The following is a 69,035-nucleotide window of genomic DNA, read 5'->3' on the forward strand; positions in this document are numbered from 1 at the left end:
GTTGCATTGTTTGCGTGACATGTTGTGACGATGAGTTTTCATTTGAAACTAGTGTAGCAGCATTCTCTTATTTTCTCCTGACGATGACTGTGTTTACTGGCATTATGTCTAATATGCACTAGCCATGGACCTCTAATGGACTTGGAAGCTGTGGAAGCCTGTCATACCTTGTTACTCAAAAACAAAAATATAAGCCCAGCTCCACACGTATTATAGCTCTAATTAGAAGGTAAGGGAGTCAAGCTGTGGAGAAGGGGTTTCCTGAGTTGATTACAACTTGATTGACAGCAATTTCCCAGCTCCTTGGCAGGTCATCAGCCCTTCTCCAAATATGAACTGTACACACACACAGTCCACACATGCACATAAATACATGCAAGTCCAACACAAGCATACACTGTGGTCAATTTTTGTTTGTCTTATTCGATTCCTCTTTAAGATAACAGGAAAACCCTACTTCGACATGTGCAAGGTGTTCAAAGGAAACCCCCACTGTAAATACACTGTACCATATGATCCAGAGAGAAACCATATGTATGCATTTAGGTGGTTATCAGAACTCCATGGTCCGATGACCCCAATAATAACCATGCTGTTTGACCTGGAACTGCCTCTAGGGAGGACTGTGGAAGGATAGAGGGCATTGGTGAGCATACAGTGTTCACTGAACACAGTCTTCTCTATGGAGGGCTCCAGAAACCCCAGCATGTGGTTCCACTCACAGGGTAATGTGCGTGATTTCCCCACGACCTGATAGCTGTGGAAGGCTAAACAACGTTCTGTCAGAACTCCCCCTAAACCCCCTGATCTCATTCAGCATCTGCTCTCACTAGAGGGACCACTCTGCTCGTGGCCAAGGCAGAAGAAACCTGCCAGTTCTCTCCCACTTACATTGTCCAGAACCATTCACAAGCAGGGTGAAACCAAGAGTGTAGCCAGTACAGTGACCCACCTAATGGAGGTCTACGTCTGTTGTTGTAACAGTAAATATGATGTGGAATATGATGTGTGCAAGCATCAGTTTTAGACTTGACATCAGAGAAGATGGATCCTCCGATGCAAAATACAATAATAGTAAAGAACAGGTCATAAAAGGTAATACAGATGACATAAATGAAATGCTAGTGTGACAACTCCCAAAGGGTATATGGATATTTTGGAAAACTACCTATAAAAAAAAACAGTCAATGAGTCAATGGAGTGTTATGCAACATCTCTTGAGAAAACGAGGAATGCACTGCAAAACACGCTGTTACATTCACTTTCTCGGATTTGACCTCTTATGCATCACAAATCATGGAGCTCATTGCATTGTTGAGCAATTATTGGATTGGCTTGCTGGAGAGAACATTCATACTACATGCCATTGCTCCCAAGGGCCCAGAACTGACTCTGATGAGGAATCTGTAGTTAGCACTGATTAATATACGGGACCATAACAGAAATATGTCACTGAGAATTATTGTGCTTTCTCAGTTAGCGGTGCAAAGACCCTGGTATTATGCTCTGATCAATGGCAGATAAGTGGAGAGGCCTCTTGTGTGGTAGTCACATCAGGGTGGGAGGGTCAGACTGTTTTGCACTTGCAGTTTCCTCTTTTCCCCCTGTTGTCTTGATTAGCTTCTCATGCTAATGGAGAATTTCCTGTGTAAAAAAAAACCTCTAACAAACTTAATCTAGGCACTTGTAAACTTCAGATAAACAGCAGTCACAGCATTCGAGAAATGCGGAAGGAGTTAAGTGTAAAACATTTTTTAAATCTCTGTCCTGGATAAGTCAAGCCCGTCTTTGAACCCATGGGAACCTGATCTTAATTAATCCCTATAGTGGGATTACTGATCAATTTAGGGTGAACTGCTGGAAATTGTTATAATAAATTGGACAGAATAACAAACTTTCCCTCTATTGGCCTATTTGTTTATACTGATTCCGTAATATGATGTGATTTCAATTTTGTTTGACTGACCTAATGTCACACCCTGACCTTGAGAGCCCGGTTTTCTCTAGTTGGTTTGGTCAGGGTGTGAATTCTATGTTATGTATTTCTATGTTGGCCGGGTGTGGTTCCCAATCAGAGGCAGCTGTCGATCGTTGTCTCTGATTGGGGATCATACTTAGGTAGCCATTTTGCCTACCTTTAGTTGTGGGATTTTGTTTCTGTGTGTTTGGCTTGTTTGATGTTTAGCCTTTAGAACTTCATGTTACGTTGCTTTTGTTGTTTTGTCGGTGTTTATATAATAAATGAACATGTACGCATACCACGCTGCACCTTGGTCCAATCCTTCTATCAACGAACGTGACACCTAAAGCCTAAAGCCTCCTGGAGACCTTTGGGGTGGTGTCTCCTTGAGAAATAAGCACAGCTGGAAACGTCAGTATAAGGCTACAATCTACAGGGATTTAGGACGCCTGCAGTGCCTGACATACATCCCAACATACCATAACATTTCCATCAGATTATTAATGTATGAAAACCCCTGTTTTTATTTTGTTGTCCAGTTGCAACACAGACTCACTCAAACGTGTGTCAAGCACATTACTCAAAATGAAAGCCTAAAACAATTTCATATTCATGAATTCATGAAAATACACACCCCACTGATCACAGATGTCAGTTCAATGTCTAGTTTTGATTTACATTTGGTTGAGTTGTCAACTAACGTGAATTCAATGTGAAATCAACAAAACATTTCACCATGTCGTTGGATTTAGGTTAAAGGTTGGGTGAAAAAACTTTTGCAAATCCAATCAGTTTCCCACATTGATTCAACGTCATCACGTTGATTCAACCCATTTTTGCCCAGTGAGATAGCTCTTTTCTTCCGAGATTTCTAATCTGCTTTACGAGGTTTTTGATCCATTGCCATAGGCCACTTTAGTAGGTCATCTAAGAACAGAGACAGCAACAGTTGTGTGAGAGCACTACCTAATTGGATCACATCATCGTAAAGGTTTCCATAGTAATGAAGGAAACATTCCTATGCCATGGGCAGGGTGTGTGATAAACAGGCTTTCTAACCCTGTTTAAAGGAGAAGTTTTCTTTTTTACAACCAAATCTCAATTCTTTATGTAAATAGCATGTTATACACTGAGTGTACAAAACATTAAGGACACCTGCTCTTTCCATAACATAGACAACCAGGTGAATCCAGGTGAAAGCTATGATCCCTTATTGATGTCACTTGTTAAATCCACTTCAATCAGTGTAGATGAAGGGGAGGAGACAGGTTAAATAATGATTTTTAAGCCTTGAGACAATTGAGTCATGGATTGGCAAACCAAAATATTTAAGTGCCTTTAAATGGGATATGGTAGTAGGTGCTAGGCGCACCTGTTTGTGTCTGTCAAGAACTGCAACGCTGCTGGGTTTTTCAAGCTCAACAGTTTCCCGTGTGTATCAAGAATGGTCCACCACCCTGCCAACTTAACACAACTGTGGGAAGCATTGGAGTCACCATGGGCCAGCAACCTGTGGAACGCTTTCGAGGGGGGGTGCACCTCAATAATAGGAAGGTGTTCTTAATGTTTTGTACACTCAGTGTAGAAGGGTCCAGGCACTTTTTTTTGTGATTTCAAGGTTTAGAGAAACTTACCCCAAACAGCAAATCCCTTTGAGTCGCACAAAAGGGAATATAACATTGTGGATAAAGTTTGGAATGACAACTTCTTGGGTACATCTAAAGACCTGCATCACCATACTGAGACCTTTGCCGTTTCTAAAAGGTCGTTTTGGGGTGTTTTGGGAGATTTTTTCATGTTTTTTCGGGGCCCCCATACTACACAACTAGGATGAGGAAGTAATTTGCTGTTTGGGTAAGTCTCATAAACATGTGAAATCACAAAAGAAGATGTCTGGACCCTTCTATTACATTCTATTTACATCAAAAATAGAGATTTGGTTGTAAAAAAAAAAAACTTCTCCTTTAAGGGCGTGTGATAAACAGGGCGCTACTTTCTCAGGCGGCTGAAGAAATGTGGCATGCTCCCCCCCTACCCCCCCTCCAAATTCTAACGCAGCACCATCGAAGGCGTCCTGCCCGGCTGGATCACAGCCTGGTACGGAAACTGCTTTGTTCACGACTGCAAGGCTCTTCAGCGGCTAGTGAAGACGGCCCAGTACTTCACTGGAGCCGTGCTCCCAACCATACAGGACATCGACTCCAAGCGGTTCTTGAGGAAGGCTCGCAACATCATCAGGGACCCCAGCCACGGACTATTCACTCTGTTACCGTCCGGCAAACGGTACCGGAGCATCGGGTCCTGGACCTCCCAAAAGCCATCCGATTCCTGAACTGAACCGGGACATACCGCCGGCACAACAACAGTCTCTTGCACTGACTCCCTGCACCCTACCATGCATGCATGCACTCACTCACACACACTCACACATAGGCTCGAACACACACAGAAACACATACACTAACTACAAACACACTCCATGACTGCTGCTACTGGACTCCTATTCAAATTACTGCACAATGTCTATTAATTTGTGCACAATCTATTACATAATTCCCCAGAACATTATATTTTTGCTAAGTTTTTATCCCATTTTGTATTCATTTAACTTATATTTTGTAGTACTCTTTAATCACTTAAAGACGTCCCCCAGCGATTTTTGAACTTTTGCTGTTGAAAAGCGATATCCCAAGTATACAGTAAAGTACACACACTGAAGGATATGTTTTGAGCAAAAAAATGTTTTTAGACTAAACTGCAAACTTCAAAGAGTAGGGCAGGGGTAGGCAACCCTGGTCCTGGAGTGCCGCAGGCCGACCTGGAAGACCAGGTGTGTTGAATTTAGGCAATCATTGAACTGATCAATTAGCTCAGCTGATCAGGTGTGGTGCCTAGTTGGAACAAAATCCTGCAGTACCTGTGACACTCCAGGAACAGGGTTGCCTACCCCTGGAGTAGGGCTTTCAAGGAGTTGGTCTGATGGGAAGTTGTGATGTCATCAGCCTCCCCCTCGCTTGAGGAACAATAGTGGAGCAGTAGAGAACAAAAGAGGAAAGGCCCACTTCCCTACTTGTGTCATGTCATGACTTACCTTGACCACCTATTGAGATGTGCCTTTTGTTAAGTAAATCAGGTGTTAAATTAGGTGAAAAGGAGATTGGAGAACTTTAATTACTTTCCTACGGTTGTTGCAGTTTTGAGAGGTGAACCTGCAAGTAAACATTTTGTTGCACTGTGTACTCCACGTATATCATGTGTATATGACAAAAAAACTAACTTGAACTTGAACTAACGCTCTCTGACGGCTCCCATGATTTACTGGCTGACACTGCATTGAGCAGCTACTGTAGAACCTCTGCATTTTGCAAACTGGGTTTCCCTCCTATGAAGAATTGAGTTGCTGCTCTTAAACCTCTCCAAGGATGCAGAGTTTGTTTGTCATGGGCAAGAGTACAGTAAAAGTGAAGAAAGACCTTGAACAGATATGCACCTGTGTCAGCGAGAGCAGTTGAACAGTTGTTACTAGTTGGTTGGTTCAGAATAATGGATCTAGAATTACCCAATTTAAAAACGTTCACTGCAAAGAGGGGGAAGGTCAACACAATGAAATAGATCCATTGAAGTAAACTGCTAAATTTAGGAGACCATGTGCAGTTACCCATCAATGGCTATTTATCTTTGGCTTAGGCACATGCCACAAGTTTCCCAAGTGGCATTTGTGTGAAATAAATCACAGCCATGATAAGGGAATACAGTCTCCAGAAATTATGTCAACAGTCTGTCCAGTGTGGAAGGGTAAAAAAGCTGTACTCCTATCAGGCCCATTCCTCCATCAACACCTCAGACTGTGCCAGTCACCATGCCCAGCCGCTGGACTAGCACTAGTTCCGGATTCATCCATGGCATCTTCTCACGGAAAGACAAATGAGCGGCTGTCAAGCTATCATCTCGTTCACACAGTCTCTCCCCTGATGCATTCAAAACCGGCCAACCGGGCCTCTCTGCCACCACCCCGGTTAAGCACAGTGTTCAGTGCTCTGTCCCCTCTTACCTTTCCCCTCTGCCCTCCCCACTACCCTGCTTCCTCTCTGAGCCGTACGGCACCACAGAGCCTTGAACAAAGAATGACATACAGTAAGAGGATACAGGGGAAGAGGGAGGGACTCACTCTGGAGAGGACACCGAGAGTTAGTGGTAATGCATCATGATGACAGAGAGAAGTACATGCTTTAAATGCAATTCAATTAAGCATCTAAAAGGTACCTATTAGTTTCTGTCTAATGGAACATTTACCTTAGAGAGAGCATTTATTGCCCAGGTAACAAATGAGTACGGATGCAGACAGCCAGACTTCCACTATGCCACAAGAACACTGAGTACATATTTAATTAACTTTTTTTCCCTTCTTAAACTATGATTAATAAAGACAACTTACTAAACATACTGTAATCAGTGGCGCGTCCAGAACATTTTAAATGGGGTGGCCAAGGTGGGGCACAGACTCAGTTTAGGGGGGCAATAACATTTTGAACCATAATCGATGCAAGGTGGATTCTTTCAATATAATTATGATGATTCAAAACATTAAATGCTTCAGCTTAGGTTTGGTACATTTCTCCCGAGTGGCGCAGTGGTCTAAGGTACTGCATCGCAGTGCTAGAGATCCTGGTTTGAATCCAGGCTCTGTCGTAGCTGAAACTTAAGTATCAAAAGTAAAAGTAAAGGTATAAATAATTTCAAATTCCTTATATTAAGCAAACCATACGGCACCATTTTCTTGTTTTTTTCATTTTCGGATAGCCAGGGGCACGCTCCAACACTCAGACATAATTTACAAACGAAGCATGTGTTTAGTGAGTCTGCCAGATCAGAGGCAGTAGGGATGACCAGGAATGTTCTCTTGATAAGTATGTGAATTAGACCATTTTCCTGTCCTGCTAAGCATTCTAAATGTAACAAGTACTTTTGGGTGTCAGGGAAAATGTATGGAGTAAAAAGTACATAATTTTCTTTAGGAATGTATTGGAGTAAAAGACAAAAGTAGTCAAAAAATAAAAATAGTAAAGTACAGTTCAGATACCCCAAAAAACTACTTAAGTAGTAGTACTTTCAAGTATTTTTTACTTAAGTACTTTACACCACTGGTCATGAACACAACCAGTCATGTTTTCATCTGATTGTCAAACAAATCCCTTCAAACAGTAGGTTAACCAGGTTACCTGCACACGTTCGTCTATTCTAAAATAAGTCCAGCATCCGAACAGTACACTCTACACCCGCCATTCAAATGGAAAGGGACATCTATTTCAAACACCATAAGTGCCATGTTTTCATGGATGCCAAGAGAAGCCAGGCTTCTCCAAAAATGTTAACAATAAATAAATAAACTATTTCTCATTCGTGTCTATCCGTGTTTTATCATTTTCCTTCAATTCGCAAGAGGATGAATCTATTTCACCAGAGAAAGCATCCGAGCAAGGCAAACAGCACCCCTCTGTCTTAGTGTCTGAAGCCCATGTATCTGATGCTGTTTGGCCAAAAATAATATGACATGTCACTCGCTGTACACACCACTGACCACGGATGTTTCTACAACTTGATTGGAGTCCACCTGTTGTAAATTCAATTGATTGGACATTATTTGGAAAGGCACACACCTGTCTATATAATGTCCCACAGTTGACAGTGCATGTCAGAGCAGAAACCAAGCCATGAGGTCAAAGGAATTGTCCGTAGAGCTCTGAGACAGGATTGTGTTGAGGCACAGATCTGGGGAAGGGTACCAAAACATTTCGATAAAGTGGCCAGACGGAAGCCACTCCTCAGTAAAAGGCACATGACAGCCAGCTTGGAGTTTGCCAAAAGGCACCTAAAGGACTCTCAGACCATGAGAAACAAGATTCTCTGGTCTGATGAAACCAAGATTGAACTCTTCATCCTGAATGCCAAGCTTCACGTCTGGAGGAAACCTGGCACCATCCCTACGGTGAAGCATGGTGGTGGCAGCATCATGCTGGGGGGATGTTTTTCAGCGGCAGGGACTGGGAGACTAGTCAGGATCGAGGGAAAGATGAACGGAGCAAAGTACAGAGAGAACCTGCTCCAGAGCGCTCAGGAACACAGACTGGGGCGAAGGTTCACCTTCCAACAGGACAATGACCCTAAGCACACAGCCAAGACAACGCAGGAGTGGCTTCGGGACAAGTTTCTGAATGTCCTTGAGTGGTCCAGCCAGAGCCCGGACTTGAACCCAATCTAACATCTCTGAAAATAGCTGTGCAGCGACGCTCCCCATCCAACCTGACAGAGCTTGAGACGATCTGCAGAGAAGAATGGGAGAAACTCCCGAATTACAGGTGTGCCAAGCTTGTAGCTTCATACCCAAGAAGACTTGAGGCTGTAATCGCTGTCAAAGGTGCTTCAACAAAGTACTGAGTAAAGGGTCTGAATACTTATGTAAATGTGATATTTCAGTTTTGTATTTTTAATACATTTGCTAAAAAAATCTAAACACCTGTTTTTGCTTTGTCATTATGGGGTATTGTGTGTAAATTGATGAGGGGGAAAATATGATTTCATCGATTTTAGAATAAGGCTGTAACATAACAAAATGAGGAAAAAGTCAAGGGGTCTGAATACTTTCTGAATGCACTGTATATTCTATTAAATCCACCTATTCTTCCTGCAGCCAGTAAAGCAGTTACTGCTTCAGCAATGGATTGATCCTACAGGCATGTCCTTGACCAAGGTACCTAAACTAAACTGCTGCATCAATGAAGATCATGATCCATGGAAGCCATAAGTAAATATCAGATGTTTCTTTTCATCATTAATTACCATTATGGAAGAGGTGTCCCTCATGTTCTGTTTGTATTCTTCTAACCATTTGAATACGATCTTAATTCAAACATAAATCTAAATGTTTATCCAAGATAAATACTAAACAGATGCCGGTTGTCATTTCCTAGAAACAATTTCCTAATTGGCAATGGATTATGTGAACATTGTTTTGTTTTGGAACACAAAAAGGCAAGTGGCTGTACTGTCCTCACCACAATGAATCAGAGAAACGGCAATTACATTGTCATTATGAAAGATACACACTGAGTCAGTAAAAGGCATTCGGAAACTGTTATTAGAGAACTGGCCATAGAAGGAACTACGATGACAAATAGCATGGCGGATGGCATGCCATTCTTCAATGTACTAGCTGGCGTGAGTTGTGTCACGATAACAATCAATTGGGCGGCTGGTAGCTTAGTGGGTAAGAGCGTTGTGCCAGTAACCGAAAGGTCGCTGGTTCTAATCCCCGAGCCGACTAGGTGAAAAATCTGTCGATGTGCCCTTAAGCAAGGCACTTAACCCTAATTGCTCCTGTAAGTCGCTCTGGATAAGAGCGTCTGCTAAATGACTTAAATGTAATTATTTTTAGTGCTGGTGTACTAGAGGGAGGACACTGGTTTCCTTTGCAGCTGGGGGTGTCTTGACTTGCGGTCTACACTTGTTAAAGAGACTTGACCACAAATTGTGTTAGAGCGTGTAAACAAACAACTTAACGCACTTGCCCAGTCAAGAAACCTGTCAACTTTCCTTAGGGCTGAGAAGTGATTGTATATGTGAAGAAGTGTGAAACAATGATGTGTGACAAAGGGTGACAAACAATATAAATGCTTTTGTATGTTTTATGTGCAATTCCAATACCATCTGTAACAGTATATGGAACAACTCAAAAAGTATGTACAGCATGAAAGTATCAGTGATTCATCGGTTAAATAATTTGAAGGCCACAGAATGAAAAGGGAGATGTCTATCTCTATGGGGCCAGCAGTGAACAAGTCTGTCAAGTCGTGGGCATTATCAGTGGATGGCAACAAAGTTGTATTTATTTTTTATTTTACCTTTATTTAACTAGGCAAGTCAGTTAAGAACAAATTCTTATTTACAATGACGGCCTACATGGATTAACCTACAGTAAACTCATGTAACCTCCGGCAAGGCTAAAAGGTAACACCAGAAGGCGCAGAAATAAAATGGGGGTGGGGGGTGGGGGTGGTAGGAGTATCTTTGAGTGTTGAGGGTTTTGTCTCGCATGAGTGGCCCGTGACTGGTTTAATTCGAATTCTACTGAGTGTGTGTGGTAGTGAGCAGGGTGCTGAGCAGAGTGCCCCCAACCCCCCGACTAGCAGTGTCTCAGAACATACAGGCTGGCACACTTCACAGCTCCTCCCCTCCCACAGCAAGGGTGTGAGGGTGACCTGCACTCTGAGTTACAGGCCTGAGAGAGAGAGAGAGCGAGAGAGAGAGAGAGAGAGAGAGAGAGAGAGAGAGAGAGAGAGAGAGAGAGAGAGAGAGAGAGAGAGAGAGAGAGAGAGAGAGAGAGAGAGAGAGAGAGAGAGAGAGAGAGAGAGAGAGAGAGAGGGCAGGGTAGGGTAGAGAGAGAGTGAGAGAGAGAGAGAGAGAGAGAGAGAGAGAGGGCAGGGTAGGGTAGAGAGAGAGAGAGAGAGAGAGAGAGAGAGAGAGAGAGAGAGAGAGAGAGAGAGAGAGCGAGAGCATGGTAGAGAGGTAGAGAGAGAGAGAGGGCAGGGTAGGGTAGGGTAGAGAGAGAGAGAGAGAGAGAGAGTGAGAGAGAAAGAGAGAGAGAGAGAGAGAGAGAGAGAGCATGGGAGAGAGGTAGAGAGAGAGAGAGAGAGAGAGAGAGAGAGAGAGAGAGAGAGAGAGAGAGAGAGAGAGAGAGCAGGGTAGAGAGAGAGAGAGAGCAGGGTAGAGAGAGAGATAGGGAGGGATATACAGCCAAAGAGGGAGGGCAGCCACTTGGTGCACTCTTGTGGTTCTTGCAGCAGCGTCACAGCTGCTAGCTCTCTGACAGTGTTGCATCGCTCTCATATAACACACAGCGAAAAGCGCTCCAGACAAACATTACAGTATGTATGATTGGACTTATTTCAGAGGAATATGGGTTTGCCTCCTTTAAAAAAAGTTTTTCTTAACTTCTTGAATTTGTCGTTTTTTTCACTATCCCTTCCAGGGATCTATAAAACCAAGACAAAATAAGCAAAAAAGGATTGTTAAGTTTTTTGGATGCATTGCAATGACAAGACAACATGCTGTCACCGACATCAGAGGAACTTCTCACCAGCCTTTTTTGGTCTTTGGAGACATAGGAGACAGACATACATGAACCACTCATGGTGTTTGGAGGATCTGGACACTTACCAGTGATACATGAAAGCTGTGAAACATGTCAGCGGGAGATTTACGTTTGCTTGGAATGAACAAAAACGAGAGGGTGTGACATAGAGACCAAATTGTTATTCATTTGACTTTAAAAATGCTATTAAGAAATGACGTTTTTTACTCTTAATACATGAAAAATCGATTTAACCTTTGTGTATGTCTTTGCTTATGAAGATGGATTTTAACTTGAGTAGCATAGTGTTCTACACGGTCAACAGCACTGTGACCCCCTTTCTCAACAATACAGGACCCTACCATCCTGCAGCGGGACCCTGGAGTTTACTATTGACGGTGATCATCATCATGATCATCGTGGTGGGCAACCTGCTGGTCATCATAGCTATAGCACGCACATCCCAGTTACAGACTATGACTAACATCTTCATCATGTCCCTGGCCTGTGCTGACCTCATCATGGGGGTCCTGGTGGTCCCTCTGGGGGCCACCATCGTGGTGACGGGGAACTGGCAGCTGAGTGACACCTCCTGCGAGCTCTGGACCTCCGTAGATGTGCTCTGTGTCACCGCCAGCATCGAGACTCTTTGCGTGATTGCAGTGGACCGCTATATTGCCATTACAAGGCCCCTCAGGCACAAGGTTCTGCTCAATAAGTGGCGCGCCCGACTAATAGTGTGTGTGGTGTGGATTGTGTCTGCTCTGATCTCTTTTGTGCCCATCATGAACCAGCTTTGGCGGGCAGAAGATGACCTGGAGGCATTGGTATGCTATCAGGACCCTGCCTGCTGTGACTTTGTGACCAACAGGACTTTTGCCATTATATCTTCTGTAGTGTCATTCTACATCCCTTTGCTCATAATGATATTTGTCTATGCCAAAGTCTTCCTCATAGCCACACGACAGGTACAGCTCATAGACAAGACCCGGCTCCGCTTCCAGAGTGAGTGCCCAGCGCCGCCGCCGACACAGCTGAGCCACCACAGTTGCAACATTTTGCCCTTGGGCTATGGCGGCAGCAGCAGCTGCACCAGCTCAGCTCGCAAGAGGAGCTCAAGGCGAAGGCCCTCACGGCTAACGGTTGTCAAGGAGCACAAGGCCCTCAAGACCTTGGGCATTATCATGGGCACCTTCACCCTCTGCTGGCTGCCTTTCTTTGTGGCTAACATCATTAACGTGTTTGACAGGAATGTGCCCCCAGGAGAGATCTTCCGCCTGCTCAACTGGCTGGGCTACATCAACTCTGGCCTCAACCCCATCATCTACTGCAGGAGCCCTGAGTTCCGCACTGCTTTCAAGAACCTGCTGGGCTGCCCCTGGTTTTCCACCCCACGATTAAACACCTTCTACAAGGAGATGCGGACACGATGCCCCTGTTTCCTGGGTTCGCTTGAGGCAGGGGCGGCCGGCTCTTTCCAGAAGCCCCCTGCTGCTGCCATGCCTGAGGGGGACGAGAGCCTGGCCAGCAGTCAGAGCAGCGACAAGAGTGAGGAGCCTTCCCCAGGACCCCCACACTCCAACGGAAACACACAGTTCAGTGAATTCTCCAAACCAGAAAATGAATTGTAAGTTTCCTATAGTTATCATCTAAAATCTTGCACACTACATTTTCTCATTCCACGATAAATACTTTAAACAACGCATTCTAAAAAAAACTTTTTTTTTTTGGCAGTGTTGGATAATTATGTTTAAATTGCACAGATAACTCACATTTGCACTTATTAGTATTTACACTATTCGATTTGGTAGTGATAGATTATCTTGAGAAGATGCCATGGTCCATGTCTATACAAGCTTTTTGTTGTCATGCAAGGCAACTAATCTAATTCTCAACCCTCCAGTATCAAAGTGAATTAAAAAAGTGAACTGACATAGTGTTACAGAGAAATTGAAAGATGACAGTTTTATGACAAAAGATGCAAGCATACTGTAAACCAAAGCAAGCACTGAACTTAAAAAAGTTTTGCTTGTAAAATAAGGACAGACCAAATAGGATGGGCAACAGAATGAAATCAACAGAAGTACCAGAATAGACATTCCGTAGATGCTATAAATGTTTACTCCTAATTCTCTTTCCAAATGTAGGCCTACTGATATCTGATCTTTTCCCTTCATAATGTTGCAATACATTACCATAGGTTGATTAAGCAATGTATGTGTGTGTGTGTGTGTGTCATGTGTCAACCATTCAATACATCTCTGAATGGAAAATAATAATGAAACAATGCTAAGACATCAGGAGGGGAGTGAGTGTACTCCTGCAATCCAGAGGGCATGTTTAGGATCGTATCTGTAGTTTTAGCGGTATTCCTTTGGGAGAGGGGATACCTTTGGTAAATCAAACAATCTCTTTGAATACTTCACTTACAGGTTTCGTAGAGCTCACTGGGCATGCAAATTCAATATGTTCAATATATATACATAATAATATAATATAATATGCCATTTAGGTGCTGGAACAATGTAGGCCTAACAATGAATGCACTCAATGCTTACATACTGAAAGATTAGCTGATGTAGGAATATTACAACATTATAACGTAATGTGAAATGTAATATGCAAATGTTCATTGTGTAGATCCATATCAAAGAAATTCATTTCAAGACTGTAGATGAACTTATAGTTGCTGCTACCGTATTATGTTACCTGTAATCTATCTTTGAATGTGGCACATTATACAAATTACTAACAGATTTCTAAGGGTTCTCTAAAAAACAAATCATTTCAAATCCCGATCAGTAATTTAGTGCTTCTGTAACTGTTTACTCTACTATACCCTTAAACACAACCTCTTGCTGTATCTTCGAACCTTCAATACCAATTGATTATCCATTTAGAACCTAAAGGTTAAGAAAATGGTAAGAAAACATACATCTTTAAATTAATATAGCTTTTTCTTATGACAAAAAGGATGGTATAATAAAAATATGCATAATAGTAAAGTACTGTAAGTCAAAACTAAACCCAATTAAAAGTCTCCAAAAGTGTGAATGTCTGATGTAGAGCAACATGAGCTGATGAACGTTTATCCGTTATAGAGGAGCTTCCCAATAGAGTGAGTTGAGTGGTGTTTATGCCTCTGCTAGGGCCCCTCTGCAGCCTGTCCAACACCCCCCGCAGCTGATAAACCTTTATCACTGAGCCACAAGACTTCCGCTCACCGGGAGAGGCTGTTTACAAGACAAATAGTCATTGGGAGCACACACCAGAGCATGGTTTGGTTACAGTTGAACTGCTAAACATGTGTCTTACCAAACCAATCCAATTAGCAGAGATTCACTTATACTATACAGATGCAGGGATCAGGTTACCTTTTTAATGACTACCAATTCCCTCTAACAAGTTCATCCATAACAAGTGCCTTCACTCACTTCTGACTTCTCACTGCATCAGTTTACGGTTGAAGGGTAGTGGGCTGTGTTATCTATTTTGATCTTGTTCAGTGGGGTTCAGGGGCAGTTAGGACTCATTATGAGTGCACATTCTTCTCACACATGCAAATACTGGATCTAAAGATTACTTGAAAAGCTCTATAGCTGACAATTGTCTAGTAATATGAATAGGCCAGTGACAGTAATATATATATATTTATTTATATAAACAGTTAATTTGAATTGTCACATTTGTTCCTAAATGTTGCAATCTCTGAGCTCTTTAACAGATGCAATCAATGGGGCAAAGTATGTGGACACCCCTTCAAATTAGTGGAATCGCCTATTTCAGCCACACCCGTTGTTGACAGGTGTATAAAATCGAGCACACAGCCAGCAATCTACACAGACAAACATTGGCAGTAGAATGGCCTTACTGAAGAGCTCAGTGACTTTCAACGTGGCACCGTCATAGGATGTCACCTTTCCAACAAGTCAGTTCGTCAAATTTCTGCCCTGCTAGAGCTGCCCTGTTCAACTGTAAGTGCTGTTATTGTGAAATGGAAAAGTCTAGAAGCAACAACAGCTCAGCCATGAAGTGGTAGGCCACACAAGCTCACAGAACGGGACCGCTGATGGCTGAAGCGCGTAGAGTGTAAAAATTGTCTGTCCTCAGTTGCAACACTCCCTACTGAGTTCCAAACTACCTCTGGAAGCAACGTCAGCACAATTGTTAGTCGGGAGATTCATGAAATAGGTTTCAATGGCCGAGCAGCCGCACACAAGCCTAAGATCACCATGCGCAATGCCAAGCGTCGGCTGGAGTGGTGTAAAGCTCACCACCATTGGACTCTGGAGCAGTGGAAACGCGTTCTCTGGAGTGATGAATCATGCTTCACCATCTGGCAGTCCGACGGAAGAATCTAGGTTTGGCGGATACCAGGATAACGCTACCTGCCCGAATGCATAGTGCCATCTGTAAAGTTTGGTGCAGGAGGAATAATGGTCTGGGGCTGCTTTTCATGGTTCAGGCTACACCCCTTAGTTCCAGTAAAGGGAAATCTTAATGCTACAGCATACAATTACATTCTAGACGATTCTGTGCTTCCAACTTTGTGGCAACAGTTTGGGGAAGGCCCTTTCCTGTTTCAGCACAAAACGAGGTCCATACAGAAATGGTTTGTCGAGATCGGTGTGGAACAACTTGACTGGCCTGCACAGAGCCCTGACCTCAACCCCATCGAACATCTTTGGGATGAAATGGAACGCCGACTGCAAGCCAGGCCTAATCGCCAAACATCAGTGCCCAACCTCACTAATGCTCTTGTGGCTGAATGGAAGCAAGTCCCCGCAGCAATGTTCCAACATCTAGTGGAAAGCCTTCCCAGAAGAGTGGTGGCTGTTATAGTAGCAAAGGGGGGACCAACTCCATATTAATGCCCATGATTTTGGAATGAGATGTTCGACGAGCAGGTGTCCACATACTTTTGGTCATGTAGTGTATTTGATAAATTATACATATCACATACATATCATAAATATCAAAGCTATCGTTCATTAAGAAATACATGGAATGTGACATCTTTAATTAAACCCTGTGTAATTTGTTCATTCTGTACAGTACAGTCTTTTTTACTAGCATACATAGCAGCAAAGTAATCAAATTAGTTAATGTCCTCAGAATTTCTCATATCAAACAGTAATTCGGTCTAAAGAGGAACAGCTGCTTACTGCATTAGTCCTTTTGATGCGGCAGCACTACAGCATCTTGTAATAGTTATCACACACTCATTCTCTTTCATAAGCAGTGGTCTGCTCTGCAGTGGTCTGCTCGGTATGGGTCAGGGGAAAGGTGATAAGACTGTAATGCGAGGGAAAACACTAATAGAAGAACACAACTTGTTCTGTGCCAATATTATCTTTAAGAATGGCATTGGGGTATTTTTTTCAGAGAAAAATCAAGATAGATAGATTTTCAGTCAACACTTCACCTAACATAAAGATTAAAAAGCAACAGAGTTTTCCATTCTTCGAAGCAAAATGCCAGGATTTGCTTTGATTTAGATGTGAGAAAAGGTTTAGGCCTGAAATTAATAGAAATTAAACTAAAGATATTTCTAATTTTAAATGTGCCCTAATACTGTTTGATTATACAAGGCCAACACAATCAAGATTGCAGGTTCAATTTCTGGAGCACTATTTCATTATCTTCAATTGAGCCATTCAGCAAAGAGTGCATGCCTGTTTTGATAACAATTCAGCCAGACTGAGATAGAACAGGACAATTCAGCCATGGGACAAAATTACTGTATAATAGAGAGAAGCCGTTATCACAAAAAATAACATGTGATCATCATATTAATTAAGCATCAATAATGGCCAAGCCTCTATAAAAGCATGATAGAAGATAGGTTTGTTTTACAATGTCTTTGTAATCATTAGCTCAGTGGCACTAACTTTTGTGTTTTCCCTGGCACTAAAAGGTTGTGGCCTAAATGACCAACTGACAGAGTCATGCAGCTTTTCATGGAATAGCTTTGTGGGCCATGCCTGGAACAGTAATACTCATCTGATGGCTGATGGACTAAACTCTCTTTCTGTATGCTCCCAAGCAACTGAGACTGAGGCATGATCTCACCCCTTGGAGTGGTCCACGGCCAAATGCCTCAAAACATATTTATCCAAACACCATGTCCCTCAACAGAAACATGTAGTGTGTCAGACATTGTTATGAAATTCACCTCCCAAAATACAGCAAATGAAAGATTCCTAGAATTCCCATCACATGGATATCACATTAAATCCACAGAAATCCTGGGTTAAGAAGTTGCTGTGCGGCACCTATATTCAGATCAGTAATGGATTTAGTGCAATAACACTCACGAGGCGTCACAACAAGCAATGAAGGCCAACATGTTGTGGCAGTTTGAACTCAGACACAACTCTCTAATGGATATGTTCAGAGCAAATTGAATTGCACAGATTAGAGAAAGACACATTACACTGTATTTTCACCCTCTGAACTTGTGTTGTTGTTTCAGCTTCCAGTTGTTTGGTATGGCAACTACATCAGGCAAGAAATAGCTTTTGGAGAGTATCCACCAAGAGGAGAGGCAGTGGAAATATGTCCATCTGTGGCCCAGCCTAATATACTGAGTGACTCAGAGCACTTGCCACAATTGGCTTATTACTCCAAATAACTGAGTAAACATTTATACACACATTAGATGACACCAGCACTATTTTCAACAGACATTGGTGATGTCATGGCTTGAGTCCTAAATATCGAGCTACATGCTGAGTTTGTAATGCCACCCAGCTATGTGTAAAATCGAAATCCCTTCTCCTGGAGAGTGGAACGCAACGCTGTCTTAATATGAATAAACAGAAACATTGTACTCTGTTGTGCATAATTTGTCAGTTAAACAGCATTTGTCAGTTAAACAGTTTTATCACCGGTATCAACGGTAAAAGGTCCAGTCAATATTTAGAAAGGCTAGTCATTACAGTTCATCTATGCATCTATTTCTCATAATGGTATCAATGAAATACACTGTACATACTTTTCAGTTATAGGCATGCAGGATGGCCACAGAAAATATGCTCAGCAATTAAGTTATATTGGTAAAACTAATGAAACAGAAATGTATCTGTTGACAGATGAATACAAGCCTTTTCATTCTGGCACAAATAAATCACATTGTACAATCTTTAACACAATGGTCACTTTTTCAGATTACAGCAGGTGACAAGAATTGTATATATAAAAAATGGTAAGGATTCTATACAATTAACATCTGCAACATGAATACCAGCAGCAGTGACATACCCAGGAATTTACCTGAACTGGCAGACATGTATGGAAGCTTATATACATTATTTCAAAGCTACCCATTTAGAGTTTAATCCTTTGAGGTAAAGCTATGGTACTGTGCATTTTTTAAAATCACTAAATGTTTTGATGCCGGTCTAAGAGAGGCCATTGCAGTAGAGCTCTTTTCATGTACACTTGACCATGACAGTCCTTTTAAATATGTGAGCACTGCCACCAACTGAGCACCACATGCTAAAGTATTTTGTTGGATTAGGAAGAGATATTACCTCAGAGAGCATGAAATGAGGAACAGGATCAGAGAGACATTGTAATGACACTCTTCGACACTCATTGTCAATGAGAGCTGAGTATCTGATTAAATCCTACAGCATCATAGAGTAGGCCTAAATGGTGTGGTTTGGGAGTTGAGTAAGTAGTTTAGTATGGGATGCGTCTGAAAATGGTGGGAGGAGGTTGAAGTCAACGTTTTACTGCACTGTCTACAGCTGAATAAAGCTTAAAAAATTGGCAGGTAACTTAAATCAACTTCATCTCATTGATTGTTTCTTTCCAACTTACTGTACTGTTGATAGTAATGCCCGGAGGCCTGGAGAGAAAAATCTACGTGTTGGAAGGTTCTTAATGGTGAGGAACCATGTGCTCCAGGTGGTTCTTAAGAAACTGCAAACAACTTGATTGAAATATTTTAGCACCATCAATCATAGAAATCAACATATTTGGCACTTCCACTGTAGTGGACAGGATTACAAAATAAACCCTTTGCCCCAAACCTGCCAGGGGCAAGACCTCAATTGCTGACCACCTTCGCCTGTTGACGGGTACTGTAAAAGAAAATACACTTAACTCAAATGATGGATGTCTCTGCCTGAAACTTTGGGATGAAGCGAAAGCCAAATTTGAACTAGGCTTTCAACTACACAGGCAATTATTTCCCTCAGAGGACCAAGTGAAAGTACAGTACTTGCTTTATAAGGGCTAAGGGTACTTGAGTCGTATTTCATAAATTGTTTTCATTTTTCTGTAGATTTCTCCAGCAAAGCAATGGTGGGCATTGTTTATATTTTCCTGTGTAGACATGTACTGTAAGATTGATAGGATCAGAATCTCTGGCATTTTGAAAAAAGGATTGGTTGGGTATGTTTGGGGGAAAGAGAAACCTAGAGTACACACTACCATGAAGTGATTGATGGGGATAGGATGGGCATTAATCAATCAGGAGAGATATGTTCAAAAGCTCAAAATCAAATAAGCAGTAAAACGAACTGCTATTTTTTCCCAGTATGAAGTGAACGCAAATCCCACAATGTTCAATACATTTATGTAGGCTACACATTTCAACCTCCTCCCACCATGTCAGAGTAACCTCTCACAAAGGGCATTTGCCAAGTCAAACAAACACATAATCTCCTGATGAGACAGTTAGTTGGCCTTCATGTCTGGATGCTTTAACAGTAAAGGAACATGTGCTTGGGATTGAATGGGAGGATGGGATGAACAACAAGTCTGATCTGGCAAAGTAAATGTAAATGACAAGTGACACGATCAAATAAGATGGTTGGATCAATTTTAGGGTTGGATCTCAATGCTTTGAATTCCATTCCATCATTTTGTAAAAATAATATTTTCCAAAGAAGTGATGTCTTGAATATACAGTATCAATGCAAAGATCTCTTCATCTTCTCCAAGGCTGGGAAAACAAAACACATTTTATTATTTTAGGGGATAAGTATAGATCAGTCATATTCACACGAATCTTTGAAATTCAATTTATTTTGTAATGTGTTTTTGGAGGTAGAGTCGATATTTCACCATTACTTACAATAACCACTTTCTGCTGGCTCTGAATTTCTCTTTATTATAACCATTACAGTAAAATGTGCTTAGTATATTTTGGCTAATAGGGCATCAACATTCCTCAAAGGTAATTATCTTGCAAACCAAAATGACATTCTTAATACTCATAGGCTTTAACAAAGTCTGGAATATGACAGTGTCAGAGAATATGAAGTATGACAGGAATATGACTCAATACAGTAAGCTCAAAAACGAATTTCTCCATGTTAACTCAGTTTCCACATTACAGGAATTGGACAGGTGAAATATTTGGAATTGAATCTCAATAAATTGACTGCAACAGTGACTTTCACAACTGACTGAGCAGAGATTGGAATGGCTGAGATGAGACTGCACAAAGGAAAACCAAAGGAGATGGCAGACGTGCTGGTCCTGGTGAATATGGGCAAGGAAGATTGGCTGCTGTCAAAACCCTGAGAAGGAGAACTGGACTGGGTAGTTTGGGTTGGCTGGTCTGGACTTTGGGAGCAGCACCAGTTTAAAGGTCCTGATCACAAGACCTGGAGACTAACTGTGTTAACACACCACCCTGCCACATGTTGGTAGGCCTGGGACTGTGAGGATAGCTCACTGTTCACTGCAACACAGCATTCAATAAATCATCATCATGAACTGACTTGACATCCGCTACCACCAACACGCTCACAGCATACTGTGTACAATAGGATAGACTCTTCCTTGACAACCAGAAAGGATTTCAGTAGCTCTTAGGATGTGAAACAGTAATACACTGTGTGTTATATATGGTCAAAAGTGGGCAATCAGAATACATTTTGTACATTATCTAATGCTAAATTATGTATTTATTTATTATATCCCCACTTTATCTGTAAATGCAAAACTTGTCAACTTAATACAGGAATATCATGCCATATGTCTTTACTGTCCAGTAATGTCCATAGTGTAGCAACAGGTTTTCTATTCAGTTTTCATGTCGTCAACCTCTTCACTGCCAAATCAACCTAGTTAAAAACTGCAACTGAAATATAAGTGTTCTGATCAAGGCCATTAACATATTATTTTAGAAATAGTGATATGTAACTAAAGATATCGTTTGCACTAAACTGTCAATTATGAATGTAAGGCAATGACTGCCAATCAATCCATGAACACCTAAGACGATTTGGAGCATCAGCCACACTAAATTTACCAGCACAACTATCAGGTGTACTGACCCACAGCCAAATGACGTCCTCATGGTGCTTCGTACACACAGCAGAACAATCTGCATCTCTGCCATGAGTCACTAATTGCAGATATTGCATTGACCCATAAGATTTACTAACACTTCCTTGCATCTTGTGCAGCGTATTTGCTCATAACTTATTTATTGTGTGTCATTGTTGATGCTATAGAATGTCATACCTGTACAAAAATTTGTTTATTGTTTATTTTTATACAGCAGTGAAGCAGTGAATGAGTGTGATGTTATTCCCAAAAAGAACATTCATTAAATATTGGTATGAACTAAGTCATTATGAATTCTGACAATTGGTACCTCTGCAAACCTTTCACTAAACATATGACTGTACAACTGAAATAAATGACAAGGTTTCCATGATCCTTCTCACTTTTATCAATGTGTGAAAGAGTGGGCACAGAGAGAGAGAGACAGAGACAGAGAAAGAAAGAGAGTGAGTCAGCGAGTGAGTGAGTGAGAGAGACAGACATAGTTAGAGGCAGAAAAAAGAGAGAGGCAGACAGACAGACAGACAGACAGACAGACAGACAGACAGACAGACAGACAGACAGACAGACAGAAGACAGACAGTAAGAGTGAGAGTGAGAGTGGCGGGAGAGTGAGAGGGTGAGAGAGAATTTTGGCTGTAGAGAAATACATTTGGATGTAGTCTGTCTCTCACTCTAGGGGAATAAGCCCTGGACCGCATAACGCTCACAGTAACTGTGTGGGGTTGAAAACACTCATGCTACAAAAACATCCTTATCTCCTCAACTCCTTGGGATGGAAACAATTATCCGGATTGGCGTTCAACTCGATTCCTATCAGATAATTCCTTTTACAGTTGGGTTTTTTAAAAGTGGCAGGCCGATAAAGCCTTCATTAATCACACACCAACCTACTGTACAAGTCATCTACAAGGAGAAACAACCCCTCACTGCTTTATAACCAGTGGCGTGTATTCATGGATGCCAAGGGAGGCCAGGAATCCATAAAAAATGTACCAATAAAATAAAAATAAATAAATACAATAATTAATTGTTCGTCTCTGTTTCATAATTTTCCTTCAATTATCAAGAGGCTGAATGTATCTCACAGGATAGCGAGCGAGTGAAACAGCGCCCCTCTGTCTCTCTACGTGTAGGCCATCTATCTGCTGCTGTTTGGTCCAAACGAGTATGACATTGTTGCCGCCCATAGCATTGAAGGCCAGTTTTTCTTCTTATTGGTTATAGAGCAAACAACGCAATTATCACAACACATAGGTTGTAATATGGGGGAGCTACGTGTAGGGCCAACATGATCTCAATGAACAAGCACAAGCAAAATACAGTTTGGTATGAGGACAATGATGATGCTATGGTCACATAACCACAGATTAAATCAATCATCCTACACAGATAGTCAATGGTTGGGTCTAAATAGCCCACTTGCGTCCTAAATAGTAGGCATTTTGGGTATGCAAAAAATATTGTTATATAGTATGTGAAATTTCACAAATGTAGTATGCTTTAAATGTCAGGATGTCAAACTCTTTTCGGCTTTTCATTTAGTAGAATTCGCTGCACACTATTGAGGATGAGAATCGTCTTTCAAGACCGACTTGTGTTTGACAAAACGCTGTACCAAACTGAACGAATGGCGGGAATCAACGTAATTGCACATTAGATGACGCATTCTAAGTAGGATAAGCCTATTTAACAGTCTTGCTTTGGTCCCCCTCCTCGCCCCAACTTGGGCTTGAACCAGGGACCCTCTGCACACATTGACAACAGTCAACCTCGAAGCATCGGTACCTATTGCTTGCAGAGCAAGGTAAACAACTAATTCAAGGTCTTAGCGCGCACTGCTAACTAGCCAGCCATTTCAAACCGGTTACACCTAGTATGCTGATATTTGTTGCTTATGCTGTGTTTTTAACCAAATGGGAAGGTATTTACCACAAACGACTGGGAAGAATCCACTTGAACGCCCCTCCAACTCGTAATTACTAGTGGGAAACTTGTCTATCATGCCTGAGTGGGGACTTCTCCCACATGCTGACCTCTGACGTCACCCAAGCCAAAGACCATTCAATCTGCTATCATACGTCAAGCGGTACCAGTGTACCAAGTCCGGAACCAACAGGGCCCTGAACAGCTTCTACTCCCAAGCCATTAGACTGCTAAACAAGATTGCTAATTAGCTAATCAAATGGCTACCCAGACTACCTGCATTAACCCTTTTTTGCAACAACTCTCTTGCACTGACTCTATGCACACACACTGGACTCTACCCACACAAACTCACACTGACACCCCACCACACACATACACTACATACGCCCATACACACATAACATACACACACATGCATACTGACGCCACACACATATTCATACACACACACACACACACACACACAAACACTCTCACACCACGTATGCTGCTGCTACTGTGTATTATCTATCCTGTTGCCTAGTCACTTTACCCCTACCTACTGTACATACTGTAGCCATGCTATTTTTACTCCTTATTGTTATCTGTGTATTTATTCCTTGTGTCACTATTTCTATTTTTATTTTATATGTATCTTTAACTCTGCACTTTTAATTTATGGTTGACACAGATGGTTGGCCATTAGCCTGGTATTTATGACTTCACAACTGGTAATTACCTTTCCACTTACATTGACATTTTAGTCATTTAGCAGACGCTCTTATCCAGAGCGACTTACAGTTAGTGAGTGCATACATTTTTCATACTGGCCGCCCGTGGGAATCGAACCCACAACCCTGGCGTTGCAAGTGTTCTAAATAGTATGTAGAACAATTACATTTACATTTACATTTTAGTCATTTAGCAGACGCTCTTATCCAGAGCGACTTACAGGAGCAATTAGGGTTAAGTGCCTTGCTCAAGGGCACATAGACAGATTTTTCACCTAGTCGGCTCGGGGATTAGAACCAGCAACCAACAAGAATGTATTCACACAGTGAAGTGCAGTCATACAGTAGGTCAGGGGGAGTATTCAAGAGGCCATCTCATAACTACAACTGTGATGCATGCATACTAGATGATCAATGAGGTTCTTGTGAATCTATTGGATCTTGTGAATCTATTGACATCAAAAGAAGATTAAATTAGGTCAATTGTTAAGAGAGAACAAACATGAGTTTCATCAAGAAAAACTGGCCACCAAGATCAAAAGGGTACCAACGTGTTATATTCGGTGAAGAAGGGTTATAACAAGAATCAGGGGATCAAGTATACCTACTGCAAATGGAGAGAAAACGATTTACTTAAACATGCAGTGCCACCTAGTGTACAGCTGAGTCTGAACAATCTGCCTCAAATGTTGTAAGTGACCACAAATGTGAGCTTTTATTTGCTCTGTAATGATGGGCACCAAGTTCACACTTGTTCAATGCGAAATGTAATGCATTAAACGTGAGAAGGGACAGTAGCTCTATATGTTACATTTCTATCTGTAAAGTTCTGAAAAGTCTCGACCCTCTAACATGCACATTATCATAAAAGGGTCCTTCAATCAGCAACCTATGTCTACACTTGCTACTATACTGGGATTCAATAGGAACACTTCTGTGTCGGCATCATCAACGCAGTCTGACTCCGAGTGCTTTGGGTAAAGGGCCTTGAGTATAATGGTTGATTATGCCTTACTTTACAAAGGGCCAATTTCGTTTGAATGGTTCAAATGTTCAATCAGGAGCACGGAGTTCTTAGAACATGGAGTAAAAATTTTCCTTTTAAAAGCAGCATTTAAAACCATTCAAAATAGTGTATAGCCTGTTGACATGGGTGGCATATTTTTTTGGTTCCGTTTAACCTAATTCATATTTTTCAATTGTCTCTTCTGTGGGTTTCTACAGTTGGTTTTGAGTAACAGGAGCAGGGCGCCATGTTTAAAAAAGCTAATTTTTGTTTCAATAGGCCTACATTTTTACAATATTATATTGCCAAAAAGTGAAAAGGACATACTTTCATTAAAGAAAAGCAAACGCCACAATTGTACCTGTGGTTGTACGCTTCCTGGAAAATTGCAAAATTGAAGATTACGTAATTGTTTTAACCTAGGAAAATTGCAGCTCAGTGTGGATGCGAAGCCTACTCGGCGCAGAGGTTAATGACTGCCTGAAATAGAGAGCGAAAGGATCGTTACTAGTTACCACAACCACTAAGTCCTAAAACCAGCCTATTTCTAAAATGTATCTTCTTAAAATGTGATTTTAAACTTAACCCTAACCTTATCCATACTGCTAACCTTATGCCTAACCCTCACCTTAAATTAAGACCAACAAGCAACATAAAAAAATATATATATATTGTACGATATCCAATGTTGACTTTATGGCTGTGGTAACTAGTGGAAACCGTTTACATTTATAAGAGAATGGAAGAAGCCATCCATCACAGACGTTGCCAAGATACAGTATCTACGTTGCATGTTGTGTAGCTAAGCAACAACCATAAACAAAGGCTTGGGGGCTTGCAGAGTGCTGACAGAACAGGATGATGAAAATAAAAAGATGAGGCAAACCTGTAATACTGATGGTGGAGCGGGTTCCACTGAAAATGTTCAAGCCCGGGATATAACTCATCTCTCCATATTCGTCGACACTCCAACTGCCGCACCGAATCCTGAAACCAAGCTATTGGCTGACTTCAAGAAAGACACTCATCTCAGCAAAGTGTACTTGGCGGGAAGAGGTGAGTTAGCTCGTGTTTTCAGGTGGCTGACTTCTATGCATCTCATTAGCGTTTGTTGTCACTGACACTAGTGTTTGGAACTTGTGTTTTGAGTAAGAACCACTGACTGAGTTTGCCAATGAATCATTTTCAACTAGACTAAATGGCAGAATATCACTATTGATCAAATCATATATATTTTATAATTATTTAGTTAAGCTTCCATGTGAAGTTACTATTTTAGGCTAGTATAGTACAGCTTATTCTAACCTAAACATTAAAATATTTACTGCATAACAATTTTTTGGGACCTCAGAGTATCTCAACAAGGAAGGTCAGACCTCTGTGCGCCCGCTCATTGGGAAAATAATGCAACAGATCGGCACAGACCCCACTCTCTGTCCAGAGTATCCATCATCCTTTGGCCTTCCAGAATTCACCAGGAGAGCAACAGAATTGGTTTTGGGCAGGGACTGCCATGCCATCGTGGAGAACAGGGTAATGTTGGATGCCTACTGTAAAAATGTTCCATGGATCAACTTGACCTCAAGTGTGATCCTCACAGTTTTCTCATACAGTAGGTGGCTTGCTGATTTGTAACTCAAGGTTATTAAACTGTCTTTAAACAAGCACTGCACCAAGCCATCAGTAAAGAACAGCCATCTGGACACAAAGATAGGCCTTTCACAAGCTCAACGGCAGCGTAACCTATGTAATTACACTTTGGCCACCCCTTCCTTATCCACACACTAGTTTTTATGTAATCAATCAACATCAGCTTGTAAGTGGCATCGGATAATACATTATGACTGTGACTGTATTGATTTTACCCCCCTCCCCTGTGCTCATTATACTGTAGGTGTTGGGTGTGCAGACTGTGGGCTGTACTGGGGCTGTTCGTCTGGGGGCTGAGCTCTTGAAGCACTGGTACAATGTGAGCGGTGTCTGGTGTGGGCCAATCTATCTCTCCTCCCCCTGTGATGGTAAGTAGCGGCTTACCAAACTATTATCACAAAATAAGCATGCACATAGTAAAAAGCACAATCCCAAGGGTAGAGCAATATAGAATTGGTATTGCTGATGATATTGGTGCTGAAGCTCTAGTGATCATGTTCCTTTCTGCAGACTCCTTGGCTGGTATCTTTGAGGCAGCAGGGATCCAGGATGTCCGTCGGTATCGGTATTGGGATACAGAGCAGAGGGGTGTGTGTGTGCAGAAAATGATGGAGGATCTGGAGATGGCTCCAGAGCAGAGTGTCATTGTTCTGTCTGCTTCTGCTCACTGCCCTACTGGTTCAGACCTCTCCCAGAAGCACTGGAGACTCCTCACACAGTTTATGGTGGTACTGCTCCATAACCCAACTGTTTTTACAGTCTTTAGTAATGTAATGGATGTTATACATTCAACATTTTAGTCATTTAGCAGACGCTCTTATCCAGAGTGACTTACAGTTCATGTATTCATCTTAAGATAGGTAGGTGAGACAACCACATATTACAGTTGTAGTAAGTAAATGTTTTCCTCAATAAAGAAGTTATCAGCAAAGTCAGTTATCAATGTTGTTTTCTTTCTTTGGAGGTCCTGGCATCAGTATATCCCAGGGAGTAGCATTTCTACAGTATAAACACTTCTTATAGTAGTCCTCTTCAGTATCCTCATGCTCTCTCTCTCTATTCTTCTCTCTGCATCTTTCTCTCTTCTATACTCCCAGAGGTGTAGGTTTTTCCCTTTCTTCCTGCTGCCTGCACAGGGCCTATGCCATGGGGACCTTGAACAAGACGCCTGGCCAGTGCGTCTGTGTGCCTCTCTGGGGATGGAGCTTCTGTGTGCCCAGTCCTTCTCCCACAGCTTTGGGCTTTACGGTGAGCCACTTCAAGGGTTCACTTGCCTCTTAGTGTATTAACAACTGATGTCTCTTGCTTTCATCGAATGTGACGATTGTAAGATCCTCATACTGACAGTAAATCTCTGGAAGGAAATACATTTTCTTATTTTGTCCTTACTGCAGGCGAGCGGGTTGGACACCTCTTATGTGTCCTAAAGCAGAGCTCCACACTGCTAGCTGTTCAGTCCCAGGCCGAGAAGCTGGTCAGGGCTCTGTGGTCCCGGCCATCTGTCGGAGGAGCTCGTGTGGTTGCCACGGTGCTCAGTAACCCTGCCCACCATGTGGAGTGGTAAGTTATTATGGATAGTCTATGCTTCAATAGCATTGTCTGCAAGGCTTCTCCAGTATAAAATGCGAGAATACAAAGTCTCGTTACAGTACGTGGGACTAATGCTTCATGATAAGTTAAATAGACCTCTGTGTAAATCCTTGTCCCAGGCAGGAAGGATTGAAGAGTATGGTGGAGAGGGGCATGCTGGTCAGAGAGAGGTTGAGAGAGAAGCTAAGGCTTCTTGGATGTCCTGGCAGCTGGGATCACCTGATCCAGCAAGGTGGACTGTACTGTTGCACTGGGCTGAATGGTGAGCAAACCATCTTAAGCCCCGTTTCCACTGGCACTTAAAATTTGGGCCAAATTCGACCTGGCTCGAATGGAATTCTCAGATTCGAGCTGGGTCGAGGGAAACCCGGGCCAGCGCAGCCCAGTTTCACAACTGGTACCAGCTGGATTAGAATTGGGGCTGGTGATGCCATTACTATGCAACCACCAAGCTGATCACTGCTGGATGCTGACACACAGTGTTGCCATGTTCGCGGTTTTTTGTGCAATTGGGCTACTTTGAAAATGATGTCGCGGGTAAAAATGTATTGGTCGCGGGTTGCGGGTATTTGGGCTATTCCTAAATTGCACTGCGGCCGCCATGTCATTTCTCTTAAAAATATATAGATTTCACTGTGACCTGTTGCTGACTGTCAGGCAGTGAGGCAGGCTGTTGCTGTTGCTGAGTGAGTGGTGTGTGTGTGTGTGTTGAGTGAGCGAGAGGAGAGGGAGCAGCACGCGCACGTTGTGACAACTTTTTACCAGTTGTAGGTAGGCTATTTAGATTGTCATTATGGAGACACCTATTTCCAACCCTTTTTCGTAAAACATTAATAAGCTAGAACTGATGCACATCAAGAAATAATGGGGACAAAGCAATGGAAAACGACTTTGGGCACACTAGAGCGCACTACATACAGTGAGGGAAAAAAGTATTTGATCCCCTGCTGATTTTGTACGTTTGCCCACTGACAAAGACATGATCAGTCTATAATTTTAATGGTAGGTTTATTTGAACAGTGAGAGACAGAAAACAACAAAAAAATCCAGAAAAACGCATGTCAAAAATGTTATAAATTGATTTGCATTTTAATGTGGGAAATAAGTATTTGACCCCTCTGCAAAACATGACTTATTACTTAGTGGCAAAACCCTTGTTGGCAATCACAGAGGTCAGACGTTTCTTGTAGTTGGCCACCAGGTTTGCACACATCTCAGGAGGGATTTTGTCCCACTCCTCTTTGCAGAGCTTCTCCAAGTCATTAAGGTTTCAAGCCTGACGTTTGGCAACTCAAACCTTCAGCTCCCTCCACAGATTTTCTATGGGATTAAGGGTCTGGAGACTTGCTAGGCCACTCCAGGACCTTAATGTGCTTCTTCTTGAGCCACTCCTTTGTTGCCTTGGCCGTGTGTTTTGGGTCATTGTCATGCTGGAATACCCATCCACGACCCATTTTCAATGCCCTGGCTGAGGGAAGGAGGTTCTCACCCAAGATTTTACGGTACATGGCCCCGTCCATCGTCCCTTTGATGCAGTGAAGTTGTCCTGTCCCCTTAGCAGAAAAACACCCCCAAAGCATAATGTTTCCACCTCCATGTTTGACGGTGGGGATGGTGTTCTTGGGGTCATAGGCAGCATTCCTCCTCCTCTAAACACGGCGAGTTGAGTTGATGCCAAAGAGCTCCATTTTGGTCTCATCTGACCACAACACTTTCACCCAGTTCTCCTCTGAATCATTCAGATGTTCATTGGCAAACTTCAGACGGGCATGTATATGTGCTTTCTTGAGCAGGGGGACCTTGCGGGTGCTGCAGGATTTCAGTCCTTCACGGTGTAGTGTGTTACCAATTGTTTTCTTGGTGACTATAGTCCCAGCTGCCTTGAGATCATTGACAAGATCCCCCCGTGTAGTTCTGGGCTGATTCCTCACCGTTCTCATGATCATTGCAACTCCACGAGGTGAGATCTTGCATGGAGCCCCAGGCCGAGGGAGATTGACAGTTCTTTTGTGTTTCTTCCATTTGCGAATAATCGCACCAACTGTTGTCACCTTCTCACCAAGCTGCTTGGCGATGGTCTTGTAGCCCATTCCAGCCTTGTGTAGGTCTACAATCTTGTCCCTGACGTCCTTGGAGAGCTCTTTGGTCTTGGCCATGGTGGAGAGTTTGGAATCTGATTGATTGATTGCTTCTGTGGACAGGTGTCTTTTATACAGGTAACAAGCTGAGATTAGGAGCACTCCCTTTAAGAGTGTGCTCCTAATCTCAGCTCGTTACCTGTATAAAAGACACCTGGGAGCCAGAAATCTTTCTGATTGAGAAGGGATCAAATACTTATTTCCCTCATTAAAATGCAAATCAATTTATAACATTTTTTGACATGCGTTTTTCTGGATTTTTTTGTTGTTATTCTGTCTCTCACTGTTCAAATAAACCTACCATTAAAATTATAGACTGATCATTTCTTTGTCAGTGGGCACACGTACAAAATCAGCAGGGGATCAAATACTTTTTTCCCTCACTGTACATTTGCTAGGAGGTGGTTTAAACTGCATTCTAATGTTGATTTTGCCCAAAGAAAACGGTATCAAGCGAAGTGTTTTATGCATGTTCAGTTCTTGGTTCTTGGGGGCTGCCGGAGTTCTTTTTATGGGGAAAAGTCCTCCATGAAACTGACATTAAATGTGGACAATGATACATTTGCCTCTGTTGGCTCGCATTCCACGCCCGGCTTCTTACCCATTTAAAGTTTGAGAATAGGTAACTTTAAGCATCAGTTGTCAGAGCAGCTTACCGATCACTGCACCTGTACACAGCCCATCTGTAAATAGCCCACCCAACTACCTCATCCCCATATTGTTATTTATTTTGCTAATTTGCACATCTATCTTCTGCACATCTATCACTCCAGTGTTAATACTAAATTGTAATTATTTTGCACTATGGCCAATTTATTGCCTTACCTCCATAACTTACTAGATTTGCACACACTGTATATAGATTTTCTATTTTTCTATTGTGTTATTGACTGTACGTTTTTGTTTATCCCATATGTAACTCTGTGTTGTTGTTGTTTTTAGCGCACTGCTTTGCTTTATCTTGGCCAGGTCGCAGTTGTAAATGAGAACTTGTTCTCAACTGGCCTACCTGGTTAAATAAAGGTTAAATAAATCAAAATAAAAAATATAAAGTAGCCTATTAATGTACATGACATTGTAGACTACCATTTGATACAATAAATATGTTGAAATGACGATATCACTGGAGTCATTGCAAATCAATGTGCCACTTGTGTAGCCTACCTGGAGCTGGCAAACCAATTTAATAAATAGCCTATAACTTCAGTTCATTGTTGTTGTAGCCATATGTTATTAAGCAATTATTAATGCACATGTTTAATTAATTAAATTGGAAGTTATCAAAGCTCTATCGCAATTGCCAATCAGTTGTTAGAACGCATTAGATTGACGGTAACAGTAGTCAGATTAGGCTACAGGTTAAAATAATAATAATAATAATAAACACTGGCTGTTATTGACAAGCATATTCAGTATATATACACTACCGTTCAAAAGTTTGGGGTCACTTAGAAATGCCCTTGTTTTCGAAAGAAAAGCAATTTTTTTGTCCATTAAAATAACATCAAATTGATCAGAAATACAGTGTAGATATTGTTAATGTTGTAAATGGCTATTGTAGGTCGAAATGGCTGATTTTTTATGGAATATCTACATAGGCGGACAGAGGCCCATTATCAGCATCCATCAGTCCTGTGTTCCAATGGCACGTTGTGTTTGCTAATCCAAGTTTATCATTTTAAAAGGCTAATTGATCATTAGAAAAACCTTTTGCAATTATGTTAGCACAGCTGAAAACTGTTGTGCTGATTAAAGAAGCAATAAAACTGGCCTTCAGCTGGAGCATCAGCAATTGTGGGTTCGATTACAGGCTCAAAATGGCCAGAAACAAAGAACTTTCTTCTGAAACTCGTCAGTCTATTCTTGTTCTGATTGCCAAGAAACTGAAGATCTCGTACAACGCTTTGTACTACTCCCTTCACAGAACAGAGCAAACTGGCTATAACTAGCTGTAACGTCATTACAGGTTACTATGATATTCCTTCTTAATTGGCTCAATAACGTTATGGAAAAAGGTTTAGTTGTTTAAATATGGCAACTCCTCTCTTGCTGTGAAAAAAATAATCTGGGCTAGTTTTCAGGCCTTTTGGGCGGGTTTTGAGTGGTCGTTGTTCTGAAAATGTTAACTAGACCTGGCAACCCTACTCAGACATGACACGAATTACCACCATAGTTGGATCCTTCATTCATTTTTGCACTAAACAATAAACTTTTATGAGAATAGTCAGCCCTCAAATGCTAGGTGCCTAACGTTAGCTAGCAAATCAGAGTTGAAACAAGCTAGCTAGCTAGCAGCTAACGTGAGCTAGCAGGAATTTTAGCTGGCCAGGTCGTATTGAAAGCTAGATAGCTTGCTGGTTTGCTTGGTTAGCTAGCTAGCTAATAGCCAATGCCATGGCAATCAAGGTAGGAATTAAACTATCTTGCTAGCCTGTTATGCTAGCGATGACACTAACCGTTTAGTTAGCTTGCTAGCTAATGTCAGCAAGTTAAATACATGGCTCTGTGTCTGGATGGCACTGGCAGGAATATGGGATAATGTTAGCTACAGCATGGTGAGGGTGAATGAAATTCTTCAACATCTTGCTAACTAGCTAGCAACATTAGCGAAGCCAGCTGCAGTCACATATTGGCTACCTAACAACATTACATAATTTCTCATTTCTGGAGGCAGTGGAAACGCAATTTGAGCTAGCTCACCAAGGCCAGTCCAACTTGGGTTGACTTTAAAGTGCCAATGGAAACAGGGCTTTAGTTAAGTTCAGGATTTGTCATCTTTCAAACAATTCAAACAGTGGTAGGACACTGTACCCGTCTATGGGCTTGATTCAATCCGTGTCGCTGAAGTTCAGCTCTATAGCACACTTAAAATGTAAAGGTAATTTCCATTGAGCTGGCATATACAGCGTTTACTGTGAATGTAGTCTGTGAACGCGGAACTATAGCACTGAACTTCAGGGATACAGATTGAATCAAGTCATATATCAGCATTTTAAAAATGGTTTCCACAAACAACGTAGACTATTTATGCATTGCAACTTCCTAGACCTTACATTTTCAGTGTAAGAGCGTTTGAAAACATCAAGACAGGTTGCTTTTGTTTCTTTGCATTATCTAGCATTATCTAGCTAGCTTTTGGTGTCAGTAATTTTATCTCACAATCTCACACTTCATTCTCAAATATATTCTTTATATCATTAGCAATGATGTTGTACAGTTTTCTTGAACTGAATTCTACCCCTTTTAGCCAAGCTGAGTCGTGCTTCGTAAAAGCTTCTGCTAAATGGCATTTACTGTATACTGTATATGTCCATGACCTCTATCCTGTTTATTGTACACCTAGGTACCAGTAATTTACGTAAGTGCTATGTTCCATGTTGAATGTCCTTTCCTTAATCTTTGATTATGATCTCTTCACCTGTCTCCTTTAGTCCAACAAGTGGAATTCCTGAAAAAGAGGAGTCATATCTACCTGCATCCCAATGGCTGTCTGAATGTGAGTGCTATCAACAGCCGTAACCTAGACTATGTAGCTGAGTCCATCCACCTGGCATTGACCTCTGTCTTCTGACGTCCATTACAATACCTGTTGACAGCCTTTCTAAAATCCTTATTAAGCTGAACTAAATCATGTGAAGGAAGCATCTTGATGTCACATACAGTACCAAACGAATTAGGGCTGGATGCATAAGGAAAATGGCTGTTAGTTAACATTTATTGAAACAAATAAACAATAGACTTTAGAAAGGTAGAGTGTAACATCCAAGCTTTCAATTAGAGGTAGGGATTAGGGAATATGAATTATGGCAAATGGTATTTTCAACCTACATAGCTGGAAAATATTGTAGGCATATAGTTGTGGTGTGGTGGTCCCGTAAGGAGCACTCTTTCCTCTGGTCCAATTAGATCCTAATGCCCTAGTATGGTAAAAGGGTTATTGTGTAGTCAAGACAAGGGTCCATCTTTTGGATGAGATGTTAAACAGAGGTCCTGACCTTATATAGATAACTATTATGACACTTACAATATGGAGGGAGTAGAGGGATTGTCCTAGCCAAGTTCTCAGTCGGACTCTAGTAGGCTTATCAGTCTGCCATTTAATCATCTTTGAATTCTTCATCCTCTTCAATTCAATAACTATTGTGCTGAACACTCACAGAACACAGAACACTGCCCAATTGTATAGTTTAACCCTTTTGTAATTTATAACATGTTATTTTAACTGTAGTGATAACATAACCATGAAATTATTAAGGTCAACCTTTTTTGTTTTTTATTGACCAATTTATTTTATACTGTAGCCTATTGTTTGTGGTACATTGAAATATATTATTTTGAATGCATACAGGTACTTCCATGATAGAAGGTCAAATAAATGTGCAGTGACAAATAATTAAAAACCTTCTTACAACTTTTAAGATGAAGTGTACTATACACATGTTCATAATAAGATGGTGCTCATGTCATTAGGAAATAAATCCATGTTGTTGTTTACCTGAATATTGATTGTTTGACTTATGTTAGTTTTCCTACCTAAATCTAAAGGCATGGCTATGAATAAGGAGTTTTTGCCCATGCTCACCCCGCCCCTCTGGAAACCTCTTTCTCAAAACGACAGATCTGGATCACGTTCTACGCATGTGTTATTTTACGGAAAAAAATATATATACGCAGCTGGGTCAATATCACCATAAGGTGCCTTTGAGACTTCCCCATTTCCCCCCCAAAAAGCTGAGATTTTCCATTGAACTTCATATTCATTGTATTAAGTATATGTTATGCTGTTAGAAATGCATATTGGTCAAGCTCCCACACTTTTTATAAATTAACTGCAAGCAGACAATTTACATGCAAACAGCAAAATATGTCCACCCTGTCATGGACAATTTCAAAGCAGAATAAATACATTGTAATTACATAGTGATTATAAAACGTACATTTTCAGAAAACTATTTAGTCACTTTCTCAACAATATATTTGAGTTTATGGGAAAAGTATTTGGATAATAATGAAATTATGGCAAACTATTTGTTTCTCTATAAAATCTCACGTAGAGTTACACTTTCTTTTCTAAATAAAATCTAACAAAAAAGATATCTGGTCAAACTTTCAAACAATACTATTTGGCCCTCATTTGTTTATAAAGGAATCACACAAAAGATTTTGCTAACTTGTGAAAATAATTTGTTTATTTTCATAGAACATGAAAATAACAGGGTGGACAGTGACATGACAGGGTGGACCCTGGGCATGACAGGGTGGACACGTTGTGAAATGTCATTGAATGGCCACATAAATGCAAGGAACAATGCAAGAAAATGATGTAAAAATGCCTTTTCCCATGTAGGGGGAAATTACAAGTTGAACAGACTGTTTTTGATCCACTCTACCTGCATGCAGCCACTGAATAAAGATGCCCAAAATGAGACATTCATGTGGCCTTCTAGCGTTAAACTCTGTACATCATTCTGCACAGTGAAAGTCAAACATTCAACTGTAGAACAAGAAGAAAAATGTTTTTTAAGTGGAGAACAGTTGATTTGAAAAAACAGAATATTACAGAAAGATCACTTGGACGCATCTCCAAACAGTCTCTCCCTTTCTGCAGAGACATGGCTCAGTTCTGCAGTTGCTGTTCCACATACTTCCATGCAGACACTTCAATCTGTACAGAGCGCTTGTTCAGAGCCTGTGGTTCTGGTATTAGGCAAAGTACCTGCCAGTCATGGTACCAACAGATGTCGTCCCGAAGACTTGGCCATTTGAACTTGTTTATGCCATGGCGTTGCATACACTTAACTTTCACACTGTGCCCTTCTGCATCCATGATGATACCTGGGTATGCTTCATTGTCATAATTAACGACGCACCACTCTCCAATGTGCTTTACCTCAATCATTTCTGGTCTCCTAGGATTATCTGGTGTCTTTCCACATGCTGGGGACTTGTCAGATGAAACAGGAACATTAGCTAGAGTGACCTCTTGAAGGTTAAAGCAGGGGCAGTCCAAAACACCTTCCTCCCTTTTACACAGACATGAAATGTCTCTGTATTTCATTTGGCCGGGTGTCAGACTGATAGCTTGGTGGATTCTCATAGTGCCTTTTATGGCAGCTATTGCAGGTACCTCAGGCTTTGATTCAATATCCCTCTCTGGGATGAAGAACAGCTCGACAGATGTGTCCAGGCTTTTCAGCTTGTTATACAAGCTCTGGGCATCAGGAATGTCTCCTCCATGGGCTACAATCCGGTCTGCTGACCTCTTGAGGGCCCCACCCACACCGTCTGGTGCCCCCTTCCCATGATTAGCCTCAAAGAAATTCCACGTTATTTCTTTGAAGCCATACTTGTAGGGTTCCGTTGAGAGGTAGAAGAAATTTCCCTTTTGTCGATACTGCGTTGCAGGCCCATCGCTGAAAAAATGAAGTGTGCTGACTTGAGGGTGTCGTTCTCTCACTACCTTCAGAACTGGATCAAGGTGGGCCCAGATGGCCACAGGGTCGTGTCTTCTGGAGGGTGAAATGGAGCAGAAGGTGTGTGGCGCTTGTTCACCAGTGGTGTAGAGCACTCCAGTGTGCAGACTGGCCTGCTTGTGTGAGCCTCCAAAATGCACACATTGTATTTCTTCGCTGTACTTACATGAGTAATTTTCGCTAAAATCTATATGCAAGAGGGACTCATTGTGCTTCAGACTCCTCCTGAGCTCCCTGTAGGCATCAAACTGCCAATTAATGTTGAAGACATGGCTCCTAAAATGGAGAAGCCTCTCCTGGAAATCTGTGTTAAGCTCATGCTCTGTTGTTGTTATCTCCCTTTTCACTGTTATTGTTGACACCTTCTCATCCTTCTTGATCTTCTCTGTCATCCACTGAGATAAACGAATGTTCTCTTCCTCAGGGGTTTTCAGCAACGGGTGACAAGTTAGGAGGCATTCACTGCACTCACCATAAGCACAGACCTTGGCTTTCGGGTCACACATGGTTGCTTCAGACATTTCCTCAATATTTCTTGAGGACAGTAACCCTTGGCTCTGCAAGGCATTGGCAATGAATTGCAAGTTCTCATGTTTTTTGCAGAGACATGTGTCACGGTCAGAGGAAGAAGGGGTTACCACCCAAAAGGGTCTGAGACGGCAAAAGGAGGTGTATGATATTTGGCCAATGTGCTCAGAGAGAAACCTCCTATGCAAGTTCTTCATTGTATCAGTAAGCAACCTCTTTTGCATTTAGCAAGTTTAGCAAGCAAAGGATTTTTTTTAGCAAGTTAGTTATCAATATGTCATTTTATGGGGACATAAACAGTTGATAATTGTCCTTCAAATAAATCTAAACTTTCTAATAAGTCTCATCAGCTAAACTTCCAATGATCTAACCTGGAGGGCCCTGGCTCATGCTGATTTTTAGGAGTTTCAGCAGGGGAGTTGGGTGGTGTCTCTGACTGTAGCAAAGCACTGGCCCTGTTTCTGGCTCTGGCTTGACTTTTTGCCTCTCTCCATTTCTTTCTTTTTGCCCTCTTCTCTCTCTCACTGAGCTCATTGACACCCTTCTTCTTTCCAGTCTCTCTGTCTTTTTTCCATTTGACCCTTTCTTTCTCAAGGTACTTTCTTCTTCTGTCTGGGTCAGCATCACGACGTTCCCGATATCTCCTTGCTATCTCAGCTCCTTTTGATCTCATTCCTTGAAAAAGACGATTCAAAATGTTCCCTTACACACTTTAATTGGCAGTCCCGGTAAACTAGGCTTGCATTATCAAACTAGGTTTGCTGATACTGATATCGCCCAAAAAAATTGTCCATATTGTCCATTCTTACTATGTATAGCATGTACTGTTATAAAATGTGTGTAATAGCTGTTGTAATATGTGTAACGTTATCAGTATGTGGCCTAAACTATGCACATGTCCTTCCTGTCATGAACCATGTCCACCCTGTCATGGAAGGCTTGCTGACAGGGTGGACAATGACAGGGTGGACATGTTTGGCTAATGTTAGCATTTAATGAGCACATGGTGGACCTTCACTTAGCAACATACTACAGTTAGCAAGCTGACTGTGTACTGTTTTACAAATATATTTCAAAGTTCTGATAGGTTTTTCTATCAATTGATATTTCACTATGACAGAGTGGACATGTTAAGCTTGACAACATCCAACTACACACATAATATGATGAAAATTATGAAACATAAGTGTAAACACTTACTCTGCAACTAGACACTGCTTCAGCCTTCATTGAAGAAAGACAAAATGCTCGTAGTGATGTCACTGAAAACATCAGTGGGTTTCTTAAAGGGGCAGTTACCCCATAATGACAGGGTGGACAGCAATTTCAGGGACACATGCAAAATGTTCAATATGATTATGAAAATACAATATACATGATCAAAATTACTTGTTTTATCAAATAACGTATTGTGGACAGTAAAACCATGTAAAAAAAAATTGGATTTAGTATCATTTAACCACTTATTACACACACTGTAGTTAGCAGAGCAGTGTGTGGGACATGCCAAAATCACATACATCCAATGAAAAAAATTTAATAAAATGAAGGAAACACTTTTTTAGAGACTTATCATTCTACTGATATGTGTGCAAATGTTTGGCCACTTATAATAAGACCTCAGACTTTCATTATTCTGCTACATTTTCATGATGACTGAGTGAGTCTGATGAGGACACCAAAGGCACCTCATAGTGATATTGACTCAGCTGCTGCTCACACTTCATCTCCCTTCACGTTTCTCTCTTTACTTTGCCTCTTCTGAAACATGATGATGTAGCCTATGTCTCTGTCTCATATTTCTGAACAACTGAATTAAAAACCCTGTGGCGAGTTGAATAAACATTCAAGGCCATTATGAAGGCAACAACCTTCTCTGTTTGTTGTAATGGATATTGCAGTTGCACAAGAAGGACGCAGTCCCTACACATTGCATTGGAGCAAAAACAATCTACGTTTTGTGTGATGATGTAGGCTAATCTTTGTAGTTGCTGCCATATCGTAGCCCCTAGCCAGAGGTGTTGAAAAAGAACACTACTACTTTGATTGCCTGTCTACCTCCTGCTTAGCCAATGTTTGCAATGATGATTAAAAAATAACATTACATCGCTAATTAGACTGCGTGTCTGTGTTTTGCTTGTGTTTGATATACTGTCTAGATAGCTGCATGGGAGTTTGTACGAACATGTTGATCATGTCTTTTGTGTACAACATGTAAATAGCTACATGTAGCCTAACTCCCCTCAAGACAAAATAGCTTGAAATCGAGCTTATGCTGCTTAGCCCACACCAAAGGCTTTCATCGCTGATCAAGGAGGGGAAAGCTGCAGCGGAGCACTGAGCAGCATCTACTTAGACAGCAGAGTGAGCAGCAGCTACGCGAAAAAAAATCCTGCACATACAAATCTCTGTATCTTTAGCCACGGCAAATCGGCTTTCCAGAAAATCCGGAACAGCAGCCACTCCGAAATGTAAAACATGAAATGTTCAGTGCCTCTGTAGCTCAGCTGGTAGAGCACGGCGCTTATAACGCCAGGGTAGTGGGTTCGATCCCCGGGACCACCCATACACAAAAAATGTATGCACGCATGACTGTAAGTCGCTTTGGATAAAAGCGTCTGCTAAATGGCATATTATTTATTATTATACACATGAATACACTACTACAATCTCTGTACATTCACAATCTGATTCCCCTTTGGAGTTCAGTGGTTTAAGACAAAAAATAACGGCATGCACTAACGTTTTAGAGTAATACCCTTTTCATACATAGGACGCCACTACAGTAACGGGTCGATAGCGACAATTGATAACCTTTCAGACAATTAAAAAAAGTGCTGCATCAGCGTCTGTACCTTTTCAGAAAGTACAATTCTGCTCCGGCATATAATGTTCTGTATTGTTTCCCTAACAACAATAAATGTTGCTGATTGATGTGCTGTTGTGTTGTTTTTCTGCTGTTTTTTTTAAATGGTAGGGTAGATAGATTTGTTTTCTTTCTACTAAATGTATTGGTATGCATAGCCGCAGGAAGTAGGGGGGTGTACTTTAAAAAAAAATTTAATTACATTTTTATCCTGTATTAGCTGACCGATATAGCTGTCTGCAGTGCCAGCGCAGGCAAAAATACTTCCTTGTTGTATCTTAGAAACTATGTTACTATTCAGAATAATTCTGAACATATAATCTGCAATCTACGGTGAAGTGAGACTCAGTAGACAGGCAATGTTGTGGTCCAGTTGTTTGCCAAATGCAGAGGTGGTAACTAGAGGATGCAGATTCAAATTCCAAGCTATGCATAAACAACTACTGTTGTGCCCCTGAGCAACACAACATCCATTGATGAGAGGAGCCATCAGTACTATCCAGACTGATTTGAGTGCCTTCAGGGGAATCTTAAGACAAAATTGATTAGTACAAAATAACACATTTTAGCAAAATATTTAAGTGCCTTTGAACGGGGTATGGTAGTAGGTGGGTATCCTGTGAGTATCAAGAATGGGGGGCGGGTGCAACTCAATGTTAGGAAGGTGTTCTTAATGTTTTGTACACTCAGTGTATATTTATGTTATCACAAAGATTGGCCTAACTTTCTATAGCCCCTTCTTTTTAAACATGTCCTCTCACATAATGCCCTTGCTTTATTGTTGCCAAATATTGAACCTGACATGTCTTTGTTTTCATCCAGTTTTGTTCAAAGTCAGTGTGACAATGTGAGAGTGAAGGACACTGCATCGCTTCCAAAATATACAACCACCACAGCACACACCTACGCCTCACAACACATCGTTTCAGCCCAGTGTAGATCAATCCAACCCCCAGTCCTACACAGTGCCAATTTTCCCAGGCAAGTTTGTGTGGATTTTGTTTATTCATTTGGGATGGTAGAATAAACTGGGTAATGATTTACATTAGCTGTAGGCCCTACAGTATGTTCATAAAGCATACATTACACCTCTATAAGGATAAGCATATCATAAATGTGACATAGCCACATTATGAATGTATGAATAAGAGATGCAATCACAGATGTCAGAGCTTAACCCATAATCAAAAATTCAAATGTATCCTGTGAAGACATTTACATTTACATTTTAGTCATTTAGCAGACGCTCCTATCCAGAGCGACTTACATGTTTATTTTTTATTTTTTTATTTTTTCATACTGGCCCCCCGTGGGAAACGAACCCACATCCCTGCCGGCCAAACCCTCCCCTACCTTGGACGACGCTGGACCAATTGTGCGCCGCCCATGGGTCTCCCGGTCGCGGCTGGTTGCGACAGAGCCTGGACAGCTGATGTCATCATATTAATACAAAATCCTTAACATCACAGAGAAGACAGTCTATTTGAAATGTCCTATTCTTTGCCATGTAATTTGTATGCCTGCTGAAAAATCAGTCTGTGCCTCTAGACACTGGGACTTACAAAACACAATCTATCGTATGTTAAATCAACAGGAAAAAAACAACCTGAGGAAAACAATTGGAGCTGATAAGCCACAGGCAAGCACACATCAATCTTTTACTGAAACGTGCAAAGATGCTCTCCAGCCATCGCAACCTCGCTGCTGCCATTAATATCACCCACGTATATAAAACCAAGATATACTGTATGTCCAGGACAAAAGACCCTGTGTACATAGCAGATCACAGCTCCCAATTACAATAAACAAGGTTTACTGAGTAAATTACCTCCACAGGAACATTGTCATACCAGTTGATGCTTCCTGACACTGACAATACTCACATACAGGCAGATCTATTAAAAGAGCTTTATATATTTCTATATATGTCATTTTACATTGCCTATTCAATACTGATTTAATGTGTAAGCAGATGTTAACTGGCAGCCATGGTTTATGAAAATCAACTTATTCTGTTTCAAATGTAATGATTGATACTTTGCTCACACTGCAATAAGAAAAGTTCAATTGATACCAGTGTGAGAAAATGAAAACCATGGCGACCCAAAATGAAATTCATGTAGATTAAAGACAATTCATAATGGCGCCGGAGGAGATGGCTGCCGTTTTACGGGCTCCTAACCAATTGTGCTATTGTGTGTGTTTTTTCGCATTATTTGTAACTTATTTTGTACATAATGTTTCTGCCACTGTCTCTTATGACCGAAAAAAGCTTCTGGATATCAGGAAAGCGATTACTCACCTTGTACTGGACGAAGGTTTTTTCTTTAACGAGTCGGACACGAAGGATTTACTTCAGACACCCGACAAGGCCCAAATCCCCGTCATTCGCATGAAGAAGAGACAGAGATATTGGGGACGTAGGTCGGGGTGCCTTGTAAGGATCCAATGGCGAGTGGGTAATCTGCCTCTACCATCAGTCCTATTAGCCATCGTTCAATCATTGGATAATAAAATGGATGAGCTCCGATCAAGAACATCCTACCAATGGGACATTAATAACTAATAGCTTATGTTTCAGCGAGTTGCGGATGAACGATGACATGGATAACATACAGCTGGCGGGGTTTTCGGTGCATCAGCAAGATAGAACAGCTGCCTCCGGTAAGACAAAGGGTGGCGGTCTGTGTATATTTGTTAATAACAGCTGGTGCACGAAATCTAATATTAAGGAAGTCTTGAGGTTTTGCTCACCTGAGGTAGAGTATCTCATGATAAGCTGTAGACCACACTATTTACCAAGAGAGTTTTCATCTATATTTTTCGTAGCTGTCTATTTACCACCACAAACCGATGCTGGCACTAAGACCGCACTCAACGAGTTGTAAAAGGCCATAAGCAAACAAGAAAATGCTCATCCAGAGGTGGCGCTCCTAGTGGCCAGGGACTTTAATGTAGGGAAACTTAAATCCGTTTTACCTCATTTCTACCAGCATGTTAAATGTGCAACCAACTCTAGACCACCTTTACTCCACACACATAGACACGTACAAAGCTTTCCCTCGCCCTCCATTTGGCAAATCTGGCCATAATTCTATCCTCCTGATTCCTGCTTACAAGCAAAAACTAAAGCAGGAAGCACTAGTGAGTCGCTCAATACAGAAGTGGTCAGTTGACGCAGATGCTAAGCTACAGGACTGTTTTGCTAGCACAGACTGGAATATGTTCCGGAATTCTTCTGATGGCATTGAGGTGTACACCACATCAGTCACTGGCTTCATCAATAAGTGCATCGATGACGTCGTCTCCACAGTGACCGTACGTACATACCCCAACCAGAAGCCATGGATTACAGGCAACATCCGTACTGAGCTAAAGGGTAGAGCTGCCGCTTTCAAGGAGCGGGACTCTAACCTGGACGCTTATAAGAAATCCCGCTATGCCCTCCGACGAACCATCAAACAGGCAAAGCGTCAATACAGGACTAAGATTGAATCGTACTACACCGGCTCCGACGCTCGTCGGATGTGGTAGGGCTTGCAAACTATTACGGACTGCAAAGGGAAGCACAGCCGCGAGCTGCCCAGTGACATGAGCCTACCAGACAAGCTAAATTACTTCTATGCTCGCTTCAAGGCAAGCAACACTGAAGCATGCATGAGAGCATCAGCTGTTCCGGACGACTGTGTGATCACGCTCTTTTAAACAGGTCAACATTCACAAGGTGCAGGGCCAGACTGATTACCAGGACATGTACTCCGAGCATGCGCTGACCAACTGGCAAGTGTCTTCACTGACATTTTCAACATGTCCCTGCTTGAGTCTGTAATACCAACATGTTTCAAGCAGACCACCATAGTCCCTGTGCCCAAGAACACTAAGGTAACCTGCCTAAATGACTACCGACCCGTAGCACTCACGTCTGTAGCCATGAAGTGCTTTGAAAGGCTGGTCATGGCTCACATCAACACCATTATCCCAGAAACCGTAGACCCACTTCAATTTGCATACCGTCCCAACAGATCCACAGATTATGCAATCTCTATTGCACTCCACACTGCCCTTTCCCACCAGGACAAAAGGAACACCTATGTGAGAATGCTATTCATTGACTACAGCTCAGCGTTCAACACCATAGTGCCCTCAAAGCTCATCACTAAGCTAAGGACCCTGGACTAAACACCTCCCTCTGCAACTGGATCTGGGACTTACTGATGGGCCGCCCCCAGGTGGTAAGGGTAGGTAACAACACATCTGCCACTCTGATCCTCAACACAGGGGCCCCTCAGGGGTGCATGCACAGTCCCCTCCTGTACTCCAAGTCGCCAAGTCTAGGTCCAAAAGTATTCTTAACAGCTTCTACCCCCCAGCTATTTAAATGGCTACCCGGACTATTTGCATTGTTGGTTATGGGCTTGTAAGTAAGCATTTCACTGTAAGGTGAATACACCTGTTGTATTCGGTGCATGTGACAAATACGATTTGATTTGATTTGATTTTTTAACATGTCTGGCATTAAATTCCCTTTCACCAGATTCATAATGACAGAGCCCAAATGCAGTGTTGTAACCTCAAAAACATCCAGAGAACAAAGGTCTAGGGAGAGTACGATCGGCCCACGTTTCCCATTGCACTTAGGGTGAACAATGGCCATAATCAACATCTACAGTACCATAATGCATGGCCATTAGCAATCTGTCAAACAGCACTTTGGTTTTCACATCTCTCTCTCAAAACACATACTCATGAAAAAATTTGCATATGTTCTCATCTGTTGCAGCACCCCCTGAACTGTCTTTCATGGATAGTGAGAGGGAACCAGGGTGAGTGTGTTCAGGCAAAGTTCATATTTTAATAAAATGGTTGAGCATTGAGATTTGGCTAGGCTGACAGAGAGTCATGTAGGGTCAGACATCTGGTTCTATCCATGCCAGTCAAGTAATTCAGTAAACCAGACATCTTGTCCAACTCTCATCCCCATCTCAGCAGCAGTGGTGGGACTTAACCACTCTCCTCAAGGAACAAGGGCTTTTCAGGTAGACAAGCTGATTGTTCATCGAACGTAGCAAGATCAAAACACTTCCCTTAATTAACAGAGCAAGACAGCTAACCAGGAGGTCTGCTTACATCACTTACTACTCAGTGTACACGCAGAGCAGTGACAGCTTATGGTCTCTTACCACTGTGGTAAATTGTTCCATTGATCTTTTATAAAGCCCAGGTCTCAGCAGTGGAAATGCTCAGTATTGACAATGATGCAGAGACCAATAACTAGTGGTCATCATACTAGGGTCAGGCGTTTTGGGGCAGTTTTTGGGGCACAGTGCCTCAAAACTTGCTTCAAAACTCCTGGCCCTATACTCTGAGGACAAACACACAAAGTAGACTACCTCCCTCCCACATACTGTAGATTCCCCCAATCTAGGCTATTTTAATAACAGTTAAACTTAAAATATGTGGTCAAAACATGTGGTCAAGTCTTTCATAGTTCATTTCTTTATCTCATCTCCAGATTTCTATAGACAACAGAACCCTGTCAAAATGTAATAAGATAAATGGGGCTTCCAATTCTTATTTTCTTATTTTCTGTTCTTCATTCTGTAGCTGTATGCTCTGCACAGTCTCTTTGAAAAAGATCAGAGGGCACTGAACTTACAATATATTATTTTTATGTGCTTGACCTCTAGAGAGTGTTTTGATTCTCTCAGTCCAGCAAATTGATCAGAAACTAGTATGCTGTGTTTGAAAAGATTTGGAGTGAGGTCATGCAGTGAGAGAAATGAAAGGATCTACAAGCTTTCTTTGATGATGGACATCATCCAAGATATGGTCACTTCCCCTGGGAGACCTCCGGGGTCTTGTCTGGAGAAAGACAGTACACACAGAGCTAACAATATATATATAAGAAATGTAAGTACAACAACTGTAACTGTAGAAACTGTAATAAGCACAACATATCATACTGCATGTTCACATAAGCATCACATATATATGTTTTTTACGTTGGTTGTTTGGGAGACATTCGAGGGCTTGGTGTTCACACCCATGATGATCCACAGAACAACAACTGAGGGTACACTTCATATTAGCTTAGTGGTTAAGAGCGTTGTGCCAGTAACCGAAAGGTCGCTGGTTCTAATCCCCGAGCCGACTAGGTGAAAAATCTGTCGATGTGCCCTTGAGCAAGGCACTTAACCCTAATTGCTCCTGTAAGTCGCTCTGGATAAGAGCGTCTGCTAAATGACAAAAATGTAATGTAAATGATATTGAGCTTGAACTGAAGTGGATATACCCATGAGATCAGATCCATTTCAGAGCGGAGTAACCCCAAACAAGCTCACACTCTACAGGCAGGGGTGCTGGTGGGGGCAGGGGAAGCAGGGGGCTGAGAGGACAGGGAACAACTTTGATCTGGTTGTTGCAGTGGTAAAGATGAAAGTGTCAATGAACAAGCAGCAATCAGCAGCAGTGCACCCAGAATACATATGGAACACTGCTGGTCTAAGCCCCACATCCCATCATCCTATCCTAAAACCTTGCCTACAGCTTCTTCAATAAGGATAGAAGTGGCAATACTGGATCTTCCCTTTGTCATCTGTTTGAAGTATGTTATCAGTTCCCGGTTCTCAAATGAGTACTGCCAGCCTTGATACCCTTTGAACATACAGTGCCTTCAGAAAGTATTCATACCCCTTGACTTATACCACATTTTGTTGTCTTACAGCCTAAAAATGTATAAAAAAATAATAATGACAAAGTAAAAACATGTTTTTAGAAATGTTTGCAAATTAATAAAAAATGAAATACAGAAATATCTAATTTACATGACTATTCACACCCCTGAGTCAATACTTAGAATTACAGCTGTGAGTCTTTCTGGGTAAGTCTATAAGAGCTTTGCACAGCTGGATTGTACAATTTTTGCACATTATTATGTTGAAAATTCTTCAAGCTCTGTTAAGTTGGTAGTTGATCATTGCTAGACAGCCATTTTCAAGTCTTTCCATAGATAATCAAGCTGATTTAAGTCAAAACTGTAACTAGGCCACTGAGGAACATTCAATGTCATCATGGTAAGCAACTCCAGTGTATATTTGGCCTTGTGTTTGAGGTTAGGGTCCTGCTGAAAGGTGAATTTGTCTCCCAGTGTCTATTGGAAAGCAGACTGAATCAGGGTTTCCTCAAGGATTTTGCCTGTGCTTAGCACTATTCCACTTATTTTATCCTAGAAAACTCCCTAGTCCTTGCCGATGACTAGCATACCCGTAACATGATGCAGCCAACACCATGCTTAAAAATATTAAGAATGGTACTCAAGGATGTGTTGTATTGGATTTTCCCAAAACATAACGCTTTGTATTAAGGACATAACGTTCATTTCTTTGCCAGTTTTACTTTACATTTTAGCAGACGCTCTTATCCAGAGCGACTTACAGTTAGTGCATACATTTTCATACTGGCCCCCCGTCGGAAACGAACCCACAACCCTGGCGTTGCAAGCGCCATGATCTACCAACTGAGCTACAGGGGACTACACTTTAGTGCCTTATTGCAAACAGGATGCATGTTTTGGAATATTTGTATTCTGTACAAGTTTCCTTCTTTTCACTCTGTCATTTTGGTTAGTATTGTGGAGTAACTACAATGTTGTTGATCCATCCTCAGTTTTCTCCTATCACAGTCATTAAACTCTGCAACTGTTTTAAAGTCACTATTGGCCTCATGGTGAAATCCCTGAGCGATTTCCTTCCTCTGAGTTAGGAAGAAGGCCTGTATCTTTGTAGTGACTGGTGTATTGACACACCATCCAAAGTGTAATTAATAACTTAACTCAAAGGGATATTCAATGTGCCCTTCTTTGCGAGGCATTGGAAAACCTCCCTGGTCTTTGTGGTTGAATCTGTGTTTGAAATTCACTGCTCAACGGAGGGACCTTACAGATAATTGTATGTGTGGGGTACAGAGATGAGGTAGTCATTCAAAAATCATGTTAAACACTATTATTGCACACAGAGTGAGTCCATGCAACCTATTATGTGACTTGTTAAGCACATTTTTGCTCCTGGACTTATTTAGGCTTGCCATAACAAATGGATTGAACACTTATTGACTCAAGACTTTTCAGATGTTAATTTATTATTAATTAGTAAATTATGTCTACAAACATAATTCCACTTTGACATTATGGGCTATTGTGTGTAGGCCAGTGGCACAAAATCTCAATTTAATAGATTTTAAATTCAGGTTGAAACACAACAAAATGTGGAAAATTCAAGGGGTGTGAATACTTTCTGAAGGCACTGTAAAGCATAGCATGAAGTCTAAAGCTCAAGCTGAAGTTTACACAATGAATAATACAAAAGCAGGTTTGACAGGGTACTTCTATTATTTTACAAATTAAACAAATTATCAATAATATTATGGTACTGTAGTGAAATCATATTAAACAATAACTAGCAACTACTAGTAAGTAGAGTAACCATCTATTTAAATCATAAACCTCAATTATCAGTCCTGCTCAAAAAGCTCTTCTGCAGCATACGGTAATTGCAAACATACAATACTGTACAGTACATCTGGCAGTTAAGATAAATAAAAGGTATCTGTCTGACATTTATAATTCACAACACGCACATCTACGATGGCATGGAAAAAGCCAATAATGAGGTAGTCCTCTATTCAATAAAATGGATACTAAAATATCAAGAAGACCTTAATCAAATTGAGCTTGAATACATAATGCATGGATTCTGGAATCGACAAGCAGAACCTATTATCTCCTCTCAGTTGACTGAAAGAGAGGAAAAATGTTCCATGGCTTTTACCTAATCAGGAGAGAGAGGTTCTACTGACAATGCTAAAATACATTGTGCACTATGACATTGACCATCTGATGTCTGGTATCTCTGGTACACTACATTACCAAAAGTATGTGGACACCTGCTCGTCGAACATCTCGTTCCAAAATTATGGGCATTAATATGGAGTTGGTCCCCCCCTTACTGCTATAACAGCCTCCACTCTTCTTGGAAGGCTTTCCACTAGATGTTGGAATATTGCTGCGGGGACTTCCATTCAGCCACAAGGGCATTAGTGAGGTTGGGCACTGATGTTGGGCGAGTAGGCCTGGCTCGCAGTTGGCGTTCCAATTCATCCCAAAGGTGTTCGATGGGATTGAGGTCAGGGCTATGTAAAGGCCAGTCAAATTGTTCCACACCGATCTCTGTATGGACCTCGCTTTGTGCACGGGGGCATTATCATGCTGAAACAGGAAAGGGCCTTCCCCAAACTGTTGCCACAAAGTTGGAAGTCACTGTGCTCTTCAGTAAGGCCATTCTACTGTCAATGTTTGTCTATGGAGATTGCATGGCTGTGTGCTCAATTGTATACACCTGTCAGCAAATGAAATAGCCGACTCCACTCATTTCACGGGGTGTCCACATTCTTTTGTATATATAGTGTATCTCCCCCCACCCCCCCAAACAAAGAATGTGTATTTTCCTACTAGCACTGACTTTGCTTATAATTACTTTGTTGAGGGAAAATGTACTTCCTACAATTGTGATATATTGTTGTCTCACCTAGCTATCTTAATGCACTAATGTACTAATGTAAGTCGCTCTGGATAAGAGCATCTGCTAAATGACTCAAATTAAAAAAGGTATCTTTCAAGAACGAATGTTGAAATACCTTGAGACAACATGGTCCGTTTACACTGAGTGTACAAAACATTAAGAACATCTTCTCTTTCATTGACATAGACTGACCAGGTGAATCCAGGTGAAAGCTATGATCCCTTATTGATGTCACCTGTTACATCCACTCCAATCAGTGTAGATGAAGGGGTTGAGACAGGTTAAAGAAAGATTTTTAAGCCTTGAGGCAACTGAGACATGGATTGTGTACAGTTGAAGTTGAAAGTTTACATACACTTAGGTTGGAGTCATTAAAACTCGTTTTTCAACCACTCCACAAATGTATTCTTAACAAACTATAGTTTCGGCAAGTCGGTTAGGACATCTACATTGTGCATGACACAAGTAATTTTTCCAACAGTTGTTTACAGACAGATTATTTCACTTATAATTCACTGTATCCCAATTCCAGTGGGTCAGAAGTTTACATACACTAAGTTGACTGTGCCTTTAAACAGCTTGGAAAATTCCAGAAAATTATGTCATGGCTTTAGACGCTTCTGATAGGCTAATTGACATCATTTGAGTCAATTTGAGGTGTACCTGTTGATGTATTTCAAGGCCTACCTTCAAACTCAGTGCCTCTTTGCTTGACATCATGGGAAAATCAAAAGAAATCAGCCAAGACCTCAGAAAAAGAATTGAAGTCTGGTTCATCCTTGGGAGCAATTTCCAAACGCCTGAAGGTACCACATTCATCTGTACAAACAATAGTACGCAACTATAAACACCATGGGACCACGCAGCCATCATACCGCTCAGGAAGGAGACGTGTTCTGTCTCCTAGACATTAACGTACTTTGGTGCGAAAAGTGCAAATCAATCCCAGAACAACAGCAAAGGACCTTGTGAAGATGCTGGAGGAAACAGGTACAAAAGTATCTATATCCACAGTAAAACGGGTCCTATATCGACATAACCTGAAAGGTCGCTCAGCAAGAAAGAAGCCACTGCTCCAAAACCGCCATAAAAAAGCCAGACTACGGTTTACAACTGCACATGGGGACAAAGATCTTACTTTTTGGAGAAATGTCCTCTGGTCTGATGAAACAAAAATAGAACTGTTTGGCCATAATGACCATCGTTATGTTTGGAGGAAAAAGGGGGTGCTTGCAAGCCAAAGAACACCATCCCAACCGTGAAGCACGGGGGTGGCAGCATCATGCTGTGGGGGTGCTTTGCTGCAGGAGGGACTGGTGCACTTCACAAAATAGATGGCATCATGAGGAAGTAAAATTATGTGGATATATTGAAGCAACATCTCAAGACATCAGTCAGGAAGTTAAAGCTTGGTCGCAAATGGGTCTTCCAAATGGACAATGACCCCAAGCATACTTCCAAAGTTCGCAAAATGGCTTAAGGACAACAAAGTCAAGGTATTGGAGTGGCCATCACAAAGCCCTGACCTTAATCCTATAGAACATTTAAGGTCAGAACTGAAAAAGAGTGTGCGAGCAAGGAGGCCTACAAACCTGACTCAGTTCTGTCAGGAGGAATGAGACAAAATTCACCCAACTTATTGTGGGAAGCTTGTGGAAGGCTACCCGAAACGTTTGACCCAAGTTAAACAATTTAAAGGCAATGCTACCAAATACTAATTGAGTGTATGTAAACTTCTGACCCACTGGGAATGTGATGAAATAAATAAAATATGAAATAAATCATTCTCTCTACTATTATTCTGACATTTCACATTCTTAAAATAAAGTGGTGATCCTAACTGACCTAAGACAGGGAATTTTTACTAGGATTAAATGTCAGGAATTGTGAAAAACAGAGTTTAAATGTGTATGTAAACTCCCGACTTCAACTGTATGTGTGCCATTCAGAGGGTGAATGGGCAATATTTTTTTTTAAGTGCCTTTGAACAGGGTATTGTAGTAGGTGCCAGGCACACCGGTTTGACTGTGTCAAGAACTGCAACGCTGCTGGGTTTTTCACTATCAACAGTTTCTTGTGTGTATCAAGAATGGTCCACCACCCAAAGAACAACCAGCCTGTGGCAGGCCAGTGGTCGAAAACGGGTAATTGATGAAAGAGGACCAAGGAGGCTGACAATAAATTGTGCAGAGCAACAGACGGGCTACAGTTAGTCAACTGACAGTCCAGTACAACAATAATGCCCAAAGACCCATAAAAGAATGCACAACTAGTTGTACCTTGACACGAATGGGTTATGGCAGCCAATGACCTTACTGAGTTCCACTTCTTTCAGCAAAAAACAAGAAGTTGCAATGGGCTAAGAAACAGAAACACTGGACACTGGAGAATTGGAAAAACATTGCCTGGTCTGATGAATCCCGGTTCCTGCTGTTTCACACTGATGGGAAGACTAGGGTATGGAGAAAACCACGTGAGTACATGCATCCATCATGCCGCGTGTCAATTTTGCAGGCTGGTGGTGGTGGTGTGATGGTGTGGGGTGTGATTTCATGGCACACATTGGGCCCCTTGATAAAAGTGGAGCAACGTTTGAATGCCACAGGATATCTGAACATCATTGCATATCAGGTGCATCCCTTCAAGGCAGCAGTGTATCCATCTGCGAATTCATTTTGTCACCAGGATAATTCCCCATGCCACAAGACTAGGATTGTCAAAGAATGGTTCCACAAACGTGATAGTGAATTCAGCTTACTGCAGTGGCCTGCCCAGTCACCAGATCTGAATCCAATTGAGTATCTGTGGGTTGAGATGGGACAAGCTATTCGGAATAGAGATGCACTACCAGCCAACTTGACACAACGGTGGGAATTATTGGAGTCAACATGGGCCAGCATCCCTGTGGAACGCTTTCGACACCTTGTAGAGTCCATGCCCCAACGAATTAAGGCTGTTCTGAGGGAAAAAGGGGGTGCAACTCAATATTAGGAAGGTGCTCCTAATGTTTTGTACACTCAGTGTATGTATCTTCTTGTCTTATAGAGTATGAGAGGACATAGAAATAATCATGAATCCATGCTGTTATTCTCCCCTACTATGTTGTCTTCTCCACTCGTTGCTATGGGTTTGCAAATGATTCCACTCACACCTGAGCCTACTTCCTGTGCCTGCAATGTTCATTATGTTTCAGGTATATGGCTAAGACTTGTCTAAGGCATCACAGCCAGAACAACGTGAACAACGAGAGCCAGACAAAACAGGACCAACAAAAACATTTTCTTGTTGATTTTGGGCACCCACAATTCACAGTAAGTCATAAATATGCAATTGTAGCTGTCAAAGCTGCCACCGGCTACATTGTGCATACTGTAGCACTGCTTAGACCTCTGCATACTGCCTACAGACTGCCTTCACACCACAACACTAACCCCACACTGTCACTATGGCGCCAGAGAAGATGGCTGCCGTTTTACAGCCCTCTAACCAATTGTGCTATTATTTGTGTTTTTTCGCGTTATTTGTAATTTATTCTGTACATAATGTTTCTGCCACCGTCTCTTATGACCAAAAAGAGCTTCTGGATATCAGAACAGCGATGACTCACCTCATATTGGATGAAGATTTTTTCTTCAACGAGCCGGACGCGAAGGATATCCTACAGACACCCGACAAGGCCCAAATCCCTGTCATTCGCATGAGAAAGAGACTGAGATATCGTGGACGTAGGTCGGGGTGCCTTGTAAGGATCCGACGGCGAGCGAGTAAACTGCCTCTTCCATCAATCCTATTAGCCAATGTTCAATCATTTGAGAACAAATTGGACAACCTAAGATTACGGTTATCCTACCAACGGGACATTAAAAACGGTGATATCTTATGTTTCACCAAGTCGTGGCTAAACGACGACATGGACAACATACAGCTGATGGGATATACGCTACATCGGCAGGATAGAACGGCTGACTCCGGTAAGACAAGGGGTGGCGGTCTGTGTATATTTGTAAACAACAGTTGGTGCACAAAATCTAATACTAAGGAAGTCTCAAGGTTTTGCTCGCCTGAGGTAGAGTATCTCATGATAAGCTGTAGACCACACTATTTACCAAGAGACTTTTCATCTATATTTTTCGTAGCTGTCTATCTACCACCACAAACTGATGCTGGCACTAAGATTGCACTCAATGAGCTGTATAAGGCCATAAGTAAACAGGAAAACGCTCATCCAGAGGCAGCGCTCCTAGTGGTCGGGGACTTTAATGCAGGGAAACTTAAATCCGTTCTACCTAATTTCTACCAGCATGTTAAATGTGCAACCAGAGGAAAAAAAAACTCTAAGCCACCTTTACTCCACACACAGAGACGCAAACATAGCTCTCCCTCGCCCTCCATTTGGCAAATCTGACCATAACTATATCCTCTTGATTCCTGCTTATAAGCAAAAACTAAAGCAGGAAGCACTAGTGACTCGGTTAATAAGGAAGTGGTCAGATGATGCAGATGCTAAACTACAGGACTGTTTTGCTAGCACAGACTGGAATATGTTCCGGGATTCTTCAGATAGCATTGAGGAGTACACCACATCAGTCACTGGCTTCATCAATAAGTGCATCGATGACGTCGTCCCCACAGTGACCGTACGTACATACCCCAACCAGAAGCCATGGATTATAGGCAACATCTGCACTGAGCTAAAGGGTAGAGCTGCCGCTTTCAAGGAGCGGGACTCTAACCCGGACGCTTATAAGAAATCGTGCTATGCCCTCCGACGAACCATCAAACAGGCAAAGAGTCAATACCGGACTAAGATTGAATCGTACTACACCGGCTCTGACACTCGTCGGATGTGGCAGGGCTTGAAAACTATTACAGACTACAAAAGGAAGCACAGCCGCGAGCTGCCCAGTGACACAAGCCTACCAGACGAGCTAAATCACTTCTATGCTCGCTTCGAGGCAAGCAACACTGAAGCATGCATGAGAGCACCAGCTGTTCCGGATGACTATGTGATCACGCTCTCCGTAGCCGATGTGAGTAAGACTTTTAAGCAGGTCAACATTCACAAGGCCGTAGGGCCAGACGGATTACCAGGACGTGTACTCCGAGCATGTACTGACCAACTGGCAAGTGTCTTCACTGACATTTTCAACATGTCCCTGACTGAGTCTGTAATACCAACATGTTTCAAGCAGACCACCATAGTCCCTGTGCCCAAGGACACTAAGATAACCTGCCTAAATGACTACCGACCCGTAGCACTCACGTCTGTAGCCATTAAGTGCTTTGAAAGGCTGGTCATGGCTCACATCAACACCATTATCCCAGAAACCCTAAACCCACTCCAATTTGCATACCACCCCAACAGATCCACAGATGATGCAATCTCTATTGCACTCCACACTGCCCTTTCCCACCCAGACAAGAGGAACACCTACGTGAGAATGCAGTTCATTGACTACAGCTCAGCGTTCAACACCATAGTGCCCTCAAAGCTCATCACTAAGTTAAGGATCCTGGGACTAAACACCTCCCTCTGCAACTGGATCCTGGACTTCCTGACGGGCCACCCCCAGGTGGTAAGGGTAGGTAACAACACATCTGCCACGCTGATCCTCAACACGGGGGCCCCTTAGGGGTGCGTGCTCAGTCCCCTCCTGTAATCCCTGTTCACCCATGACTGCATGGCCAGGCACGACTCCAACACCATCATTAAGTTTGCTGACAACACAACAGTGGTAGGCCTGATCACCGACAATGATGAGACAGCCTATAGGGAGGTCCGAGACCTGGCCGTGTGGTGCCAGGATAACAACCTCTCCCTCAACGTGATCAAGATGATTGTGGACTACAGGAAATAAAAGAGGACTGAGCACGCCCCCATTCTCATCGACGGGGCTGTAGTGGAACAGGTTGAGAGCTTCAAGTTCCTTGGTGTCCACATCACCAACGAATTATCATCTTCTAAACACACCAAGACAGTCGTGAAGAGGGCACGACAAAGCCTATTCCCCCTCAGGAGACTGAAAAGATTTGGCATGGGTCCTCAGATCCTCAAAAATTTCTACAGCTGCACCATCGAGAGCATCCTGACTGGTTGCATCACCGCCTGGTATGGCAACTGCTCTTCCTCCGACCGCAAGGCACTACCGAGGGTAGTGCGTACGGCCCAGTACATCACTGGGGCCAAGCTTCCTGCCATCCAGGACCTCTATACCAGGCGGTGTCAGAGGAAGGCCCTCAAAATTGTCAAAGACTCCAGCCACCCTAGTCATAGACTGTTCTCTCTGCTACCGCACGGCAAGCGGTACCAGAGCGCCAAGTCTAGGTCCAAAAGGCTTCTCAACAGCTTTTACCCCCAAGCCATAAAACTCCTGAACATCTAATCATTGCTACCCGGACTATTTGCACTGCCCCCCCCCCACCCCCACCCACCTATTTTACGCTGCTGCTATTCTGTCTATTATTTATGCATAGTCACTTTAACTCTACCCACATGTAAATATTACCTTATTACCTCGACCAGCCGGTACCCCCGCACATACACCGGTACCCCCCTGTATATAGCCTCCCTACTGTTATTTTATTTTAATGCTGCTCTTTAGTTATTTGCTTTTATTTTTTTTACTTACATCAAAAATAAAATAAAACTTTAAAAAATGCATTGTTGGTTAAGGGCTTGTAAGTAAGCATTTCACTGTAATGTCTACACCTGTTGTATTCGGCGCATGTGGCAAATAAAATTTGATTTGACTTCCAAGGTGACAGACACAGCCAGGAGCAGTGTTTAGTACCCGTAGTTGAGGGAAGAATAAACCTATATTGATCTCACAACCATGTGGTACAGAATGAACAGCCCCATGTTTCTTACACATAATGAATGCTACTCTCAAAGTGAATGCCACTCCTGGTCACACAAGGCCTGGCACGTAGCCCTGTTCTTCTTAAATCACAGTCGGTCAATGACTTAGAATCAATAGTCATTCCGTAAAACATGGACAGCCATTAATTCGTTTTCAACGAAAACCTAGAGAGATACCTTAACTACCTTAATTGTCCATGAATACAACCATGCTTGATAGAACTACAGGCTGTATATTGAAGTATCTAACAAAGATCATATAATCAACCCTGACATATTGTTTAACTAATCAATACTAAATGAAGCATCAATCACAGGCTTGAGGAGATACATTTGAATAGTTACAGTAGCATATCCACAATGTTGTACATGATACTCCTAAAAATGTATGTACAATTTCATTAACCCTACAGCTAACCTATAAGCCAGTGTTGTGTTCCAGACCACCTAAAGCGAGACCGATTCAAGACCGGAACAAATTGAGTCTGAGTCAAGACCAAGACCGGAGGGGGGGCGAGACCGAGTCAAGACCGAGACCGGGAGGGGTACGAGGGGTCCGAGACAAGACCGAGACCAGAAAAATGCGAGTCCTATTCAAGACCATGGTTGTAATTTTGTAAAATTGCCACCATAATAAGAGTTCAAAATGTCCAGTATTTCTGTGTTCATATTTCAAAAGAATATATTGATTCTTTAGACATTCAGAATGGTGAAAAAATGCATGCTGAGGGCAAATAGAGACACTATACTTACTAACCCCAAAACAGTGGGGAACAATGAGGGCCTTCTACGCCTTCAGAGAAGGGCTAAGGATTTATAAAATAATTATAACTATTATTTTCAATGATGCTCTTCAGTTTTTGTTGGAAAGGAAAAGGTTAACACTGAACAGAAAAAATGATCAAATCAGGATTTTTCTTAGATTTGGGAAGATAAATCTAGCTACTGTAGCTAAATCAGCCAAGGCATCTGCCAGTAAACTGTATTAGGGCAACATTTTGGAGTGACAGAAGAATAATCTCTTTGAAAATAACTTATGTGTGTGAAACATTGTTGCATTTAAACTTTAGATCACCGGCTACTTTGTGTGCTAAGTGTGAAATCTTTTTTGCAATGGGAAGTAATAGTTGTACATTTCGATTGGGAAATGCTTAGCCTAATGGTTGTGTTTTACCTACTGGCATATTATCTGCAAGTGAATGGACTGCTTATCCTTAACATCAAGCTGTGTGTGACTGCTGTCTTTCCATTGGCCCTAAGCAGTGGTGTAGTGGTGCCTGGAGAAATGGGTATGCAGTGCATTCGGAAAGTATTCAGACCCCTTCCCTTTTTGCACATTTTGTTATGTTACAGACTTATTCTAAAATGGATTACATACATTTTTTTCCTCCTCAATCTACACACAATACCCCATAATGAGAAAGCGAAAACATGTTTTTAGAAATTTTGGCAAATAAAATACAGAAATACCTTATGTACATAAGTATTCAGACCCTTTGCTATGAGACTCAAAATTGAGCTCAGGTGCATCCTGTTCCCATTGATCATCATTGAGATGTTTCTACAACTAAAATGGAGTCCACCTGTGGTAAATTCAATTGATTGAACATGATTTGGAAAGGCACACACCTGTCTATATAAGGTCCCACAGTTGACAGTGCATGTCAAAGCAAAAACCAAGCCATGAGGTCGAAGGAATTGTCTGTAGAGCTCCGAGACAGGATTGTGTCGAGGCACAGATCTGGGGAAGGGTACCAAAACATTTCTGCAGCATTGAAGGTCCCCAAGAACACAGCGGCCTCCATCATTCTTAAATGAGGTGACCAAGAACCTGATGATCACTCTGACAGAGCTCCAAAGTTCCTCTGTGGAGATGGGCGAACCTTCCAGAAGGGCACCTAAAGGACTCTCAGACCATGAGAAACAAGATTCTCTGGTCTGATGAAACCAAGATTGAACTCTTTGGCCTGAATGCCAAGCGTCACATCTGGAGGAAACCTGGTACCATCCCTACGGTGAAGCATGGTGGTGGCAGCATCATGCTGTGGGGATGTTTTTTAGCAGCAGGGACTGGGAGACTAGTCATGATCGAGGGAAAGGTGAACGGAGCAAAGTACAAATCGAACCTTGATGAAAACCTGCTCCTGAGTGCTCAGGACCTCAGACTGGGGCGAAGGTTGACCTTCCAACAGGACAATGACCCTTAGCACACAGCCAAGACAACACAGGAGTGGCTTCGGGACAAGTCTCTGAATGTCCTTGAGTGGCCCAGCCAGAGCCCGGACTAGAACCTGATCTAACATCTCTGGAGAGACCTGAAAATAGCTGTGCAGTGACGCTCCCCATCCAACCTGACAGAGCTTGAGAGGATCTGCGGAGAAGAATGGGAGAAACTCCCCACATACAGGTGTGCCAAGCTTATAGCATCATACCCAAGAAGACTCGAGGCTGTAATCACTGCCAAAGGTGCTTCAACAAAGTATTGAGTAAAGGGTCTGAATACTTATGTAAATGTGATATTTCAGTTTTTTTTTTTTATACATTTGCAAAAATTTCTACAAACCTGTTTTTGCTTTGTCATTATGGGGTATTGTGTGTAGATTGTTGAGGTATAAAAACAATATAATACATTTTTGAATAAGGCTGTAACATAACAGCAAATGTAGAAAAAGTCAAGGGGTCTGAATACTTTCCGAATGCACTGTACTCATTTCTAATTATATATTAAGAATTTATAAAACGTACAATATGTTACACATTTTCAAAAAGTACAATATGTTACTAATTTGCAAAACGTATGATACTGTATGTTACGAATTCTAGCTAGGTGGCTAACGTTAGCTAGCTGGCTAATGTTAGCTAGGCTAGGAGTTAGGGTTAGGGTTAAGGTTAAGTTTAGGAGAAGGGTTAGCTAAAGGTTATGGTTAGGGGAAGGGTTAGCTAACATGCTAAGTAGTTGCCAAGTAGCCATTAGTTGAAAAGTTGCTAGAATGCTAAAGTTGTCAGTGATGAGATTTGAACTTGCAACCTTAGGTTTGCTAGACATTCACGTTATACGTATAGCCTCCACTACACCACTGGCCCTTTGTGCTTTATAAAAAGTGCACTCTCCTACATGATTGTGTTTGTATTACAGTTGCTGTCCTTTCAGCATCATGAGCATGTCACACACGTAAGGCCTAGTCTAGGTCCAATAGGTTCGCCACTGCACAAACATGTCTATAATAGATATAAAGACTGTTATAATTTCCCCCGGTCTTTCCTTACTATTAGTGAGTGTGCAACTTTCCAACAATTTCCCCTGATAATTCTGCATTTTTCACTCGCTGGTCTCTGGAAAAATTAGGAGTCCTCACTGTCCGAGACGAAGTCAAGACCGAGTAAAATTCTGTCTGACACCGAGACAACACCAAGACCCTAAATATGTGGTCTCAAGGCCGGACCTTACTACAACACTGCTATAACCTTTACTAAGTTTGATCTCTATGTTTTACCTTAACCTTTCTGCCCAGCCTGGTCTCATAGACTAGACATAACATAGTAAATGTAAATCCAGGACACTCAAATTAGTATGATATGTTACGGTTGGTATGGTTACACAAGACAGAAGGTTACTTAAGGAAAAAACGAAAGTAGGGTGGTTGGTCGGGAAGGATGGGTAGGCGTATAATGTGAACGTCTAGCAACCCAAAGGTTGTGTATTTGAATCTCATTATGGACAACTTTAGCATTTTAACTCATTAGAAACTTTTCAACTACTTACTACTTTTTAGCTACTTTGCAACTACTTAGTATGTTAGCTAACCCTTCCCCTAACCCTAACCTTAACCCTTTAACCTAACTCCTAACTCTAACCTTAACCCTAACCTTTACCCAGCTAGCATTAGCCACCTAGCTAATGTTGGTGTTAGTAGCCACCTAGCTAACGTGAGCCTCAAGAAATTGGAATTTGTAACATATTATACGTTGTGCATATTCGTAACCTATTGTATGAATTGCAATTCGTAACATATTGCACAAATTGCAATTCGTAACATATTTTAATTTAATATTTAATATGCCATTTAGCAGACGCTTTTATCCAAAGCGACTTACAGTCATGCGTGCATACATTTTTGTGTGGGGATCGATATATTAGACAATTGTAATTCGTAACATATCATACGAAATGGATGATGGACATTCACAAATTAATACATAGCCTACAATACAAAACGTATAATACTACATATAATACTAATTGGAGTGTCTCATATAACAGTAATTGGAGTGTCTCAGATTTACATTTACTATGTTACGTCTACCCCTGAGTCCAGGTTGTTCTGCCAACAAGTTTAGCTATGGTGACTTTATAGAAAATGTAGTCTATGATACTGCTGTCTACCTATTTGATAACACCATCACAAACAGTCAACTGTATTGGTCAAATAGGCTACAATAGGCTGCAACAGACGCTGTCGAATACCTGTTGCTTACATGCTACTAGCGATCAGGTTGGTCTTCAGAAGCAGTTGTGCGCACTGCAGCCCATATAAGCTTTGGTGCACATTTTCAAAAAGTACTTTACTGTTATGAAAGCTATGATTGGAAACTTATAAAAATCTATGATGTGAAAGAGAATAATAATATCTTTGAGGCGTTCGAAACGTATTTATTTCACCCTGCTCCTCTCAGTGGAGCGGGATCCTACGGTGGAGACCGTTGACTTGCGCACTTCGCTGTCTCCAAATGTGGTAAAGTTGACAGTCAGACAGATTCACTGTGACAGTCTCCGCTGATATAGGAGGAATTGAAATTTGGATACCTGCTCCTCTCGACGAATAGGTAAGATTTCAACTAAGAATGTTCATGTTTTCTAGCCTTAATAGGACATCATGTTACAATCCTTTTTCTCAAAGGACGAAATTAGCAACATCACAATTTCTAGGGCAGAAAATCTTCCAATGTTTTCCAAATAATAGAATAAGGGACATTATTTGGCAGAACATATAGGTTTAGTGTGCATATAGCAGTATGTTTACAAAATAAAACATGAGCTCTCAGTCAAATTATGTTTGCTTTTAGACATCTCTTTTAATGAGAACATAATCATCTATACATGCTGTATCAGATGTGGATCGGGTTATGAGGGAAATGGAAATGGAAATAGGCTTTGTAGTAGAATGTATTTCTATTGTATTTAATAACCGGGTTCTACCTAGACAGGGAATCTTACAGGCTGACATCCATCGGCACTACCAAGAGAAATACTTGATTAGCTGCCATTCAAAACCCTTCTAACATGTTGCCACTTGCATTAGAAATAGAAGGTTTGAGTGCCTGGGGGCATCACCAGACATTATTAAACCAAAATGTTCCAAGCTAATACCTGTTACAGCACATTGCAGAGAGAGTGAACATCTGTGCCTTTGTACACAATGTGCCTTTATTGTAATAATAATAATAATAAATAATAATATGCCATTTAGCAGACGCTTTTATCCAAAGCGACTTACAGTCATGCGTGCATACATTTTTGGTGTATGGGTGGTCCCAGGGATCGAACCCACTACCTTGGCGTTACAAGCGCCGTGCTCTACCTGCTGAGCTGGATCCTGTGTTTTTCAACTATTGAGATACAGTATCATATTGAATCAGATATCCCCTTTGTTAATATGTTCTGTCCTGAGTTGAGTTATGAGGCTAGCAGACCAGATATTGACTGACTGGGGGATATAGATTGTCTAGTGTTCCAGCCCTGTCTGTCTCCCAGTAGATTGGGTGAGTGTTTAGACGACCTGTGGGTTCTCTGATGTGATGATGAGACACAGAGATTAAACATTCACAGTCACATCCACAGATCTGTTCCACCTGATCAGCAGGAGTCATCATGAGTATACTTTCTCCTGTTGGTGCACAGCCAGCACTATGCAATCTGAGGAGGACCTCAACATGTTCATTACCTTATTTTACTGCACAATGTGGCTGAATTCAAAATAGTGCTAATCAGGAAGCACCAACTAAGTGCTAAAATAAGATATATCTGTCCATCACCTGCACTGGGTGCTTCCTGATTAATCCATGTCTCAAAGCATTTGATAGACATTCAGCGTTTTGGCTCTGGTGGTTTGCTCTCTCTCCCAGGCACAGTGTCTCCCATGAACACGGCAGATTGAAAAGACTAGCCAATATCCTCCCTCATTCCATCCAACAGGAAAGAGCGTGATTACAGTTTATGTCTCAGTGCATGATTGCCTTCAGGATTACAATGCACAAGGCGATCTGACGAGTTGATCAGACTCATACTGATGACTTCCCACCACACCATCTGTGTACCTGTTCTATTTTTTTGTCATATTTTATTTTACATTTTATTTTCTTTATTTTTTATAAACAAAAAAACATATTTAAATAATAAAGCATTTGATTCTTCCATTCTCTTAATGTTGGAGTATCATTTGACTTCCAGTATTTAAGCAATAGCTTTTTCAATATAAGTGACCAAAATAATATTGTCCAACCTATTGGGTATCTCGCCACACCCTCATATGGATGTCTTGTAAAATGACGATAGACGGATTGAAAGTAAACTGTAAAACTTCTGACAGCCAGCTTTCTAACTCTGTCCCTAACTTTTGCACTTTTAATGCATTAATTATTTAGTCATTGTTAGTTTTACACTTAAGACATGACTCTACCATTGTGCTATAGCATTTGTGAATTTTGTCCCTTGTATAATAAATTCTTCACATTATTTTATACTGGATTGAGCGTGCAATTTCGTGAACTGTAATTTCGTTCGTTATATTCCAACACTACCTCCATCTTGTGCCAATATCAGTTATTCTTAAGTCTTGGTTCCAATAGTTTATATTTTTTTCAAAGAGATTGTCAGTTGGATAGTATGAAAATGTATGCTCTCACTAACTGTAAGTCGCTCTGGATAAGAGCGTCTGCTAAATGACTAAAATGTAAAATGATAGGCTCTCTGCAAGGTTTTGTATAGCTTACCTATCATATCTTTTTCTGACTCAAATATGATTCCCTCAACATTGCTCTGATGTCCAAAAGCTTTCAGGTAAAAATGTCATGATATAAAACTTTTTCAGTTGCATACATTTGAAAATATCTATGTACATTAGTCAGTGCAAACTTGCTTTTTAATTCTGTCATGGAAATAATTGTATTTCCTATTACCACGTCATTTACGGTTTCTATGCCTTTAGTTTTCCATGTGGACCAATTTATCGATTAATTCTGAAACGTTATCCAAGGATTGTTCCATAAAGGTGTGTTTTTAGGGAGTGATAATGTTTTCTGTAGAATACGTTTCATTTTCTTCCATACTGTTATAGTGTTCTTAACTATGAAGTTGTTAATGTTCTTAACTTTATCCTTTGAAAATATACATCTTCAATATGTACCCATTGTTTCTCTTTATTGCATTTAACAATATGTCACAAATAAAAGCCTTGGGTGGCAAGTAAAACCACCTTCAGACTTAGGAAGATGTAAAACTTTTTTATTTGCCCATATAAAGTCTGCTTTGACCAAGTATACTTTTTAAAAGAATGTCATCAGTTGGGTAATTGGTATTACCGAAAATACATCTAAAAACTCTGGGAGCCATGCCATTCTAAAAAGGTTTATTCTACCTGTAAGATTTATGGGGAAATTGTTCAATTATATTAGATCTGTTTTCATGTTGTTGAGTAATGGGATAAAATTGTCTTTATATATTTTTAGTTTGTTGTCATTTATTAAGCATCTTAAGTATTTAATATTTTTTGTGGTCCCCTTAAAGGATTGCTGTAAATCACGAGTTATTCTTTTTATTTTTCCTATTGCCATTCATTCATTTTTTTCTACATTTATTTTATATCCTGAGAATTTACAGTATTCTGAAAATATGTTTAACAAGGGGGGCATTTAGTTTTCAATATTTGTCAGGTACATCAGGAGATCTACGGCAAATAAGTTTAGTTTATACTTATGTTTACCAATACTGATACCTGTTATGTTTTGGTCCTGTCTAATTCTTTCTGCAAGCGGATCAATTGCTAGTGCAAACAGGAGGGGGGAGAGAAGGCATCCCTGTCTTGTGCCCCTTTCTAAAGTAAATTAATCAAATAATGTATTGTTTGTGTATATTTTTGCTTTTGGATATTTATATAATATTTTTATGAAATTTATTATTTCAACTGGAAAGTTGAAGGTTTCCAAAGTAGGAAGCATTGAATTTAGTGACATGTGTGTTGTCGTTTGAGTAAATAGGGACACTACTTTGTCCCAGAATGTTAAGTAAAATTCTATGGGAAAGCCTTCCATACCTGGTGCTTTTCTCTAACAGTGTCTAATATTTATTTTGGGGTGATTTCTATTTTTTGTGATAATTTTTTGTCTGCTGATAGTTGCTTCAGGGTTGTTGAGTCGAACAAGGCTGTAGGATCATTCCAACTGATGTTTAATTCTGATTTATATATATTTTCATAGACGCTTTCATAATTGTCATTAATAGCATTGTTGTTTCTAATTAAAGCGTTTGTATCCTTATCCTTTAAAACTATAACTGGTTTGGCGTGTATTTGTTTTGTGAGGGCTGCAAGGTGTTTACCGGGTTTATTTGCCATAAAATATAATGTTTTATTTGAGTTTAACCTGTAGTTGTTGGCTCTCTTCAAAAGTAAAATATCATATTCCTGCTTATGTTCAGAAATTCTGTTTTCTTCTATATCTTGTAAAGATAGTGATTTCCTTTTCGTTGATTTTAATTTCTAACTCAGATTTAACTTTTGTCTAGTATGATGTTATCATTCCCCTAATGTACAATGTTCCTGTCCTCAACGTGTACCTGTTCTCAACATGTTCTCAACATGATTTCTATTGGACGGTGACTGAACTGATGATAACACAGTAAGTGCCTTCAGAAAGTATTTACAGTGAGGGAAAATAGTATTTGATCCCCTGCTGATTTTGTACGTTTGCCCACTGACAAAGAAATTATCAGTCTATAATTTTAATGGTAGGTTTATTTGAACAGTGAGAGACAGAATAACAACAAAAAAATCCAGAAAAACGCATGTAAAAAATGTTACAAATTGATTTGCATTTTAATGAGGGAAATAAGTATTTGACCCCCTCTCAATCAGAAAGATTTCTGGCTCCCAGGTGTCTTTTATACAGGTAATGAGCTGAGATTAGGAGCACACTCTTAAAGGGAGTGCTCCTAATCTCAGCATGTTACCTGTATAAAAGACACCTGTCCACAGAAGCAATCAATCAATGACTTGGAGAAGATCTGCAAAGAGGAGTGGGACAAAATCCCTCCTGAGATGTGTGCAAACCTGGTGGCCAACTACAAGAAACGTCTGACCTCTGTGATTGCCAACAAGGGTTTTGCCACCAAGTACTAAGTCATGTTTTGCAGATGGGTCAAATACTTATTTCCCTCATTAAAATGCAAATCAATAAACATTATAGACTGATCATGTCTTTGTCAGTGGGCAAACGTACAAAATCAGCAGGGGATCAAATACTTTTTTCCCTCACTGTATATCCCTTGACTTATTCCACATTTTGTTGTGTTACAGCCTTATTCTAAAATTGATTAAATAAATAAAAATCCTCATCAATCTACACACAATTCCCCATAATGACAAAGTGAAAACAGGTTTTTAGACATTTTTGAAAACTATATGAAAAAACTAACAGAAATACCTCATAAGTATTCAGGCCCTTTGCTATGAGACTCGAAATTGAGCTCAGGTGCATCCTGTTTCCATTTATCATCCTTGAGATGTTTCTACAACTTGACTGGAGTCCACCTGTGGTAAATTCAATTATTTGAACATGATTTGTAAAGGCACACACCTGTCTATATAAGGTCTCACAGTTGACAGTGCATGTCAGAGCAAAAACCAAGCAATGAGGTCGAAGGAATTGTCCGTAGAGCTCCGAGACAGGATTGTGTTGAGGCACAGATCTGGGGAAGGGTACCAAAACATTTCTGCAGCATTGAAAGTCCCCAAGAACACAGTGGCCTCCATCATTCTTAAACGGAAGAAGTTTAGAACCACCAAGACTCTTCCTAGAGCTGGCCGTTCAGCCAAACTGAGCAATCGGGGGAGAAGGGCCTTGGTCAGGGATGTGACGAAGAACCCAATGGTCACTCTGACAGAGCTCCAGAGTTCCTCTGTGAAGATGGGAGAACCTTCCAGAAGGACAACCATCTCTGCAGCACTCCACCAATCAGGCCTTTATGGTAAAGTGGCCAGACAGAAGCCAATCGTCAGTAAAAGGCACATGACAGCCCGCTTGGAGTTTGCCAAAAGGCAACTAAAGGACTCTCAGACCATGCGAAACAAGATTCTCTGGTTTGATGAAACCAAGATTGAACTCTTTGGCCTGAATGCCAAGCGTCACGTCTGGAGGAAACCTGGCACCATCCCAACGGTGAAGCATGGTGGTGGCAGCATCATGCTGTGTGGATGTTTTTCAGCGGCAGGGACTGTGAGACTAGTCAGAATCGAGGGATAGATGAACGGAGCAAAGTACAGAGAGCTCCTTGATGAAAACCTGCTCCAGAGCGCTCAGGACCTCAGACTGGGGGCGAAGGTTCACCTTCCAACAGGACAACGACGCTAAGCACACACCCAAGACAACGCATGAGTGGCTTCGGGACAAGTCTCTAAATGTCTTTGAGTGGCCCAGCCAGAGCCTGGACTTGAACCTGATCAAACATCTCTGGAGAGACCTGAAAATAGCTGTGCAGTGACGTTCCCCATCCAACCTGACAGAGCTTGAGAGGATCTGCAGAGAAGAATGGAAGAAACTCCCCAAATACAGGTGTGCCAAGCTTTATAGCGTCATACCCAAGAAGACTTGCGGCTGTAATCGCTGCCAAAGGTGCTTCAACAAAGTACTGAGTAAAGGGTCTGAATACTTATGTAAATGTGATATCAGTTTTATTTTGAATACATTTGCAAAAAAATCTAAAAACCTGTTTTTGGTTTGTCATTATGGGGTATTGTGTGTAGATCGATGAGGGAAAAAACAATTTAATCAATTTTAAAATAAGTCTGTAACAAAACAAAATCTGGAAAAGTCAAGAGGTCTAAATACTTTCTGAATGCACTGAATTTGCCGTTGTATTTTAGATTATTGTCCTGCTGAAAGGTGAATTTGTCTCCCAGTGTCTGTTGGAAAGTAGACTGAACCAGGTTTTCCTCTAGGATTTTGCGTGTGCTTAGCTCCATTCCGTTTATTTTTATTTAAAACAAAATCCCTAGTCCTTGCCGATGATAAGCATACCCATAACATGATGCAGCCACCACCATGCTTGAAAATATAAAGAATAGTACTCAGTGATGTGTTGTGTTGGATTTGCCTCAAACATAACACTTCTATTATTTAGGACATAAAGTTAATTTCTTTGCCACATTTTTTTGCAGTTTTACTTTAGTGCCTTATTGCAAACAGGATGCAATTTTTATTCTGTACATGCTTCCTTCTTTTCACTCTGTCATTTTGGTTTGTATTGTGGAGTGACTACAATGTTGTTGATTCATCCTCAGTTTTCTCCTATCACAGCCATTAAACTCTAGAACTGTTTTAAAGTCACCATTGGCCTCATGGTGAAATCCCTGAGTGGTTTCCTTCCTCTCCGGCAACTGAGTTAGGAAGGACACCTGTATCTTTGTAATGACTCGGTGTGTTGATACACTGTCCAAAGTGTAATTATCAACTTCACCATGCTCAAAGGGAAATTCAATTTCAGCTTTTTCTTTTTTACCCATCTACCAATAGGTGCTCTTCTTTGTGAGGCATTGGAAAACCTCCCTGGTCTTTGTGGTTGAATCTGTTTGAAATTCACTGCTCGACTGAGGAAACTAACAGATAATTGTATATGTGGGGTACAGAGATGAGGTAGTCATTCAAAAAGCATGTTAAACACTATTAGTCCATGCAACTTATTATGTGACTTGTTAAGCACATTTCTATGCCTGAACTTATTTAGGCTTGCCATAACAAAAGGGTTGAATACTCCTTGACTCAAGACATTTCAGCTTTTAATTTTTAATTGATTTGTAAAAAAATAAATAATAATCAATAAACGTAATTCCACTTTGATATTATGGGGTATTGTGTGTAGGCCACTGACAACAAATCTAAAATTTAAATTCAGGCTGTAACACAATACATTTGGGAAAAAGTCAATGGGTGTGAATACTTTCTGAAGGCACTGTATGCAGTCATCTATTGATTCTATTGTCATACCCTAATGATCCTGGGACTCTTTCAGCAAAATGATTTTGTTCTAGACTGCTTAGGTCAC

At 41.3% G+C, this 69,035-nt stretch overlaps 3 protein-coding genes across 5 annotated transcripts; 2 read left to right on the plus strand and 1 right to left on the minus strand.

Moving 5' to 3' along the window:
- Positions 1-10,819: 10,819 nt before the first annotated feature.
- LOC121530889 (beta-4C adrenergic receptor-like) lies at positions 10,820-21,857 on the plus strand. Of its 2 annotated transcripts, none has more exons than XM_041836229.1 (2): positions 10,820-12,714; positions 20,440-21,857. In XM_041836229.1, exons 1-2 carry the CDS (start codon positions 11,351-11,353, stop codon positions 20,477-20,479), a joined length of 1,404 nt encoding a protein of 467 aa, XP_041692163.1. In that variant the 5' UTR covers positions 10,820-11,350; the 3' UTR covers positions 20,480-21,857. The 2 variants fall into 2 exon arrangements, with proteins under 2 accessions (XP_041692163.1, XP_041692162.1); XM_041836228.1 differs by lacking the exon at positions 20,440-21,857 and adding an exon at positions 17,563-20,429.
- Positions 21,858-25,883: 4,026 nt separating this feature from the next.
- On the plus strand, positions 25,884-34,065 carry got1l1 (glutamic-oxaloacetic transaminase 1 like 1). Of its 2 annotated transcripts, XM_041904249.1 has the most exons (8): positions 25,884-26,099; positions 26,395-26,576; positions 26,938-27,061; positions 27,204-27,421; positions 27,791-27,941; positions 28,088-28,253; positions 28,403-28,545; positions 33,853-34,065. In XM_041904249.1, the coding sequence occupies exons 1-8, from the start codon at positions 25,919-25,921 to the stop codon at positions 33,990-33,992; spliced, it is 1,305 nt and encodes a 434-aa protein (XP_041760183.1). In that variant the 5' UTR covers positions 25,884-25,918; the 3' UTR covers positions 33,993-34,065. The 2 variants fall into 2 exon arrangements, with proteins under 2 accessions (XP_041760183.1, XP_041760184.1); XM_041904250.1 differs by lacking the exon at positions 28,403-28,545.
- Positions 34,066-35,881: 1,816 nt separating this feature from the next.
- Positions 35,882-38,663, minus strand: LOC123493109. Its single transcript, XM_045227028.1, has 2 exons — positions 38,623-38,663; positions 35,882-38,097 (listed from the first exon to the last, which is right to left on the minus strand). Exon 2 carries the CDS (start codon positions 37,644-37,646, stop codon positions 36,039-36,041), a length of 1,608 nt encoding a protein of 535 aa, XP_045082963.1. The 5' UTR covers positions 37,647-38,097; positions 38,623-38,663; the 3' UTR covers positions 35,882-36,038.
- Positions 38,664-69,035: the final 30,372 nt, after the last annotated feature.

This window comes from Coregonus clupeaformis, chromosome 18 (assembly GCF_020615455.1).
Source record: "Coregonus clupeaformis isolate EN_2021a chromosome 18, ASM2061545v1, whole genome shotgun sequence".
NCBI lineage: Eukaryota > Metazoa > Chordata > Actinopteri > Salmoniformes > Salmonidae > Coregonus > Coregonus clupeaformis.

Coding starts and splice junctions, on each gene's coding strand:
- LOC121530889 (XM_041836228.1), top strand. CDS start 11,351: ATGTCTTTGCTTATGAAGATGGATTTTAACTTGAGTAGCATAGTGTTC. Junction 12,715..17,562: donor TCCAAACCAGAAAATGAATT/GTAAGTTTCCTA, acceptor TTGTTGTTTCAG/CTTCCAGTTGTTTGGTATGG.
- got1l1 (XM_041904249.1), top strand. CDS start 25,919: ATGAGGCAAACCTGTAATACTGATGGTGGAGCGGGTTCCACTGAAAAT. Junction 27,422..27,790: donor TCCTCACACAGTTTATGGTG/GTACTGCTCCAT, acceptor CTATACTCCCAG/AGGTGTAGGTTTTTCCCTTT. Junction 28,546..33,852: donor CTGTTGCACTGGGCTGAATG/GTGAGCAAACCA, acceptor TGTCTCCTTTAG/TCCAACAAGTGGAATTCCTG.
- LOC123493109 (XM_045227028.1), bottom strand. CDS start 37,646: ATGCAAAAGAGGTTGCTTACTGATACAATGAAGAACTTGCATAGGAGG.